We start from the raw sequence: 71,108 nt of genomic DNA, 5'->3' as shown, positions 1-71,108 counted from the left end.
ATAATTTTTTATACAAACTTTTGAGTTTGAATTTTTGAATAAAAATAATATAAATAAAAAATAAAAAATAAAATTTTACTTAAAAATGTCAATTATAATTAAGTATATAAAAATTTACATTGATGTATGTATTACTTATTTATGAAAATAAGAGTGTTTTATTTTTAATTTAAAATATATTAAATAAAGTTTATGAAGGAATTTGTTTAAAATAAATAATTAATTAATTTATATGTTGTATATTGTTATTATTTTAAAAAATAAAAATTCATTGCATTATATGTGAATTTGTAGTAAAAAAACGGAAATTAATATATTGTATATTTTTTTAAAGAAATATAATAATCTTAAGATATGAGATGTGAGTTGGCTTAGTTATATTCGCAATCATTACGAGCACTGGATAAGACTTCAAATTGCACTATTTGTGACCTTTATGAAAACAATGAAAAGCACTATAGATGGACCCATTAATCATTTAATTCCATCAACCTTCATTCTCCCATTTCATTAAGGATTATTAATTAGCGCCATTCATGGCATATGCGAGAACTGTTATTGGCTTTGGCATGCATGCATAAAATGGGACGATGCAGTACTAAAGTATTCTTTGTGTTCACATATAACCACAATATATATATATATACTCGAACCTTATACTTTAAATATCTTTTTTTACAAGTTAATAAAATAACATTATTATTTTAAAAACAAAATTAATGATATCAAGTGTTAAAATTACAACTTGAATAACTTTTTATAGGTGTTGGCATGCAAAATCTGCCCAAATTAGTTTTCCATCTTTACTAAGATCCGAATTGTTGGAGATTCTGTGTCAATTATTAGTATGATTAAATTAAAATATATAACTAAGATAATCTTCACCTAATAAATTAATTTTATAGAATTTAGACATATAATATTATATATATATATATATATATTAAAATTTATTAGATCTATTGAATCATATACTATTAAATTGTTATCGAATCATTCACAAATGTTCATTTTCACAAATATTTCAAAATGTCTAGGTATAAGGAGATCATTATCACCTTACAAGTTAGTTTTATATAATTGAGTTAAACTCATAAGTCATTCTAAGATAATATTAAAATATCTTAACAAAATTTGTTAGACCCATGGAGCCTCCCACTATCATATTGTTATTAGATCACTCACATATACCTTATCCTACAAATTTCAGGGTCAAAATGTTTCGTCTGAATGGGAAGCCCATAATTCACGTTCTGAGAGAACTTGCCGAGAAGCTCCTAATAAACTAAAACTTCACACTCGCCAAAGATGAAACAATCTCAATTTGGAAGCATAGTACTTGTCTCCCAATTACTATAGATCGAGATACAAGGGTCCAACAATTCGTGTGAATAACTATATATGAAAGTTTAACACAAGCATATGAGCAGGTAGTTATCCCATGTGAAGAGATGCCCCATCTTGCTGGCATTTGCTACTATTTCTACACGTAAGACCCTTAAACAGATCAACAACTCTAATACTAAATGGGGCCAAATACAGTGATTGGAAAATAAATGGTGTCCCGAGGCTGAAGATGTCTTGTGCTATATAACCTAGCTTCACTATCCTTCGCTTTCACGTGAGATTTCATTGCCTTATCCAGGGAACGTAAATTTGTTTTGACTCTTAAATCGTGCCCACATTCATTGTAGCTAACCACCATAGATGAATTTCCTTCTCAATTTGCTTAGGTTAGAATGAAACTTACGTTTCAAGGGTTAGACTAGTTTTGTTTTTCTTTACGTACGCTAGATCGAATTATTTTAATTAATGCACTAATTCGACATCTGTGCATTTATTTTAACTTGGAGGGTCTAAATTCGTTCCAAAATAATGAGGTTTGAATTTGCATAAAAGAATAAGCCAATAAGGTACTCCTCGTTGTAAAGTCAGCTGAAGGTGGATTAAAATATAAGTACAGTATGGTATTGAAAAGAATATAATTGATTATTAAAAAGGATCGGTAATTGCTATACAATTAATATCTAAAACAATAGTTTTGCTTCATTTTTTATGTTCGTTAATTTACTGTGCTTGGTGGAATATTAATTGAAATGCAATTGTTATGGACTGGAATTGAAAACATGGTTGACAATTTTTAATTGGGTGCAACATATCGGCCCCCAACTTTAGTGTGGGGGACACCAGAATTAAAGTGCAAGCTATCATATTGATATTTTTCAAACAAAAGAAAAGTATCATATTGATATTTAACGTTGATGTGTGGTGTTCCCATCAGTGTTATTACTCAACAAGATATATTGTTTTTCATTCTCTCTCTTTCTACCACCGTGTTAACTATAAATAAAATGATTTTAAAACTATTATCAGAATTTATTTTATACATCATGAGAAATTTGAAAAATAGTAAATTTGGCCATCCCTTTTATGTGTGTTTGGATAGTCTTCAAAATCATGATCAATCATGTGAGGTGGATCAACTTTGATTTTGACCAAATTTTACATGTTTTGATTGTTTTTAAAATCATGATAGAATCAATTTTAATGAAAAAAGAAAAAAAAAACATGATATAATTGAAGCAAGAATGAGTAACTTTTATTTCTATCAAAATCAATTTTAGTTGGATTTTGACTTATTTACCCTCACACCAACATCCTCATGCATATGAATATTATTTATTTATTGATTTAAAAATATAATTAAATATGTCAAAATAAAAAATATAGTTAAAGTCTTGTTATATTTATTTAATTTTGAATACATTTTATCTAATTTACCTTCACAGTCGTACCCTTAATAGTGTGATAAATCATATTTTCTTATATATTTTATCCAATTTTAATATTTTATAGGGATGTGGTTTTATTTCAAAAATTAGTATTTATACATATATTGTCTTAATTTTAATTGTTTATTTAATTTTTAATATATATATATATATATATATATATATGTGTGTGTGTGTGTGGGGGGGGGTAGAACTAATTATAATAAAAAAATATGCATAGATATTAAAACTCATCTTTATTAGTCCCTAATTTCTAAATCAAGATATTAAGTTCCCTATTTTTATGAATAAAAAAGTTTGATTCTTCCTTATTTAAAAATAAAGCAATATATCACAATGACTTTGTTTATTTTATAAATATCATTTTACATGTATCATTACTAAAGAGTTATTAGTTTTTTAAAATTATAAAAATTTATAAATTAAAATAAAATATTTAATATTTAAATTTATATATTTTTTATTATAAAAATTTATTTTAATATAAATTAATAAATTATTATATATAAAATTCGTTCTTATTTTATTATAATTTTAAAAAAAAATTACATAAACTAATATACATATTATTTAAAAATATATTTTATGTAATTTATACAAATTATGTAAATTTAAAATAATATTTAAATCATATAAAAAATAAAAATATTATTTTTTATAATTAAAATTAAAAAAAATATTATTTATATATAAATAAATATACATAGTTTTATAAATTACATAAAATAATTTATATATTAATTTATGTAATTTTCTTGATTTATATAATTGATATTAAAAGAACTTATTTAATAAATAAATTTTTATAGTTAAAACGAAAATACTAACTTGTGAGTTTTCTAAAAAATCAATTATTAAATTTTTTAATTTATAAAATTAGAATCAAAATAATTTAATATTAAAATAAATTTAAGTAATTTGTATAATTTACATATATTTTTATTGATTTATATAATTAGAGTAAAAATAATATGTATGTTAAATTAATTTACAAAATAATTTATGTAAATAATTTATATTTTAATTTATGAACTTCAATTATAAATTGCTAAAATTAAAATTAAAATATGTAAATTATTTAAAATAAAAATATATAAAATGATATCAAGTAAAATTTAAAAAGTTATATATTAAGTATTTATTAAATTTATAAAGTTTTATAATTTGAAAAAATAATAATAATTCTTAACTAACGATATATATAAAATAATGCTTATAAAATTAATTAATCAAAACAAGTATCTTAATGATATATTGTCTTATCTTTAAATAAAATATCATGAGTTTAATATTTATCTTATAAAATCATTTTCATTAAAAATCAATTATCACCATAATCAATTTTATAAAATCATTTTTCTAATGTGGAGTCGATCATGTATAAATTAATAAAAATATCTTTAAGTTTAAGGAAAATAACTAAAAAGAATGTACTCTAAATATTCTGATCTTATATTTTAGGGGGAAATAATTTTAAAAAAATTAAAAGTAACTAAAAAAGATTTTGCAATACCACTTGAGAAGAACCAAGATTAGCGCTTTTTGAGCAGTGATTTGGGGGCATCAAGGTCGACCTTATTAACACTTTAATTGGAACTTTGCAGGACTAAATATAATTGGCCTAATCCTATGTTCTGTTATATTGGGAAAACGACGTATTAAAAGTTCAAACGTTACTTTCCTAAAAAGAAAGATTCAATTACTATTAGTAGCAGAACTACTATTAGACACTAATTTTCATGTATTATTAATAAACTATTAATCGATTAAAATTATTCTAAAAAAAAATTAAAATCATTATTATAAAAATATGATAAAGCTATATATAATTATATACATAACAATTTATTATAAGACTTATATATTTTTAAAACGTTTAAATTAACCTATTGTTATTAAAAAAACAAGATTTAACACAAATAATTGAGGTATTAGTTACAATTCATCAAATTTATCAATAAAAATCACCATCTACATACAATTATTGAAAGTTTAAACCGACTCTTTCCTTTTTAATTTAAAACCAACAAAATTTTCTTTGGTAACTTCTCAAATCTCAAATAAAATATCTTCATTTGCAACTCAATGAATCCAACTTTTTTTATTCAGGAAACATGAGTTAAGCTTAAGGTAACAGACGCGTCTCCACTAGTAAAATATTCATTTCATATAGTATGAAACAAAAGGAAAAAGCATGCATAATAATTGATGGTGATAAATAACAAGCAAGAGAATCCCCCACTTTCTTTATCTCCTCTACCCGGCGCAACAACCGGATACCCCCATGTGCTTTTCTCTTCCCCCACTCTCTATTTATAGCTCAATTTTGATAGGCTCTCTCACACATGTCTTGTTCTTGTTAAGTTAAATGCTACAATTTTTCAATATTGTTGACATGGGAAACTGTTTGAGGAACAACAAAATATCATCACAAAATCATGAGAACTATGATGATGCCCTAGTAATTGATGCCAAGGTTGATAAGGTAAAGGCACTTTCATTGTCCAAGTTGGAAGAAACACCAAGGATGGAACAAAGCATCAAGAAGAAGGTGAGGTTCAAGACGCAAAATTATGATAGTGCTTATGAAGGTGAGAGAGGAAGTGATGGCAATTCTAGAAGTGTGAGGATTAGAGTGGTGATGACTCAAGAAGAGTTGAAAAGGATGTTGAGGTTCAAGGATGAACACACTTCATTGGAGCAATTATTACATGCTGTGAAGTTGAGAGGAGGAAGAGTTTCAGATGTTGGTGAATTTGATGATGAGGGAGTGAATTCTTGGAAGCCATCTTTAGACAGTATTCCAGAGGATCAGTAGCTTGATAAATTTATAAAGTAGCATTTTTGTTAGCAATCCACTGTTAACTATGACACTTTGTTTTATTTGATGTATTGAACTCCACATCAATGATGTAGTTACAATGTTACTTGAGAATATAAATCTGATGTTTACAAGCTTGTGAATTTTTATGGGTTTATTCATATGAAAAGACAAATTTTGTTGGGATGAGGCATTAAGAAATAGGAACCATTAAATTCTACAATTTACTGCCCTCAGAAAAGTTTTCTCTTATTAAACACAATTATAACTCTTAAAATTTTAGGTTTAGTATAAGAAAATTATTGATAATCATCGATCCCATTTGGGGTGAATTGGAGTGGAAGGAGGAGAGGAATAGAGAGAAGTGATATATGTGATAAGGGATATGATGAAAATGTAGAGATAGAGAAAGAAAAAAAAAAAGAGAGAGAGAGAGAGAGATGAAAGTGAATATAATTCAACTCTAAAAATTAAGCTTGCGAGAAGGGAATTGTTCTTCAATTATATAACAATATTTTGGTCATACTAAATATGAGATTTTCAGCATACATCTTTTGTATCGAGAATTGAACATCTCAACCTTAAAATTTATAAAAACTAGACGTGTCTACGGATAATTCAATAACATTCCGACAATAATTGACCAATTGATCCAACTATTAAAATAAATTTTGATCTCATGTTAAAATTTTAGATTTCATCCATCAAACTTAGGCAGAAACTATCTTATAAAGTGGAAATTATTCTGCTCATATATATTATTTTAACTATGTCACTACTCAGTGTAACTATCAACAAACACATGATTAATGGTTCTGCCTAAAGATGACGAATAACAATTTTTTGGGAGAAAGGCTCATCATAATTCTGCAAATAACTATGTTCCACTGTTGTTAATCAATATAACTCTTAGTTGATGTCTAATAGCTGGGTTTGAAAAAATCACCTATCCCCTTTATGCCTCATTCCCTGTTGTTCTAATATAATAATAATAAAAAAATCACACCTCAGTAAGTAATAATAATAATGATACCAATAGAAACAAACAAGGTAGAATGTCATTTTCAACCGCATTTCATTTTTCTGTCGAGGACAGACAAGGAAACCTAATAAGTGATAACTGTTTCCTACGAGTAGTGGGTAGTGAAATTGGAAAGAAACTTTGGTTATATTTAATAGTGCAAGCAGAGTTCATGTCAATCTTAATATTGTTCAATCAAAATCAACGCATTGATGGAAAAGGTACTATTATATTCAAGTGTGTATCGAAAGGTAGTTAATAAGACTTCAACTAACAACGTCTACGGTCCGCTTAAATCCTAACTCATTCTAACAACTTTATTAGTTACAAGCTGATACCATAAAAATGGGCAACGACACTGTTTGAAGAATAAATATAATATATATATATATATATATATATATATATATATATAAAATTGCATTTCCTTTGTTCCTTACCTAACTCTTATTGGGTTAGCATTTGCTTAAAAAAAAGGCCATTTACTTAATTTTCCAGGAATAATGCAAGCAATCCTAAAAAAATATGACCATCAATGTTAATAATTGATATTACCAGCGTCCAGCTGGGTCAAGGGAATTCACTTTCGTTTATCAAATGCAAGTCCTGAAAAACTAAATTATTGATTGAGCACTCACAGAGGGTACCCCAAATGCTAAGGACACCTGAGGGGTTAGTTTCACAAAAAGTAGAAAAATATTCTAGGAAAAGACAAAAAAATAATTAATAGTAATAATAATTGACATTAATTGCTGCAGCAACTTATGAGTGATATGTATCCATGCAAGTTTGATAGTAGCACACAGAAAATGCTTCCATATCATTATGAAATGATACCTTGAGTATAAGAGACCATCAAGAATGTTTCGACAGTATAGCGTGAATTATTGAGGATCCAAATCACATGAAGTTTTGAGATAGAAAATGGGCCTGCAACGATCCATAGTATATTAGAAAAATAGAAAACGTAAATGATAAATGAGATTTATTTTGACACATGGTTATTATAAAGATTTTTATATTGTCAAATTAATTAAAATTTACTTTTGATATTTTTAAAGTAATTATTATTATATATAAAAAAACAATTATTATAAAGTTAATATTTTTTTAATATTACAACAACAATAATTTATTTAAAAGTATAAAAAAATACTCATCATATTATTATATCCTAATTAAATTCATAGTAAAGAATTCTTTCATAAACACAATCCTTGGGCAAAAACCTAAAATGCATCTCAAATATAATATGACTCATGTAATTTAAGTTCATCTCATACTACGTTAAGTAACTTTAAATAACGAGAAACAAAAGAATAAAAAAAATTACAACTATAAAAACCAAAATAGTAATTAAACCTACTTTTATAAATTACTAAAATTCCGATTTCTTTCTAAATTTCCTATCTAAACATATTTCATCACAGCATTTTAAATTCTCTAAAAAAAAATGAATTGCTCCCATAAAATTCCTCATTCAAACAGAAGGTAAGGGCTTTTGATTGCCTTTGACTATGGGAGACATAGAGGAGTCCTCAATCAATTTTTCAATGCTTAGTTTTTAAGTAATAATAAAAACCATGGGAAATAAACGCTATTATAGAAATGTACTCATCCTCCACATTTAAACTTATGTTTATTTATACTTGTCTTGATTCTCTATTCTTGCATATTATTGTTTCCTTTATTCTCATTTGATTAAGCATACTTATTGATTTTTTTCTCAATATTCCTTGTTTTGTTTTTTATTTGTGGTTTGACTTTACTGCTCCTATTTCGATTCACATATAAGGTATTACACATGTTATTTTCATAATTCTTCTATCCATTTTGGCTAAATCATTTGAATCTTTTGTGCACTTTCTCGTTTTTAGAAATACGATTGTAATTTTGATAATTTTTATAATTCAGTTATAATATTATTTTTGTATAATTTCTTGAATTTCTAAAATATTTTTGTTTTATATTTATTAATTTTGGAGTTCATAGAGCATTACGATGAAGTATCTCAACTCAAAGAAGTATATAAACCAATTCATTTGCAAGTTGGTAATCAAATTTTATTGTTCTGACATTTTTTTCATAATCTTGATTTATAATTTTTATTTATTTTTTATACATTATGCTTTTATTTCAAAATGTCAACTCAAAAATTTGAATCTGGTTATTCAAAACTTCAAAAAAAGAAAAGAGCTTATGCTTTAATTGAATCACAAAAAGTGACTCTAGATAGATTTATCAAAACATAAAAATAAATCTAAAAATATAAGTAATTGTTCGTTGAATGAAAGTTAACAATGTATAAATTGATGAAAATGAAAATAGAGAAAAAGTATTAGTTAATGAACAAGTTAACAAGTAATAATTGATGAAAATGAAGATAGTGAAGAAGTATTATTAGTTAATGAACAAGATTATATTGATTTCCAAACTTAAAATGCAAAAGAAGAAGAAATTAATAAATTAAAAAAAACAACTATTAAAAATATATATGATCCAAGTCAATGGACAAATATTAGTACAAGTTTGAGAGATTTATTAGTAGAAAAAAGTCCTATTAAAATTACTAATATAGATTTTCCTAAGGATGAATTCTCAAGACACTTTTCTTAATCATTTTACATTCATAAGTTGTCTAATGGTGAACAACATGAAAAAAAGATGGTTAATTTATTCTCAAGATTTGGATAAAGTCTTTTTGTTTTTGTTGCAAATTGTTTAATCTTGTTCCTAGTACAACTAAATTAGCTAATGAAGGTAGTAGGGATTGGAGAAATATTAATTTTTCTTGAGGAATCATAAGTAATGAGCACATTGCTAATATGACTTTATGGATTGACTTAGAAACAAGGCTACTAAAAATTAAAATAATTGAAAAACATGTTCAAGAACAAATAAATAGAAACAGAGAACATTGGAGAAATATTTTATTTAGAGTTATTGCTACGGTTAAAACTCTTGTAAAAAATAACTTACCATTTCGTGGAACAGATGAAAGAATTTACTAAGAAAGTACTAGAAACTTTGTAAGTATAATTGAAATGATTATAGAATTTGATCCTATAATGCAAGAACATATTCGTTGAATTAAAGATAATAAAATTCATAACCATTACATTGGACATAGGATACAAGATGAATTGAGAAATTTGTTAGTAAGTGAAATTAAAACAAATATTATAAAAAAATATTAAAAATGCAAAATATTTTTCAATCATACTTGATTATACTCCTAATGCAAGTCATCAAGAACAAATGTCTTTTGTATTCAGTGTATAGATGTTTCTTCAACTCAAATACAAGTTTTTGAATATTTTTTAGAATCTTTAAAAGTAGATGATACACTTGAAAAATGTCTTTTTGATGCTATTATGAATGAAAAATAATATTGGACTTCATATTAGTAACTTAAGAGGACAAGGTTATGATAATGGATCAAATATGAAAGAAAAACATCAAGGTGTGTAAAAAATAATTTTAGACATTCGTCCTGGATTATTTTATACTCCATATGGTTGTCATAATCTAAATTTGATACTATGTGGTGTGATTAACTCTTGTGCTAAAGTTACATCTTTTTTTGGAATACTACAACACGTATATACTCTATTTTCTTCTTCAACAAAAAGATGAAAAATTCTACAAGATCATATTCCTAACCTAACTCTCAAATCATTGTCACAAACACGATGAGAAAGTCGTATTGAAAGTATAAGTCTTAAGATTTCAAACTTCACAAATAAGACATGCTTTATTAAAATTAGGTGAAATTAATTATGATCTTGAAATAAAAGACGAAACTAATTGTTTAGTAACTTATGAGCTTCAAAATTTTGAGTTTTTATTAAGTATGACTATTCGGTATGAGATATTATTTGTTGTAAACTCCATTAGTAAAAAGTTACAATAAAAAAAATGTGTATGGACATTGCTATAGAACAATTGAAATATCTTATTTCTTTCTTCTTCTTTTTTTGAAAACTATAGAAAAGATGAATTTGAAAATACTATAATTTCTACAAAAGAAATTACTACTGAAATGAATATAAAACCTAAGTTTCGAGAAAGTCGTGTTATTTATAGAAAAAAATAATTTGATAAGAATAATGATAATAAAGTTGTTAAATCTTATTTAAGATCAATAATGTTTCAAAAAAAATTGAATGGGTTAACTTTAATATCGATTGAAAAAGAAATGTTAAAGGAAATCGATTATAATAAATAACTTTACATCGTTAAAAGCTCAAAAAATAAATTTTCAATAAAAATATTAGTTTTTGTTCAAAAAAAATCATTAGACTAAAAGATCTATTTTAAAATTCGCTTAAAACCTTTAAATACGTTGGGCCGGCCCTGGCGGTTCATGCCTTAAAAAATGTTCCCCTCTCCTAACTACCATAATTATTTTATTCAAATCTCTATTGTTTTTCACGACCCCTAGTTTACTATAAACTTCATTCATATTTCTTCCGAAATAAAAGAATAAGCAATGAATAATGCCTTGAATACCCTGCCAAAAAAATGTCTTGCATCGTACAAGGGATAATGCATTTCAAGAGTCACCAAAACTCAAATGCATTTATTAAATGCAACATTTACTTACAGCAATTTGAGAGGGCTGCAAAAAAGCATGACCAAGTGTCAGGTGCAAAATAGATGCAGTTATGCTCAGCACTAAACAGAAAGTTGTGCCAGAATTGTAATTATTAAGTCAATAATACATAACTACAATAAAGCAAATTCACATTTCTTAATGAAGTTCCTTATGACTGACAGACATATGGATGCATGCCTCCAAGGTCGAATTATGCAAAGTTCCACCTGAAAATACATGTTATACATGGTAAGAAAAAGTTAAACATGACTCAACCCCAAGCAAACCCTGATTTACAGAGCACACCAGGCTCTAATAAATGCAGCCAAAAATAGTTAAACATGAATCAAGGAAAAACATAGATTACCTCAGGTTCAAACGTACAGTTCAGGTGTCAATTGTTGATTCTAATCATAAGAATAAATGACGAATTGCACTATACAGATGATAGGACACGGCTAAGGCAGAAATCTCCATGACAAGCAGGTTGAGTTTTGATGAATAAAATATGAACTGGTAGAAAGAGTCATAGGTGAGGCTAACCAAACCCAATTTCATATAGATCATATAAAAAAGCAAAATGACACCGGCTAGGAAAGCTCCAGCAATTCTATTGAAAATTGAGAGGGTCGAAGAAAGTTGGGGCTGATAAAGAGGAAGATGAGGAGATAGCGGACGAAAACCAGATAGGTTTGTCTCACTGGTTTTACTTGGGATGTCACTCATAAAACGTTTATGACCAATCATTCCCAATGTGCCAGCTTCCATACTTCTCTCAAAACTTCTAGCCATCACGGTATTGACTACCTAATGAATGAAAATGTCATCAGCCAAGTAACAGAAGCCACATAGGCTCAACTCAATCACAGATAACTTATAATATAGGTACTCACCAATCGCATTGGACCCTGTGCAGCCCAAACTCCAGAGACACATCTAGCTCCAGCCAGCACATTCGTGTCCAGTCCAGAAGCTTTGTACCTCTGACAAAAGAGAACAATTCCACAGGAATTAGATACTAAACAGAGCTAAATCAATTTTTGTGTATCACATTCTCAGACGTAATGGCATGCACCAGTTCAATTTCTTTTTGGTATTATAGAAAAAAGATAAGAAACAAAGAAATTGTATTTTGGGCAAGATTAGACTCTGGATTTACATTTGCAATTATACCTTCCATATGTCCTCAAAAGAGGAGGTACCAGTACCACTAAACCTAGAGATAAGAAACAGTTCACAGCTACATATGTCCTCGGCAAAACATCATGTTTTGCAATGCTTGCAATAAGAAATCACTATAATCAACCCAAATAAGAAAGACTTGATAGTTGATACATACACAGAAGAAAAGGTGTGGAAATCTGGTTCCAGCTGGCTGTTAAGATTATTATCTGATTCCTGTTTTTATTAGATAATAATCGTAAAGTTTAGGTGATTTACATTTAAAGTAGATCGTTAAGTTTAGGCAGTCTAGACTGGCTAGCCCTGTTGTTGAGGGAAGAAAAGTTATCCTTCCCTTTCTAGCACTTAATTTCCCTGACACAGCTTGCTATTTATTGGCAACTATTTAGTCCAAATACAATCATCAATAGAACAAAAAAAAAAACTTTGTCCACAAAATCTACAAAAAGAAATCACAACCTAGTAAGAGCATCATGCAGAAGGTTTAGCTAAAGATAATTTTGTCAATGACCACAACAATCATAGTTATCAATCTGCATAGTGGCTATTCCCAAAAACATTATAGTGGGATAGCAGATAGTGGGAAACTGCTCCAGCAAAATTATAAATATTAGACATAAAGAATTATGTTTCATGGAAAAAAATGCTCAAAAAATTTAAAATACTCAATTGAAGACAACTTTATACTGAACGCAAAATTAAAGACATCATAAATTTTTTTAGAGGGCAGAAGAGAACACAAGAGCAACTAAAATCAAAATGAAAAACATATGGAATCCCAACAGTCACAATCTCAGATATAGAACAGAGGCACAGAGCACTGTCACAGAGAACAGGGCATTTACACAGAAGTCATGATTGACAGGAAACCAGACAATGTCACCCGAGAATGTCGGAGACAGCACCATAAAACAGTGGATGTGGGTGGTTCACTCGGCCAAAGAGCTGACAAGAGTCATTGAAATAGACTAGGGTTTCATTTTGAAAAGTTTGATTCAATTAGTGGGGAAGGGGATGGTGATGTTGGCCACCAGCCAAACACCCCTAAATGACACAGCTTCGAAGGACAAACAGAGTTTTTCATCCCATTTACAAGTTGCATCCACTATTAACGTACTAATGCCATGAAAAGTTGAAAACTCATTATTTCAGGCATGATAGCAACTGTCATGGCCACAAACAGAAAACCCAAAAACTTGAAATTGTAGAAGCCAGCACTGTGACTCAATGCCCACCACAATAGTACTGCAATTGCACAGGATTAACTACTATGACAACAACTAGCAGCCAGCATTTATTGCTCAGAACCACATAAGATAATAAGTATAGCATCTAACGAAAAAGACGTCTAGGGGGTCAAAACCCCAACGAATAGGTATGCTGTAAATTAGTTTTGAAATTTAAGGTTTGGTTATCACTCAAAAATTGAAGGACCAGTTCTAATATCATACTAAAAACTAGCACAAAATAAACCCATGAAGTTGCTTTCTACCATCAATTTAAATCAAAGTAACCTGTCTCCCTTTCTCTCTCATACAACTTCAAATTCATATTTGTCATTAATCCAGTCAAATTTCAGACATAACAATTTCAAGTTAGTGCAATTTTCAAACTTAAGAAACTAGTTTGAACTTGAACAATTCTCACCAAATTTCAAATTTTGCCAAACCTCCCCAAAAGTTATAATAGTAACCAGGACTAGTGGACAACTAAACAACAACAGCAACTAGCTTTAACTTCTGACTCCAACATACTTCATATGCATGACCAGAACCCATTAGTCTTATATCAACTTGAGAACATTTCAGCAGCTACAAAGTAAAGAGGGAGCAAAATGGTTACATCTAATCAGACTAATCTAATCTAAATAAATCAAAGTTGCAGCAGGAAAGACAAGTTCTCTTAGGACCTGTTTGGATAAAAATGAATGAGCTTCTCCATAAAAGCTAGAATTAACTTATGCATAAGTTAATTTGTAGAAGCTCTCTCGTATTAGCTTCTCCAAAAGATGATTTTTAACTTATGGTAACTTTACAAAAGTAACTTTAGACAAGCAATCACTACAAGTTAAAGGTACATGTAACATATTTGAAATCTCTTTATCAGTGACTTCACAGGGAACAAAAAGCACAAGCAAGCGGAACGAGAAAGACGCATACCGGAGAATTGATCGCATTAGAGTCACTGCCAAGCGTATTCGCAGGAACTTTGGGAAGACCGGCCAAGTTTCCACCGGAAGCGTTTTCCTTCGCTGAAACGGCATAAGCATCAAAACAAACGACAAAATCAGAACCAAAAAAAAAAACTCAGCTCCAGCTATTAGAAACAAATTAAGCTCATAAGGCAACACAAATCACACGATTTCACCAAATCAACGAAACACGAATTAAGAAAATCCTGAAATAAAAAAAAAAAGTCTTTACTGATAACCAAACTACTCTCTTCGCGTGATTACTAATAACCCTATTTATTTATGTTTCGTCAATTTACGTGGTTATCAGAACGGAACTTTAAAAAAGAAAATATCTTAACGGATTTGATGAAATAAAAAGCAACGAATTAAAAGAAAGAAAAAAGTGAGAGGGAAGGGCGAACTACCGAAAGGCATGGTAGCGGTGCTGCGGTGGAAGAGATCGGGGAGGGGAGAGATGGCTCCGATCTGAGGGAGGTCAAGTGTGGGGCCGGAGCGTGAGAGAGAGGGGAAGGTTCTAGAAAGTGAAGATGAGGAAGAGAGGAGTTTTGACTTGGTGGATCGGAGGAGCCACGACATGGTGGTGTTAGTGGTGATCGACGGAGATTGGAAGAATACTAACGAGAGAACTGAGAAGAGAAAGGATTAGTGAGATCGAGTGATGCGATGTTGGTGATTTTTTCTGGGGCGTGTGGAGGACCAACGTCAACTAGGGCTACGTGCCACGTCAACATGCTCCTTTTTTTTTTTTACACAACCAATACTTTTTTTTCATTTTTGTTTCCGCAGCATTTGGCGGGTAATAATAAATAAAATGTGCTTGATTAATTATTGATAATCTTTCCATAAATTTTTTAGAAATTAAAGAGTTATACATATTTTATTGATTATTTATCATATTATATAATTTAATAAAAAATACCATCATTTTTTACCGTAATAAAAAAATTAAACTTAGAAAAATAAAATCTTCATTTTCTTATGGGAAAGTTTTTGTGAAAATATTAATTAAAAAATATTCATAAAAAACATTTTTTCTCAAGAATGTTATTTTTTTTTAAATGCAAATCAAACTTGGGAAATTAAGAAAACATTTGATAGAGAAAAAGTATTTTCATGCCTAAAAATCATAATTCCATAAATCATGTGAGTCACATTTTCTAAGAATGAATGGAACTTGTTTGGTTATCTATTAAGAATTTTTAGATAAATTTTCTAGAAACCAAAGAATTACGCACATTTTATAAACATAATGTTTGTACTGTATTAAAAGAAAAATTAAAGTAGGAAAAATAAGATTCTCACCTCCTCCCATGAAAAGGTTTTCATGAAAAAAAATATTTAAGAAACATCCTTTCCCAAGAATGTTATTTTTTTTAAATACATATTAGCCACGAGAAATTAAGTTTTTCAATCTATAATTCTTAAAAACCAAAAACTTCTCTCTTACTAAACATCTCTTAAGTTTTTCAACCTATGATTTTTAGGAAACCCAACAAAATTCTTCTACTCAGTGTTCCCTTAGTAAATTTTCGAAAAACTTACTTCAACAATAAGAGAAAAAAGAGATAAATTTAAAATTGAAATATAATAGGTTGAGAAAAAAAATAAACACAAAAGATAATGTTGTCTAAAATATTTTTGTTTATGACATCTCTAATACATGAATTAAAAATAAAAAAATATAATAAATGAATACATAATAATCAATGAATTTTGTTATTACAAAGAGGATAAAAAAGACATGAAAAATTCAATTTTACATATCCAAATAAAAACTTTTCTTCTTCTAAAATCTAATGTCACCATAACCAATTTAATAAATGCTTCAATTCAAATATTAATTAATGATATCATTATACTTTCTTTGTTGTTATTTATCACCTCTTTCTCGTATCTTTCAATACTTAGGGTTATTACACATAGATTAAAAAATATTTAATAAAATAAAAAATTATTATATTTGGATTAAAATGACCTTATTTAATATATTAATATTTAATATTTGCATCACTAATAATAGATATTAAATTAAACAAGGATATACTTGTGAAAAATTCATTAATTAGACTTTGAAATTCTAAAACATCAAATATTTTAAGGAAAAAATAAAAAGTTAAAACATTAAAAAATGTGAAAATGAGATAATATAAGATTCAATTATTTAATTCATAAGAATTAGGAAAAACAATTAATTTAATTATAAAAATAAATACTCATTTCATTAATGTTTTTCTCTCTCTTCTGATTAATTGTTTATCAATACACTTAAGTTGGGGTATTTTAGTCTAATGAAATAATATAAGCTTCCTCAAATCACTGTAAAGTATAATATGAGGTATACCTTTTAAGGCAATTTTAAATTTTGCCATAATTTTACCCTAAAACTCAATTTGACATAGAAAAAATGAGAGACTTGCTTTTAAAACTTAGTTCACAAAATGAAATTATTAAAACTTAAATTTCTAACCTTTGATTCAAACTTAATCTTATTCCATTTTCTACGTATTATTCTACTCTACTCAGCTGTTCATCGTATATGCAAACAAAGCCTAAAGAAAGAAATTTTCACTACCATAACACTGCATTAGCAGACCGAGTGCCGCGCGCAATTGACAGGGTTCACACTTCACGTCGGCTTTTACACAATTGTCCCCATTTTCAAGGGGCAGGGTTATCGCACAATCAAATGAATCACCGTTTACCGGTCTGGTCTAATAATTAATAAGCTTGAAAACTGTCGAAATCCCCCTCTAAAAAAAGGGATCTTTTCCTATCTCTCAGAAAATTATTCTCACATTTTACAACTTTAAAAGCATATGGGAACAATGACCTTGGAATTTTCAATCGGCTATGGCTTCACTGCTTAATGAGGTTCCTTATGACATATGGAAGTATGCCTCCGTGGTTGAAGTAAGCAAGTTCGACCTGAAAATACAACAGTGAAGCTCTAGTATGCGATGCGACCATAAAAAAAATGCATCAATGAGAAGGTTAAATTACCTCAGTGTCAAAGCGTGCTGTGCAAGTGAAAGATTTTCCATTATCGGTTGTGACTGTCACATCTTGGCCAGGCCTAATCTCATTGATAATACTTGGTAGTTCAATTGTATAACGTTCATGACCAGTTAATCCCAATGTGTCCGCATCCTCACCGGGTTTGAAGCAAAGAGGAATGATACCCATTCCTACCAAGTTACTGCGATGAATTCTCTCGAAACTCTTGGCTATCACAGCTTTGACTCCCTGTTGTTGAAATGCAATTGTCATCAACCACCAGGAATTTAACCTTTATGCTTTAAGAAAGAAAAATAGAAAATTCAAATTATAATATATAAAGGAACTCACCAGTAGCATTGGACCCTTGGCAGCCCAATCTCTAGAACTTCCACTGCCATATTCAGCTCCAGCTAGCACAATGGTGTCTTGCCCAGAAGCCTTGTATCTCTGGCATGAGAGAACAATTCCAGGGGATTAGAAAATGATGGCCTGTCACAGTCTCTGGTACAATGGGAGTCACTAATTCTCTTTTTTCTTGAGAGAAGAAAAGGGGGAATTGTATTTCATGCACAGTACACAGTGGATTTAGAGCCACAATAATACCCTCCACCACGTCATTAAAGGAGAGTTGCTACCAAATCAAGAGATAATCTTCACATGCCCTTAGTATTATCTATTTGAACAAACAAGACTCGATAGTTGATGCATAGAGGGAAGTAAACGGATATGTTACAAATGTAGCATTTGGAAGAGATTTTGTCATAAAGACATTCTCTGAATCTCTGCTAGTATTTTGAAATAAATATAGAAAAACATCAGCACCAGCAAATATCATTAAAAATAAAATACACTAATACAGTATGTTTTGCCATTTGAAAGGCTATAAAGCAGTAAACAAAAAATTGCCATATTTGAGTAGGACATAACTCACCGTAGCTGCATCAAACACATAAAGTTTTTCCCCTGTTGGAATGTGAATTGTCTTCGGGCCAACTTCCCCATTCAAAAGCTTGTTAACAAGACGAATGTTGGCAAAAGTCCCCCTTGCCATCACCTCATCATTGCCTCGACGACTTCCATAAGAATTGAAGTCCTTGCGTTCCACCCCATGCTCAACAAGGTATTTGGCAGCAGGACTGTCCTTGTGAATGCTTCCAGCTGGAGAAATATGATCAGTGGTTATACTGTCACCAAAATTCAGTAGGCAATAAGCATCTTTTACACCATGAGGTCCAGGAGGATCCATGGTCATGCTCTTGAAGTAAGGGGGTTCATGGATATATGTTGAGTCAGGGTCCCATGAGTATAGAGTGTCAGCAGGAACTTGTAGTTGATTCCACATTGGGTTCCCTTTGGTAATAGCCTCATATGTACTTCGAAACATCTCAGGCAACACACTGGATTGGACAACCTAAGATAAAAGTCACCCAAAGTTAATTTTTCCATGTATAACATTGTATATTTAGATAAAATTGAATATAGTAAGCAAATTTGATAATCCACACTCCACACCAGGTAGAGGGTGCTCTGGTATGGGCAAATTGGTAGACCAAATTGGTCAAGGACCTCAGACTAAAAAGGTTTCCACATAAAACAATAAAGTGACGCATGAAGGATCTCAATAAGGAGAATCAGTTACCGAAATGGAAGAGAGAGAAGGATAGGAGCTAGCAAAGCTAGATATAGGGGGAATGCGAATTTCAGCCAATGTTTTTTTTTTGCATTCTTCTTCATTATTCTTACCAGTATAGCCTTCTAGTGTTTCTGTGGAAATTCCTTAGTTTCATAAATAAATAAGCATTCCAGCAGTTGAGTGTGCTTAGATATATCAAAATTAGGCATCAATTACCTTAGCAATTTCTTCAGTAGATGGCCAAATATCCCTCAAGTAGACATTCTTTCCATCCTTCCCTGTCCCAATTGGCTCCTTCTCAAAGTCAATGTCAACCTGGAAATTTGACCCAAAGATTTTATATTGAGGTCCAACAACATTTCAGGTTTTATTTTTAACTTAAATTTCATCATTATTTTAATAAAAATAAATAAAATAAGTATCCTGCCAACAAAAGAAGGCTCTAAATAATCTTTATAGTCAATAGATAAAAGAACATTTGAAAATTGAAAAATATTGGTTCATTATATGACATTATCTGTCACTGTCAGGAAAAATTTTACGAATAACAAATTTCATAGTCAAATACTTTTTCACTAGACAAAAACAATGATCAAAATAGTAGGGCCTATTTGATTTGAGAAAACATTCTTTGTTTTCCTTTATTTTAATTTTCAAAAATTTGTACAAGGAACAGTGAAACGGGGTTATATTGTTTTCCATGCTTTTACCAATTTTTGGAAACATAAAACAAAGTGAAAACAAAGTGGCATTTTTTGTAATTAATTGTGAAAAAAATGAAAACAAAAAGTTTTATCAAACCAAACAGGCCCTTAATGTTTCATATGCACACACTTGCAACTATTATTGTATGTCTTGAGTCCATAACTAGACTTCTGGATGTAAGTATCCAAAAGGTTAGAATAAAGCCATCATATTTGTTATCAGAAAATTGAGAAGAATACAAAGGAAATGTACAATGCATTTGTACTTTACTTGAGTCCAAATACATTACACATAGCTCAAATCTGCTGATTCAGACATACAAATGAGAATGATGCAACTAACTAGCAGTCAATACCAATGCTTGTGATTAGCCTGAAATAATTTTATGATTTATCTGTTTTATTTACTTCAAAAGAATGAATCAACTATCTATTTCACTTTACAAAGAAAGATAAAAATCAGAGAAAAAGAAACAACCAAAAACAAATTATATACACGTTAGGATTATAAATTAGACATACATACCGTGCCAGCAAGAGCATAAGCAACAACTAGAGGAGGAGAAGCAAGGTAGTTAGCTCTTGTCAATGCATGTACTCGGCCCTCAAAATTACGATTCCCAGACAACACAGCAGCTGCTACAATGTCTGCATCAGAACACACAAAAACGAAATCAATAAATATGTCTAGGAGACTAGAAGGGTATCTATAGGTATAAAAAAGAAAAAAAAATTATGCAACAAAAATATCTGATAGGATATCTAAAAGTTGCAAACAAACAAAAATATCTGAGAAAACTAAAAGTTGCAGAGAAATCAGCTGCGGTTCAAGAAATTGTATTTTGTTACAAAATATGACCATTTTCTGAGATGGCAGAAGCAACGGACTCTTCCAGCTCTCCAGAATTGCCAATACATGTAGTACAGCCAAATCCAACAATATGAAAACCTTGTTCATTTAGATATTTTTGCAGTCCACTGCCAAAAAAGTAGAAACAAATAAAAGATCAGAATATATTTTCCCTAAATTGTGCAGAGGGGAAGTGACTACATTATAATACAAATTACTTTCAATATGAAGCACAAAATACCTCTGGAGTAGATATTTTGTAACAACTCCAGAGCCTGGAGCAAGACTTGTTTTAACCCAAGGATTGACCTGGCAAAATAGTGAAAACAGCACACAAATAGAATCAAGAAAAGAAAAGGACCACACAAAAAGACACAATTTTTTCCTTTTATTATGTGAAGCAAAACCAGACACCAGAAGATAAGGACTTCATCCTTAAAAGGAGAGAAGTAGTATTGTCATAGTTTTTTATATTATTCTGTTGTGCCTAACCTGTAAACCAAGCTCATGAGCCTTTTTTGCAACAAGACCAGCACCAAGCATAACACTTGGGTTTGATGTATTTGTACAGCTTGTAATTGCAGCAATCACAACACTGCCATGCTTGAGTTCCGCTGGCTGCCCATGGAAATCAAATTTTGCAACTTTTCCTTGTGCCTCTTTTGGTATAGCAAATCCCTGTATTTAAATAAAACATTCAAGAAATGAAGTATCTTATAGGGTTCTCATCAGACAACAGTCACTGGAACATGGATGATTACACTTCTGCATATTCAATTACAATGAAGAAAAAATGTCTTATACTGTGGGAGATTCCCCTCCAGCCATTTACATGGATCTCCCAAACACTCACTCACAGGATAAGAAAGAAAGCATACATAAAACCAAATAGAGGCTTTGACATCATTGCTGCTGTTAAGGTCCCCAGAACAAAGTCTCACAAAAATAGGAACATGAGTCATGGATAAGAATGAATGAGAGTCTTGACTTTTTCAAAGGCCAGAAAACATATCATGCATAAGTGGTCACTAATAGCTTGGTGCTCAAGCTAGTGAGAGCCACCAAAAGTTGATAAATATAATGAACATGTGAATGGAATAGAACTGATGTTGATGAACACCAACTATATTAGTAAGATAGCGTTGCTGTTTCAGGCATTAAGTAAGTTGATGAAACATTATAAAAATAGACCATGTATATTCTAAAGATTTTGGCAAATGGCATTGAATCTGCAAGTTGAAGGTCTACTGTCTACATTAAACAATTAAAAAAAGTGTCGAGGTTTGATGGTTTTAGTTATTTTAACAGAATGATTTAAGTTTGTGTGAGAAAACCAATTTGTATCAGAAGTAACAATTTCAACTATGAAAATCTAGGTAAGCAACCATAGACAATGAAGCAATGCTATTAGTTTGTCCATTACAGCAGACAAATACTGAAAGTGAGACTTAGAACCCAATTAGCATTTTATCACAAAAACAAATATGTAGGAAATAGCAATTCTGCTTACAACTATCAACACTTAATTTAACAGACTACAAAAACATTTTTTCTTCTTATAAGACCAAAACATAAAAAATAAGGTTTTTGAATATCACAGTATTACTAACCTTAAACCCAACTTTGTTATCAAGACAAGCATGCCAATCGGCCTTCATTTCTTTCAAAGGTACCCGATCATGGGGTCTACAAAGAACATCATTTAATATGAATTATTACATTGTTAATAGGATAAAAGTTGAAATAAAACCTACATTGCAATACAGGGCAACACATGAAAGATATAGGATCTTACCTCTTTGGTCCTGAAATACACGGTTCAACATCGGAAAGGTTTAATTCAAGATACGATGAATACACTCTGTCTTGTTGCGGCTGAATTTATTGAAAATAAATTAGCATTCTATACCTCCAATATGCATGTATGCATATGTCATTTTGTTAAAAAGGATAAGTGTATGGGGCAATGGCATTCTATTAATGCTACCTCATTATAGTCAACAAACAGTTTGTTTTCCCTGAGATAAGACTCTATCATGGCCACCTGTAACCAGACAAAATGAAGATGAATAGATCTATAAGCACACTTCACATCAGAACATAGTAAATGAGTTTGATATATGGCACTGACAATCTCATCACTTCTTCCTGTTAACTTGAGATATTGTAGTGTAACATGATCCACAGGGAAGAAGCCCATGGTGGCACCATATTCAGGAGACATATTGGCAATAGTGGCCCTGTCAGCCAAAGATAATTCACCCATACCATCACCTAGAGAACAAAATAAATAACTGTTAATCAGCAAGGACAATCACTGTAATTTTAAAAAAAGAAGAAAAATTTATGCAACAGTAGACCTCAAGAGAACTTAATTACCATAAAATTCAACAAATTTCCCCACAACACCATGCTTTCTGAGAATTTGAGTCACAGTTAGAACTAAGTCTGTTGCTGTAACACCATTGCGTAGTTTTCCAGATAACTTGAACCCAACAACACCGGGCAAAACCATGCTCAAAGGCTGTTAAGTATCATTGCACACACAGCAAAGCAATCATCACACTTCAAGATAAAGCAAATAAATAAACACTTCTACCGAGTCATGTGCGCCATCAAAATTCATTAATCAGTAGTGTTTTGAATAGAATTAAGATTGACATTCATGGCATTACATGTTTATATAACAAGATCACAAGGTAATTTACCTGACCAAGCATTGCTGCCTCAGCTTCAATACCTCCAACTCCCCATCCAGCAACACCAAGCCCATCTATCATAGTGGTATGTGAATCAGTCCCAACCACACTGTCAGGATAGAGTAGGCCCTCATTGTTGAATACAACCCTTCCAAGATATTCAAGATTGACCTGGAATTCAAGACATCAAACTACAAGTCCCCAACATTAATGATAAAAAGAACAATTAAATTCCATGAAATCATTTTGCATCTTTGTTTCCAAACTTACCTGATGTACTATACCAGAACCGGGAGGAACAACAAGCATGTTACGGAATGCAGTTGACCCCCATTTAAGAAAAGCAAACCTCTCCTTGTTTCTCTGAAATTCAAGCTCCATATTGGCCTGCACTGCATTATCTGACCTTGTAACGTCAACTTGAACTGAATGATCAATGACAAGATCCACAGGAACCTGTCCACAATTATAGCTTAGAAGTTAGGGCCACTTCTAACAAGCATCAAATATAAGAAAAATATGTCTAATACAGTGTTTACTCAAACTCCAAAAACCCAATAACTACATAGAAAAAGGAGTTAGTTGACAAATTTTGTGTGGGTAGTCACTCAACCTTTGAAGTACTTTTAAGTCAAACTAGTTTAGAAGAATTTCCGTCACGTTTTATTTAAATGAAGTTTTCCCCACTAGTCTCCTATTCTCCCTCAAATATCTATAATTTCAAAAATGATTCACCAGACAACATTTGTCATTAAAATTAAGCAAATTTTAGACATATATAAGTATTATTTGAACATTTAAGATACTAGTTCTATCTTGATTGGTTCTGACCCTTATTTAAAAGATTGCCAAATTCCACCAAAATAAAAATAAACTAGGGAAACTAAATATATTGGAAAATATTTTTCAGATACTATCAACTGCAGAAGTTTTAGCAGCTATATGGTAAAGATAGCACAAATGGTTAATTCTAGATAAAAGCTATTTTTTCTTAAATGAAGGACATTTAAAACTTTTTTTACTGTGCATAACAAATAAGAAGTAATATTACAGAAGGAATTGCGAGTTCAAACTTCAAAGTACATGTATCACTCCCTGATGTAGAGTTAAAAATTTGAAATCTCTTGGTGATTGTGATCAATGAATTTATACAGAACAAAAGCACATGCTAGTGTAATAAGAAAGATGCATACCAGAGGGTTGATCTTATTTGAATCACTTCCAAGCTTATTCATAGCATCACGCATGCAAGCCAGGTCAACAACAGCAGGAACTCCAGTAAAATCCTGTGCAGAGAAAAAAAGTTCAAAAGAACAACATATTACTGAGTATCACCCATCCCTACACAGTTATTTCACTGTATCCAGGTTCCAGATGTTAGCAAGATACCTGCAAGAGAACACGGGCGGGCTTGAATGGAATCTCAACTTGCTTTGTAGAATTGTTTTCCCAGTCAAGGATCTTCTCAACATCTTCTTTTTTTACTTGAAAATTGTCACAATTACGAATGGCAGATTCAAGGAGAATCCTGATGGAGTATGGCAACCTGTCTGTTATACAGGCATAAAGTTGATACCATAAGTAACAAAAGTGTCACACAGGACACAAGATAAAACAAAAATGAAAGTACCAACATCATGTATTTTAATCAAGACTCCATCACATTTAACAAATAACATGATTCAAACCATGAACAAAACCAGGTAACCCAAGTTAGCAAATTACCAATTCTCGGATCATTGAGAGAAGGAAGACTGTAGAACTTTCCAAACTCGCCGCCACCAGGCTTTGGGAGACTGGTCAAGTTTCCCTTGAAAGGATTTTCATTGGCTGAAATGAACAATAATCAGAACACAAAATTCAGCACTAGACATTATAAACATACGCGCATCATAAATATAAATTCACACAATGACAGCAAGATAATGCAAATTACACTACTCCCCCAACCAAACGTGATACATTAATCTCCTTTTGTTGTTTCTTTCTTTTACTCTCGTTACCAAAACATAGACCTACACTCTCGGATGAAAAGTTTTTAACACTGATCAATAAAAAATTATCGGTAATTTTTATAAAAGTCAAATATCTTATCATATATGACACTGTATTACGGTGGTTACCAAAAGAAATATATGACAGTGTATGATTAGATGACGGTTTAGAGGGAAAAAAAAATTACTCTGAAGATGCAGAGTTTATTTTCTCATATTATTTATTCTTTTTAAAAAAAACTGAAATAAAAAAATATCACTACAACAATCAACACATACTCGTGTAGGAAAGCTAAACAGAATACAAAAAATGGAAACGAAAATGCGAAATTCAAAAACGGAATTGGAGAAATGAACAACAAAATATGAGGTCAAAAAAAGAAACGCTACGAGAGAGAAAGGAGGAGGGAAGCACCCATGGTGGCGACGGCGCTGATCCGAGGACGGGGAGTGAGCGGAGAGGCGGAATGGAGGCGGTGGCTCCACCGCGGAACGGAGCAGAGGAGGGAACGAGCGGTGGCGGAGAAGGAAGAAGTGCAGGGAGTGAAAGAAGCGAAGTTTCTAGAAGGAGAGGGAAAGAAGAGTTTAGGCCTGGTTGCTCTGAGGAGCGAAGAGGCCGTTGTTATATACATGTTGGCCAGCCAGGACAAGGATGGGTGGAGAAAAGACTAAAGAGTGACCAAAATTGTAACGGCTTTGTTTTGTGGCGTCTTTTGCTACGACGACAAAGAGAGAAATGGAAGGGTATGGCGCGTGCCTTGATGATGATGACTATGACTATTGATCGCGCCACCATTGAGGCTGAGCTCACGTGCTCTGTTTTTATCAACTACTGTGACTGTTACGTAAACTAGCACTACCAGCTATTCTTCCAAGCACCGGGCATCCAGGAGTAGGGTAAATGGTACAGGATTTCCAATTTTTACTATCAGAAATAAATTATGTTCAAATGAATAATATTCATAGTGTGTGTTTATGATGTCTGACGTGATTCTTGTAAATATTTTCATACTAATACTATATCACGATTAGAAAAAAGGTTATCCATTAACTAAAATATACAATATAAGTATTTATTTATATAACTAAAATTTATAATCGCAAATATATTTTAATATATAAATTATATCTGACGGTAAAAAAAAACTGTCAAAAAGCAAGGTCGGTCCATGCATAAAAAAATTAAAATTCTTACTTAGGCCTTCAAAAAAATTAGGCTTAAAAAATATATATTAATAATTATAAGACTCATATTTTCTTATAATATTCAAAAAAATAATATAAAAAAATATAATTTAAATTTTTTATACGACCCATAATTGTATTGTTTAGTTTTTACTTAAAATTAATTAATCATTAATTTTTTTATTAATTAGTTCGTCTCTTGATTGGTTATATCAAAAGTCTCTCATTCTGAATATATATCAACTTTCATTAAAATTAATCTAAAATCTTTTTTCTTATTTTTTCTCATTTCTAACAATAATACAAAATGCACTCTCTATTCTCTCCCAATTTAGTTTAAATATCACTTTCATTCTCATTTATACTCTCTGTGATTCTTTTTTCTTATAGATTATTCTTCATGTATTGTCATTTGATTAAGTATGTTTATTGATTTTTTTTCAATATTTCTTGTTTTGCTTTTGATTTGTGGCTTGGCTTTAATCTCTTATTTCGATTCACATGTAAGGTATTACATATGTTATTTTACTAATTCTTCTATCCATTTGGCAAATCATTTGAATATTTTATGCGTTTTTTGCTTTTTGAAATACAGTTGTAATTTTTATAATTTTTCTATATTTCAATTCTAGTATTATTTTTGTATAATTTCTTGAAATTCTAAAATATTTTAGTTTTACATTTATTGGTTTCAAAGTTCTGAGAGCATTGTGGTGAAGTATCTCAATTCAACAAAGTATATAAAGAAATTCATTTGCAAGTTGGCAATCAGGTTTTATTGTTCTACCATTTTTTTTCATAATCCTAATTTATAATTTTTATTTATTTCTTATACATTAGTTGCTTTATTTCAAAATGTCAACTCAAAAATTTGAATCTTGTTATTCAAAACTTAAAAAAAAGTTGATGTTTTAATTGAATCACAAAAGAGGTTCTAGATGGATTTATCAAAACAGATAAAAATAAATTTAAAAATATAGGTAATTGCTCGTTGAATGAACAAGTTAACAGTGTAAAAATTGATGAAAATGAAAATAGAGAAGAAATATTAGTTAATGGACAAATTAACAATGTAGTAATTGATGAAAATGAAGATAGTGAAGAAATATTATTAGTTAATGAACAATATTATATTGATTCCCAAACTCAAAATTAAAAAGAAGAAGAAAATAATAAATTAAAAAAACAACTATTAAAATTATATATGATCAAAGCCAAAGGATAACTACTAGTACAAGTTTGAGAGGTTTATTAGTAAAAAAATGCCCTATTAAAATTACTAATATATATTTTCCTAAGGATGAATTTTAAAGGCACTTTTCTTCATCATTTTACATTTAGAAGTTGTCTAATGGTGAATAACATGAAAGAAGATGGTTAATTTATTCTCAAAATTTGGATAAAGTCTTTTGTTTCTATTGTAAATTGTTTAATTTTGTTCCTAGTACAACTTAATTAGCTAATGAAGATAGTGGGGATTGAAGAAATATTAATTTTCCTTGAGGAATCATGAGCTAAGTAAAGAGTACATTGTTTATGAGTTTATGGATTGACTTAGAAACAAGGTTACTAAAAAATAAAACAATAGACAAACATGTTCAAGAACAAATAAATAGAGATAGGAAACATTGGAGAAATGTTTTATTTAAAATTATTGCGGTTGTTAAAACTCTTGCAAAAAAATAATTTAGTTGTGTTATAACTTATGTGTATAAGTATATTTTGTTATTAAGACATATAAGAGCTATCAATTTTCTCCTCTTTTATCTCTTCTTTTTGTGTGATTCAATGAAATTTTGGCATCCTATGAGTTTTTGTGTAGTAAATGCTTAAACTATTAGAGTTATACTCTTTTGGTGGTATTTGTTTTGAAGAAACACAGATAAGGGATTGGAAGAGAAGTTGAGACCTGAAGATTTTCGCTTAGCACCCAAGGCGTTGAATCTGCTTAGCGGGAAGATCCCGCTTAGCATGAGGAAGTTGCTTGGAGAACCTGAAGTCACGTGAAGACGTGCTTAGCACGAAATCACGAAAACTCATAGCAAAGTGATGTTTAAGTGAGAAACAAGAGGGAAAAATGAGACACTTCTAAATTTTGACGAGAAAGAAAACCTAGAGCTTGGAGAAGGGGAAAAAATCCATTGGGAGCCATTGCCTACCTCCACAACCACTTCCTTTCATTCCTCCATACACTTTCATTCCTTTTTGTATAGTTAAACCTTTCATGACAATGAAAGGTTAAACCACCCCATTGTTTGGAGTTTTCTACCAAACTCTTTTGATGTAATGACTTTTATTATCTATTTAATGTTATTTCCAGTTTCATTGTATCTTTTTGTGCTTATTTTCATATATTTGGTTTGATCACCCATATATATGTTATGTTTAAGGTTTAGACATTGGAAAATGTTTGCAATCCTTAGAACTGGAAAGAACATCTAGATGCTTCATTGCTAGGGATAGTGTGAGGTTATTTAGCATGTGTATGCATCTCCATTAGTAATGTGATTTAGCTAATTTAGTTCTTAAGGGATTAAGAAAGAAATTAGTGGAATTAGACTTTGTTATGTGAGGAATCACGGGTAGAGTAAATGAATGGGTGTAGGTGGTAATTGGAGTAACGTTAAATAGAGAAAAATCAATCATATTGCATCAAGAGTAGTTTTGGTAGGAAAGCCCCAACATATTCGAATTTTGCGTACGTTCACTCACCATTCCTAGTGTTTGTTTTTCTTACCTAATCGTAGTATAGAATAGTGTAGTTCGTTTCAATCTCCTTTAATGAATTAAATTGCAATGATCAAACTTATTCATTAATTGTACAAAAATTGGATATACATCGTTATGAGTATAAACAAAATCCTTGTGGAATCAATACTCGGTCTTACAGTTTTAAAATACAACTTGAATGAATTGGTGAACTTGCTAATGAGTTAACGTTTTGTGAAACAAGTGAAAGAATTTACAAATAAAATAATGAAAACTTTTTAAGTATAATTTAAATGATTGCAGAATTTGATCCTATAATGCAAGAACATATTCGTCGAATTAAAGATAATAAAATTCATAACCATTACCTTAGACATAGGATACAAGATGAATTGATAAACTTGTTAGTAAGTGAAATTAAAACAAATATTATACAAATATTAAGAATACAAAATATTTTTCAATCATACTTGATTGTACTGTTGGTGCAAGTCATGAAGAATAAATGTCTTTTGTATTACGGTGTGTAGATGTTTCTTCAACTCAAATACAAGTTTTTGAATAGTTTTCAGAATTTTTAAAAGTAGATGATATAACTAGAAAAAACCTTTTTGATGCTATTATGAATCAAATAAATAATATTGGACTTGATATTAGTAACTTAAAAGGATAAGGTTATGATAATGAATCAAATATGAAAGAAAAACATCAAGGAGTGGAAAAAAAAATTTAGACATTAATTCTCGATCATTCTATACTCCACATGATTGTCATAGTCTAAATTTGGTACTTTGTGATATGGTTCACTCTTGTCCTAAAGCTACATCTTTTTTTGGAGTACTACAACACATATATACTCTATTTTCTTCTTCAACAAAAAGATGGAAAATTCTACAAAATCATATTCCTAGCCTGACTTTCAAACCATTGTCACAAACACGATGGAAAAGTCATATTGAAAGTATAAAAGCTTTAAGATTTCAAACTTCACAAATAAGAGATGTTTTATTAAAACTAGGTGAAATTAATGATGATCTTGAAATAAAAGACGAAGTTGATTGTTTAGCAACTTATGAGTTTGAAAATTTTGAGTTTTGGTTTAAGTATGACTATTTGGTATGACATATTGTTTGTTGTAAACTTCATTAGTAAAAAGTTACGATCAAAAGATATGGGTATGGATGTCGCTAGAAAGGTCTTATTTCTTTTTTTGAAAAATATAGAAAAGATGAATTTGAAAATGTTATAATTTCTACCAAAGAAATTGTTAAAATGGATATAGAACCTAAGTTTCATGAAAAAACGTGTTATTTGTAGAAAAAATAATTTGATGATTGATAATGAAGTTGTAAAATCGCCTAAAGAATCATTTAAAATTTATTACTTATTGTATATAATAGATCAAACAATTACCGCATTAAGAAATAGATTTGAACAATTTAAAATATATGAAGATATTTTTGGTTTTCTATTTAACATTAAGAAATTGAAGTATTTGGATAGTAATAATCTAAAGAATATTATCTTAACCATGAATGTTCATTAAAACACAATAATCACTCTGATATGGATGGATTAGATTTATTTACAGAACTAAAAATTATAAGAGAAATTATACAAATAGAAAATGATACATCGATTGACATACATAATTATATATATATATATATATATATATATATATATATATATATATATATATATATATATTTGAATGCTTTTTATTGCTTATAGAATAATGCTAACAATTTTGATAAGTATTATTTTTGCGGAAAGAAGTTTTCAAAACTAAAATTAATTAAATCTTATTTAAGATCAACAATATCTCAAGAAATATTGAATGAATTAGCTTTAATATTGATTGAAAAAAAATGTTAAAGAAAATCAATTATAAAATAACTTTGCATCCTAAAAGTTCAAAAAATAATTTTTCAATAAAAATATAAATATTTAATAAAGATATAAATTTTTGTCAAAAAAAATTATGAGACTAAAAAAAATCATTTTAAAATTCACTTTAGATCTCTCTAAAGTATGTTGGGTCAACCCTACCAAAAAGAATGGATCATTTTTTAATTTGTACAATGTTTTAAGGATTTGGATGTAATAGTTTTAGGCAAATTTAGATAGGGATAATTGAAAGGGTTCAAAATTACAACTATAAAGAGTAAAGACTTAAAGAAAAACAAGTGTAGCAACAAGGATGGAAAAGATAATTTAAAAGTTAACAAACTAATTACATATAACACTGTGATTAAAAGGGGAAAAAACCACTATTGAGTATTGATGCATTAATATTTATTCTTTGTTTCATGCCCATAATTTGTAGCAATTTTATTCGCATAATTAACGTGTTTAAATGTTTTTACTATACCCCATAAGAGGTAAATAAGTTCAAATGATAAAAGTACTACTCAAAATCGTGATTAATTAAATATTATATTTTTATGTCAGGAAAAATATATTTTATCGTGTGTTATTTCTTTGTTTCATTTTTTTTATTTAAATTCTAAATATTAAATGCTAATGATAATATTATTATGATTCTTAACTAAGATTATCTAAAAAATGTTTTACATTTGAATTTACAAATTATTTAAATGTAAAAATAAAAGAATTGTGCATTATTTAATATTTATGCATTCTTGAGCAATTGATAATTCTCTGATCAATTATGAAGTTATCGTAGACGTAACTAACTTCTATAGATGCCCCTATACTATCAATCAAATTAAGGAAACACGACACAAAGTACATTTTATTTTCGTTGGTCTAATGCAAAGTGCCGTATATAGAACGCTGATTATTTCTTAGTCAGCTCTCTCAACTCTTTAGGTTGCGTAATCTTAAATTTTTGTTTCTGTTTTTTAAAAATTTATGAATAAACTCTTTGAGAAAGTAGAAGGATGGGTTACATTTGTTTTTATCACACAGATTTCAAAAATACCAAACCAACATGGTTGTGCCGAATTTCTTGGGTCTCGGATTAAGGCTGTCATTCTCAATGCATTGTGGGGCCAAGGTACACAGCAGAAAGGTTGACATTCTCTGAATTTTATCATTTTTTTAATGTTAAACAACAACAAAATTAATTAGTAATTAAAAATTAAAAAATTAACTTATAGAATTATAATCATTTAATAAAATTAGCTAATAAAATAATTAAAAATATAAATGATAAAAGATAATAAAATCATTATTTATTTTTTAAAAATGATTAAAAAATTAGATAAATATATTAAAGATAAAAACAGAAAAAATAAAATAAAAATTTAAAAAAATACAACTTCAACTAACGATTTAAAAAAAACGTTAAAATTATTAAAAAAATTGTTTATCAAATAATCAAATTAATTTTTCAATTAATTAAAAAGTTATAAATTAATTAAAATATCTTATAAAATATAATATTTTTTGTCTCCATTAAAATTGGGTTGGATTATTTCAGGTTTTTTTTTAATAATTCTACTAGTATAACTATTATTAGTAGTTTATTATCATGTTCATTAAAAATACTACACGAGCTATTGGGACAAAGAAATAGATGTGTTGTGCCACTACCATATGTTGGTGGAGGTCTCTCTACGTATTTGTGAATAACTTTCCTGGGCAGCGAAGAGGCAATCCAATTTCAATTTCCATTTTGCCCTAGTCGACTAGGAGTCACGTGTTGGTATTAAACGCAAAGAGACTCGAATTCTTAAAGGTAATTCATAAAACGGAAATTAGTAAATATTCCAAAATCATATATTAAAGAATTAAAAAAAAAACATATATGGATCCATAACAACAATCATAACCAGTCATAATCATAAATAATTACAAAATAAACTTTTAATGGTTCACATAAACAACCATTAATAATTAATATTAATATAATAATATTTCTTAATCAAATTACTAAATTATTCAAACGAGAGTTGATGTTTCACTTTATAAAATAAGAGAATGAGATTTAATTTTAATTTTTGTGTATTGAAGACTATAACAATCTTTATTGTTTAGAGATTAATTTATATCTATCAAAATTTTCATTATTCATTAGCAAACAAAATTAGGTTTCACTTATTGAATCATATCAGTTTCTTATTGGTGGTCTAATAGGTCTGTTAAATTAAATGACATGTATTGAGTCCATCTAAGTGCGATGATGCCAATTGAATAAAAGATCCATTGTGATTCACCTATTGAATCATATCCCTTTCATTAGGTGAATACCTTCTTCATGTCAACTCCTCGTTGGTAGGGACAACCCCATGTTTTTGCTCGAGTACTATTGGGAATCATAAGCAAGAATCACATGTTGAACTCTCATTCTGCTCTGACATCGATGTGGCAGTGCAGGAGGCCCCTAACTACTTCTACTTTGTGGCAAAGACCAACAAAATTGGTGATGTAAGGATTCATACGATGGAAATTCACCTCAACGGGACAAAGATTGTGGTGAAGAACAACAACTAAATCAGGCACATGTTACAAGGATTTTCTCCATTAGGATTTTGATAGCCCTATATGCAATCCATAAGTTAGTGATTCATCACATGGATGTTAAGACAACTTTCTTGAATGGTGATTTAGAGGAAGAAATATATATGACTCAACCCGAGGGGTGTGTGGTGTATGGTCAAGAGAACAAAGTGTGCAAACTTTTGAAATCCCTATATGGTTTAAAACAAACACCTAAACAATGGCATGAAAAATTTAATGAGACTTTACTTGTTGATGGTTTTTCTAGTAGTGATGCTCATAGGTGCGTGTATACATGTGAACGATGATCATGTTATTATATGCTTGTATGTGGATGGCATGCTTATTTTTGGTACATGCAATGATATAGTTTTTGAAACTAAATCTTTCTTAGCATCTAAATTTGACATGAAAGACATGGTTGAAACAAGTGTTATTTTGGGAGTTAAAATTATAAGGAGAGGAGATAGTATATTACTATCCCAAGAGCATTATGTTAAGAAACTTCTTAGGAAGTATAAATATTATGACTTTAAGTCACTGAATACCCTTAATGATGCTAACTCTCAATTAAAGAAAAATAAAGAAGAACCAATTGCTCAAACTCAATATGCCCAAATCATTGGGAGCTTACTGCATTTGATGAACTTTTCTAGACCTAATATTGCATATGCAATAGGTAGATTGAGTAGATATACCCATAGTCCTAATCAGGACCATTGGGATGCACTTGTTAAAATCATGAAATATTTGAGAGGTACCATGGATTATGGTATTGAATACAATGGATTTCCCACGGTACTTGAAGCGTATAGCGATGCTAACTAGATCTCTGATTAATATGATACAAAATCCACTAGTGGTTATGTGTTTAATCTTAGTGGTGGTGTAGTAGCTTGGAGATCAACCAGACAAACTATTATTGCTAGATCAACAATGGAGTCAGAGTTTGTTGCTCTAGAAATGGTTGGTAGTGAGGTTGAGTGGTTGGAAAACTTCTTAGCTAACGTTCCTTTGGGAATGAAACCGACCCCATCAATATCTATGCATTGTGATTCCCAGTCAGCGATAGTTGTGGCTAAGAATAAAATATTCAATGGGAAAAATAAACATATACAATTGAGACATAATGTGGTTAAGCAGCTGCTAAAAGATAGAACAATTTCTATAGATTATGTGAAGTCAGAAAGAAACTTGACAGATCCTTTGATAAAACCCTTAGGGAGGAATATGATATTAGAAACATTGAGGGGAATGTGGCTTAAGTAACTTGAAAACAAACAAGTGATGGAAACCCAACCTTTGTGATTGGAGATCCCATGAAGAAGGTTCATATGGGTAAAAACAAGTTACTTGTTAGTTCTGCTAACACTCAAATTGATTTTTATCAATTTGCTTTTAGTCACTTCATATGGTGTGAAAAGTGTTAAAGTTGCATTAATGGGAGGATAAACTTTATAGTAAACTTTATATGTTAGAGAAAAGCTTTACTTCTTATAATGTTTTTAATGATTTCCATATCCCTTATGGATGGTGTATGATTTGCAATATGTACTTGATGAAATCAACTATATGAGTGTCAAGTAGGGCCGCTTGCATGAGATCTTGTCGAGATCTCCAAAGCACTCATGAATATCGGGCACGCGCAAGGCCTAGTAGCGCAACACAACGATAACAACAAAGACTGTGGGAGTGTCTTCTGATTAGTAGACTACAATCACACGCCAAGTGTCTTTGGTTCATATAACTTGCTACACCAACTACACTGTGTGTTAAGTCTTATCAGTTTAGGTGTGATTCATATAGTTTGCTATACCAGGTCCGATACATTACATCTCATGTTGACCCAGGAATTTTCTTTTATTTATTAAATGTAATTTATTCTTTTGAAATATGTGGGGGATTGTTGTAGTTTTAATATTTATTTCAAAAGATTTTTCTTAAAAAAATATTTAATTAAAATTGTTGTTGCTAAAGTCAAAAATCAAGAATGAGATTAAATTTCTTGAGGTGAGATAGTCACACCGGTCGGTTATCATGCATATGCACGAGTCACGTTGGTTATGTGGACTTGGCACGAGTCGCGTTGGTTATGTGGACTTGGTTACGTGGACGTATGTTTGAAAAAAGATTTTGTGTAAAATTAATTTTTTTTAAAGTGAATAATAAATCATATAAGAAAAAATGAATTATTTATAACATAAGAAACAATATAAAAAATACACTTAGTATGTAAATGAGCAAAAAAGATGTCAATTTAAGTATTAGAAAACAAAATATGATACGAAAGAACAATAATCATGTATGAAATTTTGAATTAACATTATTTATATTACAGATTAAAATCCTAAATAGAACATAATTAATAGTACACAAATGATAGAATGTGAAGTAAAAAATTTAATTTAAAATAAATTAAGCACTCAAAAATTATATTTTAATTAAATTAAAGTGTATATCTTTGTCTTAGTCTTAATGTAATAAATTGGGAGATATGTGAATTAAACCTAATGTTGGTTACTTGTGAGATAGGATGAATTGTGGTGTTGCCTAAGAAAATGTTGTAATATTTTTTTTTTAAAAATGATATAGTAATTTAATAACAATGAAAAATAGGATGTCATGTTATAACTTACCAAACCTGATAGGTGCAAAGGAGCTTATTTTTGCAGGTTCGTCACTACTACATAAACAATGTAGTACAATATTTGCATGCTCTTCACATAAAAAGCATTCAATTGTACCCATATAATTTTGAAAGATGTTTAGTAAATAAATAATAACATGATAGACAGCGAAGAAATTGATTTAAAAACATTCAAACGGATACCATATGTTGGATCATATATTTCAATGCAATATTTCAACAAATATTGTTCATACTTGATATATATATATATATATATATATATATATATATATATATATTTCTGAACTTGTTGTTATAACCTCAATAATATATAAGGACATGAATAAATAAAATAAAGTAAGTTTAATTACAAAATAATAAATTGAAATATTGTCTTTAAACATATAATTACTGATTAGATACTCTACATGTTGGCTCAAAGGATATCATCAAGATTTTTAAGTTTTAAGTCCATTTTTTTTTAATTTCAAATGCTCGTTTAATGTAATCATAAACTTGATAGTAAAAAATAATGTATAATCATGGTCTATGATTTTATCATTGTTGACATTTGAGAGGACTAATAAGTCTTAGAAAGTGTAAACTTGATGTTCTCTAATCCATACCCCAGAATTTTAGTGAGTAACTTGTGCATTCGCACCGGTTATATTTGTTTTTATGCATTTTTAAAATAGTAATTAGTGGTTTGCTTAAAAATAAATAAGAAAATACTAGAAAAAAAATCAAATTATTTTCATCATAATCAAACAATAGGAAAAATCTGTTTATATTTTAATTTTTTTTAAATGACATGAAATGAAATTTCAAAAATAGTACACATACATTTAAGTAGTTACCTTTTTATCTCACTAATATATCATTTTATAAATTTATTACAAAATATATAGATAATTATTATTCTATTTTAATCCTACATCTAGTCAGTTACCTATACATTTACACGGGTTGTACTAATCTCTATCACATAATTTAAAATAACTCTTATACATAACAATTTTTATTTAAAATAAAATAGAGAAATAAAAGAAATTTTATAAGACGATAAGTGTTTTTTGTAACCTATTTATTTAAAAATAAAATATAGACTAATGAAATGACTTGGGTTTTTTGTCTTTTATTTTTAAAACATTAAAAAATTATATGAAAAATAAATAAAATTGAAAAGAGTAGATATATTTATATCTTTAAATTTTTCATCACAAAAAAAATATATTTGAAGTGTTTTTCACTCATAAAATAAAATTGTAACACATATCTTCTTAGCCACGTCCATAAGTTCATAGATGTCTATGGATTTAAATTTTAAAAAATTATATAATGAGTTTTGAAAATTATGTTATTTGTGTTGTCATTTTATTTTTGTTTCATAATGTATGGTATGAAATCTAATATATCTATAATAAAAGAGTAGTCCAATGAAAAGTCTATTATGCTCATGCTTAAATCGTTGACACGCAACACATTTTTTGGTTTTATGGTCTTTTTGCCCCTCCATTTTTTTACCCTGTTTTGTTTTGTTTGCCACCGCCACGTGTCTCACTGTCCAGTCGTCTCCTGTCATCTCAGTGTGGACTTAATGGCAGTTGCACTCTGCAGCATGCTTACTTCCTCTGGTCTCCATCGAAATGTCTTGTCTAGAATGTAGTCTATGGCGCTCTGAGGTAAGGAGAAAACTCGTTTCTTCTTTTGTATTAGGAGTTCATCGTTTAGCTCTTCCTTCTTCAGTTTTCTCCAGCTTGGTGGTTTTGCAAAGTCACCGCAAAGAAGCATCCAACAGGCAAGGTTTTTTTTTCTTTGTTGTTATGCATGTTTGCTTCCTTACTAATTGTCTCTATTTGCAAGGTCACCCAAGAAGAAGCATCCAACAGGCAAGGTTTTTATTTTGTTTGTTGTTATGCATGTTTTCTTCCTCACTAATAGTTCTTTGTTTCCAGTAGTGACACTTTTCCACCGACATTGACTCATATTTGTTCAAACCATAAACATTAGAGAACTGATCTTGCGTGCCTAATACGATATTCTTTTCCTATTCAATGTTCTCTTCTTCTTTATTTTGTTGGTTTCAAATGGGTTTCGTCCAAAAACTAGAAGCTGTGGGTATGTGGTGATTCTCATCCATCTTTTTTTTTCTTTTCATTTTAACTTTTGTGATTCTAATGACAAAGTTTCTTGACGTTTTTTTAGGAAGTTTCTTACTTTCTTTCTTTTCTCATCCCGCAACTTTTAAAGGACTACATGTTTGGTAAGGCTTCTTTAGCTTAACTCCTTTTTTTTTTTAATTTTCATTTTTCAGGATATAGTTACCTATTGGAGTTCATGGCTTGGGATCTCTGGAGTTCGTCCTATGCCCAAGGTTTCTCCTTTTCTTCTCTACTACTATTACTATTACTATTACTATTTCTCAAGTCATTATTTTATTAATTTATCGTTTAGTGGGTTTAATAAGTTATAACAGTAATCAACTTTTTTTTCTCTCTCTCTCTCTCTCACTCATAAAAAGTTCTAATCAACTTATTAAATAATCCGTTCAATATATTCTATGCGCACATGTTATAATCTATTTCTTGATTTTTCTGAAATAATCATAGTTACCTTTAGGTTGTTGTGGACCCTTTATGTAATTTAGTTTTTGAGTGCTGTTATGGAGTTTAGATTATGTATATATATATATATATTTTTTATTTTGATGAAGAAATTTGGCTAATTTTTTTCCTTCAATGTTATTATATTCTGTGGTATGAAATTTTGGGTGTTATATGCAGAACATAGTTATGACCGGGCTAGTTTTTTGAAGCTCTCCAAGAGAATAAAGTACACAATTCGAGTTTAGTACCTTCTACAGTTTGAGGACTTGATGGTATCATCTATTTCTTGATTTTTTTTTACATAATCATAGTTACCTTTAGGTTGTTGTGGACCCTTTATGCAATTTAGTTTTTGAGTCCTGTTATGGAGTTCATATTATGTATACATTTTATAATTTAGATGAAGAAATTTGACTAATTTTTTTCCCTTCAATGTTATTATATTCTATGGTATGAAATTTTGGATATTATATGCAAAACATAGTTCTGACCAGGCTGAGTTCTTGAAGTTCTCCAAGAGAATAGAGTATACAATACCTACATAATAATAATAATAATAATAATAATAATAATAACAAAACGCACATTACCAATTATTATATGTAATTTAGTTTTTGAGTGTTGTTATGGAGTTCAGATTATGTATATATTTTTTTATTTAGATGATGAAATTTGACTAATTTTTTTCCCTTCAATGTTATTATATTATGTGGTATGAAATTTTGGGTATTATATGCATAACATAGTTCCGACCGGGCTGAGTTCTTGAAGCTCTTCAAGAGAATAAAGTACACAATACGTAGTAGTAATAATAATAATAATAATAATAATAATAATAATAACAACAACAAAACGCTCATTACCAATTATCAAATGTGATTTAGTTTTTGAGTATTGTTATAGAGTTTAGATTATGTATATATTTTTTAATTTAGATGAAGAAATTTGGCTAATTTTTTTTTCCTTCAATGTTATTATATTCTGTAGTATGAAATTTTGGGTATTATATGCAATAGAGTACACAATACCTACATAATAATAATAATAATAATAATAATAACAACAACAACAACAACAACAACAACAACAAAATACACATTACTAATTATCATATTGTGAATGTATGAATACATGAATTTTGATGATGCCAAAGAAGAATCAAACAAGGCCGCTTCAAAGGATAAACATTTGCTTCGAGATTAATTCAAGATTGCTTCAACAAATAAAGTCTTGTTTCAAGATTCACTAAAGATCAAGCATTACCTCAAAACAAAGGGTTTCAAAGTCATGCAAGGCTCTGGTAATCGATTACCAGAAGGAAAGAATGAAAAAGAGCTGTTGAAAAAGGTTTTGAATTTGAATTTTGAACATGTAATCGATTACCATATGTTTGTAATCGATTACCAGCAACGAAACTCCTTAAATTCAAATTCAAAAGTCATGACCCTTCAAATTATAACTATGTAATCGATTACACAAACATTGTAATCGATTACCAGTGGAGAGTTTTCAAAAAATCTGCCAACAGTCACATCTTTTGATTGGATTTGTGAATGACCATCAAAGGCCTATAAATAGGTGACTTGGGCATGAATTTTGAGGAGAGAGTTTTGCTTGTTCAAAATGTCTTATCCTCTCAAAAGTAAATGAGAGAGATTCCAAGAGAACTTCATTGCCAAATGCTCTCTCAAAAGAAACTCTCGGGCAAACACTTGCAAATCCGTTAAGAGTTTCTCCATGAACTTCAATTGTAATATCCTTCTTTTCAAGAAAGAATTCTTCTTTCTTTCTTCTCATTCAAAGAGATTGATTAAGGGACCGAGAGTCTCTTAAGTTGTAAGGATTCCTGAACACAAGGGATGGGTTGTCCCTGTGTGGTTCAGACTTTGTAAACAAATTTTTACAAAGAGAAAGAAAAATCTCAAGTGGGTTGCTTGAGTACTGGACGTAGGCATGGACTTTGCTGAACCAGTATAAAACTGTGTTTGCATTCTTTCTTCTCTTATCTTATTTATTTTGTTGCAATCAATTTTGTCTTGCATGTTTAAAGAACGTTATTAAATTGATTATTGCTTTTTCTGCATTCTAAGCCTATCCCTCTTAAGTTATTGAGGCCGCTGGTCCAACACATATGTAATTTAGTTTTGAGTGTTGTTATGGAGTTCATATTATGCATATATTTTTTATTTTAGATGAAGAAATTTGGCTAATTTTTTCCCTTCAATGTTATTATATTCTGTGGTATGAAACTTTGGATATTATATGCAGAACATAGTTTTGACTGGGCTAAGTTCTTGAAGCTCTCCAAGAGAATATAGTACGCAATTCGAGCTTGGTACCTTCTACAATTTGAGGACTTGATGGTATCATCTATTTCTTGTTTTTTTAGGACATAATCATAGTTACCTTTAGGTTGTTGTGGACCTTGATTCATTTAAGCTTTCAGCAACTTTACTCCCTCTTTGATCCTATACACGGGGCACAAAAGTTGGAACAACAGAAGTTATCTTCTAAAGAAATTGATGTGCTTGAACAAAATTTCTTGACATACCTATTTCAGGTGCCATCTCTACTTCATGCATTCAAGTGACAATATTGTGGGGATATTATTAGTATAATATAGACTTGCAAATAAAACCCCAAAGATTATGGTGCTGGCCTGCCGCCACTTTAGTCCTTTAAAGACTTTTACATTAATCCTTCAAAGGTTATGTCACCAAATTAGTCCCTTAAAAAGACTAACATCTTACATTGATCCTTCAAAGATTATGCCACCAAATTAGTTCCTCAAAGATCTAAAAAATGTCACCACATTCATTTTTATGAAGTACTAAAGTGGTGGGGTTGTCTACAATTGTCTATTAGCAAGTCAGTTTAAACTTAAGTTGAATAAATATTTTTAGTTTACTTTTTTATCTATTGTCTTTCTTTTCATCTGACTTCATGATGTTAGAAGTTAGAGAATTCTTAAAAGATACCACTGTTTCAATTCTGATGATAAAAACTGCTAGAAAACCACCCAATTATTTACCTATACTAATTAAATTCATATTGTGTTCTATATAGGTTTGCTTTATTCCACAATTCTACGAATCAGTATCAAAAGATGAATACTTCACTCTACAAAATGGTTTCATTGCAGTAAGTGAATCATCTATAATTCTATACAAACTCCCTTAGTAGGAATTCATGGTACTCATTGAGCTTGAGTATCAAGAATTAAGACCGAATTTATTCTTTATAGGTTTTGGCTTTTCAAGACCGAGCCTCATTACAATAAAGTAAGTTGTCAAAGCTATTCTTTCCTGAAATATGTATATGCTTTTGATTTCCCTTTTGCTTTTATTTCTAGCCAGTCACACTTTTAGGTGTTTTATTTTATCCCTTTAGAACATTAGTGAACCCCAATTTTAAATAAATTAAACAAAAAGGGAAATTTGCTAACTATTATCTAAACTTCAATTCAGTACAATATTTTATTTTACAGTTTCAAGGCCTTAATATTGTTTTTAGAGCTCATTGCTCTAAGTAATTCATTCCATACACTACAAACATTATACAACTATCACAAATCACAATCATTAGGGAAAATTCAATTTCAATGTCTAGGGGGATTATTTTCTTCATGTCACTCTTAGGTACTACTACATGTTCTGAAATGTGTTTGTGGAAGTAGTCATAATAGAAAATGCGTGCAAGGCTCACTGCAATTAACAAATATATAATGGGATGAAGTATACTTTTAGAAATGGAGGTGAAGCATGAAACAACCAGAGACATTTGAATGTTGTTATAAAGGTTTTTTATTGGTTAATGAATGCACAGGTAAAGTAATTGAAGACAAACTAATAAGTTTTGATTGGAATTATAGGCAAGAGCAATTTGAGAATTCTGCAGCAGGTCGAGCTGCTCCTACATAGCAACAAGCAATGGCAAAGAAATATGCAAACACTAACAAAGGCGATCATTTTAACGTCCAATGTTGCTCTATGAGCTGATCATTTTAATTTCGTTTTTTGCAAGGTCAACAGCGAAGAAGAATCTAGCAGACACGGTATTATTCTGTTACACATTTTTTCTTCCTTAATAATTTTCCGTGTTTTGTTGTTTTTCAGTAAGGACACTTCTCCATCGACATCTACAAAGCTTTGTCTACACCATCAACCTCAAAGGGCCCAGTATTGACCTCTAATACAATATCCTTCTGCTATTCAATATTTTCCTCTTGATTATTTTGTTGTTGTTATTGTTGTTTGTTGAAACTTTTTTACCTATTTACTCAACATTGAGAATGTGTTTCGATGGTGTTAGTCGCTTTTTACGACTAAGTTTTGTATTGAATATTTGCACGAAATTAGCGCTTTACATCCAATTTATAGTTCAATCTGTAGGAATTGTACATATTTTCATGTTTAGTTTGATTTTATACAATAGATGCTCCTATTTTTGTGAATTAATATTGAAACCACTTCAATTTTAGGCTAAAAGAAGAAGAAGTTCAAGTAGCTGATGTCTCGCTAAGCGAGGCAGATCCGCTTAGCGAGTGACATCCGCTAAGTGAGGCATACAGCTTGCTTAGCATGTTGGGAAACCCTAGAAGAGGATCAGCCAGAGATGTGCTCGCTTAGCGTGCCGCTAGCTCACTCAGCGAGTTGTTTGTCTTTTCTCGCGCTTAGCGCGCCCAGCTCGCTAAGCCAAAATTCACTTATTCTTGCTTAGCGAGTCAATCTCGCTAAGCGAGCCTTTAGAAGCTGAAACGTCCAAGTAGCCTTTAAAACACTGAAGTTGACGGAAACTAAAAGAGAGTCGAAAAATAGAGCCAAGGGAGAAGCTGAAGCGATAGAAATTGAGCCACCAAGAGAGTTTAGGTCAGAGGAGTGAGATTATGGTTCTAGAGGTTGAAGGAGACATCTTCAACCCTTCTTAGCCATTTTCTTTCACTTAAACTTTGTTCTTCCTTGTATTGAGAGTTCATTTCTTGGAACGGAAGGCTATGCCTCTTGGTTGGGAAGTTCTGCTGAACCCTTGATGTAATATTCTTTCATTATCTATTTAATGTTGTTTTTTTGTGTTCATTGCTTCTATCTAAGTTTATTTTTACATGCTTGTAGCTTGATCACCCATTTGTATGTATAGTTAGGATTTTTAGCATTGGGAAGTGCTTTAAAGCCTTAGAACTTGGTAGAGCAAGCTAGAAAACTGTATGTCTAGGAATGAAGTGCAGTGATCTAGTCCATATTATGCTGTAGACTTAATGCGACTCTTTTAGGCTGAGTTTGTTGAGGGATCAAGGACGAGGTTTAAAGAAAGTTAGGCCCATTCACTAGAGGGATCTTGGTTTGGGTAATTTTTCAGCATAAAAACATTGAGATAACATTAAATAGATAAAAATACATAACAACATCATGGAAAATTCAGTAGAAAGAACCGACGCTTTTTACTTGACTATTTTTACTTCTCAAACTTTGGATATTTAATTTGTATTTAACTAGATTTTAGAACAAAAACTCAACTTAATATGTACCTTCCTTTTAATCATAGACAAATGTTTGCTCATTGAATGTACAGTTTTGAGTGAAACAAATTTTATGTAGATACAATACTCGGTCTTACCGTTTTATACTACTTGTGCGAATCGGTACACTTGTCGACCACCCGAATAGATGGATAACTACTAGCATGAGTTTGGAACCTAACTTGGAAATTGTTTCATAATGTACTGTTGATTCTGTTCAGTATTATATTGTCTTTTTTTTAAAGGATATCTATTTGGGGTTTTCATATGGTTTGATTATGGATTTTTAACAACTGCTTCTGATGTACCTACTTTTACTATGATTTCCCCCTTTTCCTTTTTGGCATATAAAGAGGTTCAGGAAGTAGCGTGCAAGAGGAATCTAAAATTCAATATCAGTTGTGATTGAGTACCCATTCATGGGTGGCAGTGATGTTTTGCTTATCCACTTGGAAGGCAAAAATTAGTTTCTCGCTTGACTTAATTCTAGTGTCGGTTGCTTAATCTTTTTGTCCTTCCTGGCTAACAACTTTATTGTGTTAGTTGTTATGATATTATGATTCGGATTCGATTTTTAAACACAAGAAACCCTAGACATTTGGAAAAGGATCATTATTCTATATCTTTGGTGGTTGAGGTTACTATGTAAATGTAAACTAAAGCTATAATTTATGACATGTTTAGTCAATATTTCAACACTCATTGCCATACATAAATATTATAGTTATGTTCATTTGATTTTTTTTTTCGTTTCCAAGTTGTTCCTGTATATACGATGTAGGCATCTTGCAAGGTCCATTTTCCACTCTCTGATCCCAATGATCCTCCCCACTATGAGCCTGTAAGTGAAAAATTTTATCTTTCAATTTTAAGTTCATAATTGTGGACTATCACATTTTCAAGCTACACCAATGCTAACTTTTAATCAAACTAAAAAATTAATTCATCTTTTATGCAACAATCCCTATCTGCAACAGGCACCTTAGGGATGTGACGACGAAGCATTGAGTTCCCAGATTTCACCTGCTCAACTTTCATCTAACAAATTAGCAAAACAACATACACTCTTTAAGGGGCCCGTTTTAGTATGCTTGCCTATGCTTCATGAAAGCTTACCATATTTTGTGTCTTATGAAGCACAGAAACAGAGAGGGAAAAATAAATTCACCAATTTTATCTTTTTTATTTTTAAAAAATTTAGATAGAATAATTTTATCTTGACTATTTTAGTTAAAAAAACTTCTTTTAATGACAAATTCAATATTGATAAAGTGTACAAAGTTTGATGACAAAATCTAATAAATAAATTTAGGCCTACTTGGAAATTTATTGTCAATGAAAAACCGTATTTGTGGATGCCATAACTACCCTTGCCACACATAGCAATTTTAATAGCAGCTTTCATTTCAATATCAACAACAAACCCATGCTATAGATCCTTCTGTCACAAAGCAAATGTGCAGTGCATTTAATTCCTGTCCATTCTCCACTGTAGGTACCTTTGCCTATGCAATAGCCTCGTATCATTTGTCCTTTCCCTTATGGTCTTTGCTACTCCTCCCCTTTTTACTTACAGACATACTATAATTAGAAGACACGTGTTCACATTATTAGAATGAGAACAAAATCAAAATTTAGAAATCTTAGAAAAAAAAATAATTACACGAAACACGGACTTTTATTCATCAAACATATACTTTTTAAAAATACACTCATTATATTTGCCTTTTCAACTTCAACTTACTTTTCACCTTCTACACATATTAATGCATACTCATTCTTATTTACCTTACATTACACGCTTACCGTGAACATGCCTTTCCAACTTCCCGTACTTTCAATTACAATTACAACACGTGAAGTTGCAGGCCTTTCTAGTGACGGTTGCAGAGAGAAAGAAAGTGGCATGGCGACGCTTCCATGCGCGTCGTGTCTGGTGCCACTTGCTTACCGTGCCCTCCAGTGAGTTGTCCTATCCAAGATGCAAACCCCTGCAAGTTATCCCCCATCAGAGACTCTCAAAGGTAGGGAAGGTCAAAAAAGTCTCTTTTTCTCTGAGGTAAGAAAAATATAATACTATACACTTCCATGAATGGATGAAATATTTGTTCGTGAGGCCCACAATTGGAATGCATTAAAAAAAGTACAGGAACCCTCTTGAATGTTGTAAGAAGATAACTCATAACAATTATTGATATTACTATTTTTTTTCATATCTCTCACATTTTATTTTATTTGTTAAATTCTTTGTATCATTAATCAATCATAATTTTTTTCCAGTATAACTTATAAAACAATAGTTATAACAAATAATAAATTTATTATGATAATTTTGTGATCAAATGGCAATATCTTCACATTTGAATTTGAATTTCAACGTTCAAAGGCACTGGTAATCGATTACCAAAACATTGTAATCGATTACATCTTTTTGAAATCAATTGGAACGTTGTAAATTCAATTTGAAAACTTTTTCAAAACAATTTTGCTACTGGTAATCGATTACGACAATCTGGTAATCGATTACCAGAGAGTAAAAACTCTTTGGTAAACATGTTTTGAGAAAAATCATGTGCTATTCAATTTTTGAGAAAAACTTTTCATACTTATCTTGATTAAGCCTTCTCTTGATTCTTGAATATTAAGTCTTGAATCTTGATCTTGATTCTTGAGATCTTGAACCTTGAATCTTGATTCTTGAGATCTTGAACCTTGAATCTTGATTCTTGACTCTAAACTTTCTTCTTGAGTCTTGAATTCTTCTTGATTTACTTGAGTTGTTCTTTGATTGATCTTTGATTCACTTGAGTTGTTCTTTGATTGATTTTTGAGCTTTCTTTCATCACCTTTGTCATCATCTTTTGTTATTATCATTGTTATCATTAAAACACCTTTGAATCACCTTTGATTCACCATGAAGCTTTGCTTCTACAATCTCCCCCTTTTTGATGATGACAACTTCTGAAATCAAGAAACACACACACACTTTTTCCTAGTCGATCACTCATATAAATTCTCCCCCTTTGTTTTTGAATTTATGCTTATCTTAAAAATAAGTTGATTACTCATGTGAGTTCTTGATTTAATCCCATTTCTCTCCCCTCTGACATCAACAAAAAGCCAAAGTGCGTATCAAACAAATTTAATTTAAACATTCATACAATGTTCATGAAAAAAATAGCAACCAAATCATGAAGCAAGAAGCAAGAACCATGAAAACCATGAAGCAAACAACCATGAATAGATTAATTGTAAACTCCACATAGTCAAATAACATACTTAATATTGGTCCAAACATACCATGCAAATAAGGAAATAGTAAATTGTTCAAATACCATAATAATATAGCCAAAATACAAGGTTGAAAATCAAAGTAGTAATAATAATATTAAAATATAATTCTAAGATGATGGTGGCGGCGATGGTGGAAGATCGAAGCTTGACTGAATGTAAGATACATCTTCTTCAACCTTTGTCATTCTTGACTCCATTTCATTGAAGCGCATATCCACTTGCAATTCCAAAGTATCAAACCTCTCACCAACAAAGGTTTGAAGACCATCAAACCTTTCCAAAATCTTCGAAAGAAGAGATGAATCTTCTCCCTCATGTCCTTCTTCACCAACATTTCTAGCACCCTTCTTTACCCAAGAGCCATCATGCTCCTTAATATAACCAAAGGATGCTATGACTGAAGCGCCTATAAGGAATGATCTCTTGATTGGAACATAGGGTTCATAATCAAGAGGGATGTTGAAGTGTTGAAGGAAAAGGGTAATAAGATGAGGATAAGGCAAAGGGGCATTCAATCGCAATGCCTTATGCATGCGATATCTAATAAGGTGTGCCCAATCAATTTGTAAACCTTTATGAAATGCCCACATGACAATGAGATCTTCTTCAGAAACCTGGGCAAGGTTTGAAGATCTAGGAAGCAAAATGCGAACAATAAGGTAATGGAGGATGCGGCTTTCAAAAGCCAATGATCCAACAAGAAGCCTTCCCGTCATATCCGCTTGGTTGGTGCAAACCAACCGGCGGGCATCATGCACAGAAAAATCGAATTTCCAATCATCAATCAGTGCACCCTCAAAAGGCACACCTTCACTAGGCAATTTTGTTAAATCATAAAATAGGGATTGGTCATTGACCATCTTAATCCCATAAACTTCAGACAGTGGGGTACCTTCATGGATTTCTAAATTAGAATAAAAAACTTTGACTAAATCAAAATAAACAGGTAATTTTAGAGACATGAATGGAATAAGATTGGAGTTTTCAAATGTTTGAAGGCATTCAAAACTCTCATTTGAGAAGAAATCCATATCTATGAATTTTGGGTCTTATAATGGAACGAGAGGAAAAGAGGTTTCTGTACCGTATACGCTGTTCCTCTGATGAGAACAATGATCCAGAGGGAATGGAGGGAGGAATTGGGGTTTCCTGTGACCCAGAATGCCGCTGACTCCAACTTGAAGTGCCTTTCCCCTTCTTCGATGGTTCTGCCATTTGAGGAGTTTTTTCAAGATTTCAATTAGTTCAAATGAAAATGAGTGAAAAAAGATGAAGTTTAGGCTTTGTGGGGAGTTATTTGGACAAGAATTGAGTGAGATATGGCTGGAAGAAAAATTGGGGGCGAGGGTTTTCGAGAGAGAGAGGAGTTGCAGGTTTCAGAATTTGAAATTTGAATATATAGGTGCAGGGACGCGTTGTAATCGATTACACAAATATGGTAATCAATTACCAGAGAGCAACTTTGCCAGAAATAACTGCTTGTAATCGATTACACTATTATGGTAATCGATTACCAGTGGTTATTTTAGCCAGAAAACAAAAACAGAAGGTTTTCTAGGAGAAAAGAAGTTTTGAGTTACTATCAAAGTACTTTTTTATGAAAACTATATTTGAAAATACTTTATGAATAATTCTCAATCATGTAATTCACATATCATATCATGCAAAAACATTAAAACATGTAGATAATCAATTTTATAAAAAACAATCAAAACACAAGTATGAAGAACATTGATTTTACTTAAACATATGAATGAATATTTTATGCAAATAAGATGAAATCAATCAAGAAAATATACTCATGATTTCAAACAATCAAAAGACAAACAAATAAAGAATTGTTAGTCATCATAATCAAATTGTTTGAATAAAAATTTCAAATTTAAGAGAAATTTTAATAAGATAATGGTTTTGATATTACCTTTTTCAAGATTAAAGTGTCTAGATCTTCAAAGATGAGGATCATGTTTTTTCTCCTTGTTTTTCGTTCTTGAGAGATGTTCTCATCACTTTCATAATTGTAAACCTCCATGCATTTATATCATAATTCACAATATGGATGGAACAACTAAAAATTTGAAAATAATAAGCAGGAGCCAAGGAAGATTCAATTGAAACATAATTGATGCCATGGTGATCTACCTACCAATTACAAATATATAGAATATCGTAGGCAACACCCTAGCATAGTCATGGTCACTTCACTTGAGTAATAATAATAATAATAATAATAAGGAGCAGGGAATGAAATGAAATAATATTGGAATGAAAAATAAAAACCGGATTTTGCTAGGTAAATGTGGTGGTGGAGGATGAGAAAGATCGACAACGAGATATTGATACAACATAAAAAAGGACATTCAGTTAGAGCCTACATAATAATAATAATAATAATAATAATAATAATGATAATGATAATAATAATAATAATAATAACAACAACAACAACAACAACAATACTATTAAATAAAATCCTAATCCAGCTTCCTGCAACAACAATAAACTTTATGATTTAAAATGTAAAATTGCAGTATGATATAAACAATATAGATAGCAGCATACTTTTGGAGGCTCCAATAATTGTATCCTCAGTTTTGCTATTTTTGACTTGAGCTTCCCGAGATGATACTCTGCACAGTACACATAATAATAATAATAATAATAATAATAATAATAATAATAATAATAATAATAATAATAATAATAATAATAATAATAATAATAATAATAATAATAATAATAAGAAGAAGAAGAAGAAGAAGAAGAAGAAGAAGAAGAAGAAGAAGAAGAAGAAGAAGAAGAAGAACAACAACAACAACAACAACAATAAATACAAATATATAGAATATCGTAGGCAACATGATCGAGGTCGTACCCGAATCAAATAAACATTAAAAATGCAGTATCTAGGAAGTGATCCTAGGTCGTCTCCCAACGAGCAATGGTCAACCAACGTTCATAATAAATAGTGATAAAACAGTAACGAATTGGGGGGAGAGTTGTTTGTTTTTGTAAATTAAACAGCGAGCAAATTTAATTAGAAAATATCAGAATTAAAACACATTATTTCTCCTTGATTCACAAGCAAGTCTCTTATCCTAGGTTACGAGAATTTATCCTTTATCAGTTCAACCACTTAATCCAACCCTAAATTAAATTACTAAGCGAAATTTAACATAAGGCTGTCATTATGTGATTAAGCAACACATACACCAATTAATCATGAACGAAATTGATCATTAAGCATGAATGTAAATTAAGCGCAGAGACAATTAATCAAGCACTAAGCATGCATGGATTAATAGCAACAAATACAGAGTAATTGGTGAAGAGGAAAAAATTGATCTGAATTCAATAGTAATAATAAAACCTCAAAGAGAGCTATGCTTGATCCTTAAGAGAAAATAACGCTGGAGGCTTAGTCTTCCATTAATCAGTAGAAAACAAAATTGCAGATTGAAACATAAAACGAAATTACAGATTGAAGCAGAAAACGAATTTTATTGCTACGTGAATAGTAAAACGAATTTCCTAAAATTATTCTTTCTCCCCAAAATGAAAAAGACTCCTTAAAACTAGAACCTTGGTGTTGTTATATAGGTTTTCAGCCCCAAAGATTACAAATCTTTTTTTAAGTCCAAACCCAAAAATAAAATCTGGACAAAATAAGATAAGATTTGATAAAATAAAATCTAGATAAGATAAAATCTAGATGAGATAAAATCTGGATAAGATAAGATTTGGTAGAATAAAATTATCTGCTCTCTTTAAGTCCAAGCCCAATTCCGGATTCAAACTCAATTGCTTATAATTCTCCTGAAATTAAATTAAAAACACAAAATTAGTCCAGTAAGCCCAAATGATAAAACTGCATAATTAATTTGACAATTAAGGCTAATCAGTAATTAAAATGGTGACAAAAAGAGTTAAGAAATAGGAGAAAATGATGACACATCACAACACCCTAGCCTTTTGACAAAGGTTCAAATTCAAAATCTTTTTGAGCTTTGTAATCTTTTGATAAACCATTGCCAACCTGCAATCACAAAGAAATGGTAAATCCTTTGCTTATAGCTTCAAATTTAAAAGAATAAGCTTGGAGAAAAATAAAAAAGAATTCGAAGAAGCTCACGATTTTTTAAAAATTTAAAGTGAGCAAAAAAACAAAAGAAAAAAGTGAAATAAAAGAAACGTATTGCTGTGGGACAATTTATATATATATATATATATATATATATATATATATATATAATGCTGATTTCAAAAGAAGCCCGTGCCCCTTTTCCCTTGTATAAATACAAACAAAGGAAAGAAGGGGTAGCATCTGACAAATGATGATCAAAAGCCAGCATCAACTGTGATCTGTTGTCCAAAATCATGTGTCATATACACAACAAATGGCAAAGTCTATTCAATTCCTCACATATATTTATTTTCACAATCCGATCAAAGCAAGACCAACATATCCATTCATCTTCACATCATTCTGATTAGTTTTTGGATAATATAGTATTTAACTTCTCTGATTCTGTTTCTATGTTATGCAACAATATTTTTTGTTTCATTAGTAATTAGTGAACTGTTCCATTATTACCATGAACATTTTTTGGGGGAAGACTAACCTTTTTTCTACAGCTTACCAGGTTCATATAACCAAACCAAATTCTTACAACAACAAGAGATATATTACAAAAAATATTACCTTTCTCGTTTTTGGTAACCAAACCAAATTCTTACGACAATAATTTCAAGAGAGTAAGCAAAAAGAAGAAAGATTCATGGCAAGTTCTTATCTATCAAGGCATAACAATCTCAACATGTGCAGTGAGCTTAAACACATTTAGAATGTCTACACATACATATAGTAATTTCCTTGGTAACATCCTCAAGTTTCCTTTTTCAGACTTGACCACCTTTTAACATTAGCATCAAGAGCTTCTGCTACCCTGTGGAAAAAAAAGATTTTTTAAGAAAATACTTGAAACAGGAACACAAACTGGAACCCATGAATAGGGGTGAGAATAGGCCAGGCCAGGCCAGGCTTTAAAAGGCCTAAGCCTAGCCTATGATGAATTTTTAGGCCTGAGCCTGGCCTATAGCCTATCAAAGGCTTTTATTTTGGCTCGGCCTGACCTTTTTAAAAGTCTGGTCTGGCCTGATAGCCTTTTTAAAAGCCTTCTTCACAATAAATATTTAATATTTTATGGAGTATGAACGTAATAGAAAAGTTAAAGAAAAAGGAAAGTTAATCAAAATAATGAGGAATATAAAAAGGCACATGACTCACACCTAAATTGTAATTAAAGTCCTTGATTATAGGAATAGAAGTTATGGAGCAGTAATGTGTAATCAAAGTTTGATAGTTTTAAAAAAATATTAATTGTATCCAAAAAATAATATATAAATATATATAGGCTGGCCTATCAGGCTTATAAGGCTTTTTAATAAGTCTAAGCTTGGTCTATTTAATTTAATAGACTTTTAAAAAAGTCTGAGCCTAACCTTTTAATTAAATATGCCAGTTTAGGCCAAGCTTTATGTAGGCCAAGTTGTAGGCCCCTGTAGGCCGGCCTGACCTATTCCTACCCCTACCCATGAAGCACCACCATAGCAAACCTTACAACATTTCCTATGTGATCCTTTGCACGTACTAAAAAAAAGTAGTTACATAATAAGAAAAATAATTCCCAAATTATGTTGCATCAATTATTTTTAAAAATTTTAAGAAAAAAGTTAATTTATTTATTTATACTATTTGTTTACCATCATAAAAAAACAAACTTTCTCTTTTTTTGAAAAAGAGTCTGATTCTATAGAAAAGTATTTAAAATAATATATTGTTTTCTTAAAAAATAAAATAGAATAGAATACTACCTCCTTGTAAAACTGGTGAGGTAGAGCCACCATGATCCCTGCTCTATCTGCAGTGTTGGCTTCACACCGTAAGCACCTCTATGCGTCATTCGCACCAACATCTCCAAAGCATCAGTCACCTACAGCAAAAACGACACATAATCGTAAAAACGCACACCACACGCACCATACTCATACTCACACTCACATGCAAACGCCAAAGTCGTCGCACTCACTGTTTTGTGGCTACTTTCGCCGGACAGTTCCGCCACGAACCCCACTCCACACGAGTCCTTATCCATAGATGGATTGTAAAGCTCGAATAGGACAAAAACGAAACAACCTCTAGAAAGCACCAGCTCTACAGAAACACAATATTAATTTGAAATGAATAAAAAGGGAGAAAGTACCCACTTGGAATGGTGGAGTCAAGGGAAGGAAAAAGCAGACGAAGGATTAAGGTAAATAAAATCCAAAAAGGGAAACAAAACACAAATCCGAGAGAGGAAAAGAAGATTGAGGAAGAGAAAGAGAAGATTAAAGAAGAGAGAGTAACGTGGAGAAAATTGAGGAAGAGAAAGAGAAACAGAGAAAGAAGACATGCGATTATTAAGTGAAATTAAATGGGGAGTTGAAATCCGCCAATCAAGAAGTGACACGTGGCGTTGCCAGCAGAAAAAAGGTGCAAAAAAATAAAGGGACAAAATGACCAAAAAACTGAAAAAAGTGACATGTGTCACAATTCTAAATAGGGGCACAACATCCTTTTCAGGTATTTCTCTTTTATTAGATAGTATATAGATTTGGCATTTCCTATCTCAAAGAATGATATGGAGGTATCTTAAAATTTATAATCCCTCGAGTGCCTGACATATCCAACAAAATAGCAATCAACAATCCTTAAATACAATTTTGGAATAAATAATTAAATTTGTCCCTAAAAATATGAAGCGTCAATAAATTAGTTCCTAAAAGATAAAAAAAAATCAAATTTAGTCCTTGAATGTGTCAAAATGCGACAAACTAGTCTCACATACAATTTAATGACAAATTGATCCTTAAATTTTGTAACTTAATATCCAATTATTCCTAAAATACAACTTAGTGTCAAATTGGTCTTTGAATATTACAATATAATAACAAAATGGTCTTATAAATTTAATGACATAACTAATTTGTTGCAACTTTTGCGCATTTAGGAACTAAATTTGTATTTTTTATCTTTCAAAAATTGATTTCTCATCGCATCACACTTTCAAGGATGAATCTGACTATTTATTCTACAATTTTGTTTCATTTGCCTATAACTATAAGGATGCGTCTCAACCGGATATTCCCTATGTGTGTGAGTACCTTATGCCTGGTTTCTTCCCAAAGCATATGTCATGAGGGGTTTTGTTAAGTGGCTTATTATATAACACGTTAAGGATATACACTACGATCTATAACGCTTCACCCTAAAGGGTCACTAGTAATGAATGTGTAAGAATAATATGGACCCTAGATTGATACTCTTCTTCGATTTTTGATTATTCGGTTTGGTACAATGAAAACTTGTTTTGATCTAGTACACAATGAAAATATATTATAATTTTGTATTAAAAAATGTTAACCGGACAAAAACATGTTTCTGTCAATAATTTTTAAGGAAAATAAATAATAGGGTGTGAGAATAGTAAAAAAGGTGTGAGAATAACATGGGCCCTATATAGATACTTCTTCTTTATATATCCAAATCTATAATTCTTGCCCAACAACAAAAAAAGAGAGTGATTCACGACAGGATTTAGGAATCTGAATATCTTATGAATGACAATTGGTTTGTGCACCTAGTAAATTTGCTTGTGCACCCAGTGCTTTTTTTGGTTTTTCAAAATTATCCTACAAATTTACGGATCCGTAATCTGTGTGGACTCATATAGATTGAAAATTCGTATTATGTTTTAAAAATTAATTTAAAATTAATAGCCCATGTAGGATTCAAACATGTGACATTCAGATTATTAACACGACGTTTTAACCAAATAAGTTAATAGACCTATTATGTTATAAAATAATTAATGTCACTATATATAATACTAAAATTTCTAATGTATATTTAATGCAGATGTAAGTTTACACAGTAAATTTTGTAACAATTAATTTTGGTGTATTAATTTTTTATGTATATTTAATACACATGTAAATTTACATAATAAATAATTCTGGTGCATTAAATATATTAGAACAAAATTAATTGTCATAAAATTAATTATGTAAATATGTATTAAATATACATTAGAAATTTTAGTGTTATATATAACAATATTAATTGTTTTATAACATAATTGACCTATTAACTTAATTGGTTAGAACTCTGTGTTAATAAAGAACTTTTTATTTTTAAAAAAATCTGTAATCCATTCGTAGATACGGAATGATAATCCGTAAGCACAAGCAATTTTCTGGGTGCGCAATACACAGCGTTTGCAGCAAGCAAAGCAAGCTAACAGTACTATAAATAGCGAACGAGTGAAAAAAAGAGTGAAAAAAAAGAGTGAAGAAAAGAACGCAGAAACTGAAATAAAAAATGGCAGAACCCAAGGTTAAATACGATCGTCAACTCAGGTACTCTCTATCCACTTCCACATTTACCTAATTTTTTGTCCACTTCGCGCTAACCTAACTGTTTTTTCCTTCTAAAAAACCCTAGCGAACTCTATGGCGCGGAAAACTGTTGTTTCGTTATTGATTGTGGTATATGAATTGAGTTCATTCGAGTGTTGTGTTGTTCGTTCACACGGAATCTTTGACTGTTAATTAGCTGAATTGCTATGGCTGAAGGTCCGTTTGGTGTTTTTTTAACGATGTTAGGGATTTGGTGATTTGATTAAGTGTAGTGAGCCTTGAATGAACTGGAGTGGAGCTTTTCTGGGTATGATGAGATGCAAATTGGAGTTGAGTTGCTTTTTATTTGCAAAATAGAAGAAACTTGTTGATATTACAATGTTGCTTGTTGAGTGAAATGTGCTGATTCTTAACTTGTGCTGCTTTTTTGGTTTTGAATTTTTGTCTTTGCATACATGTGTGTTTTGAATTTGATGTATTCAAGTATGAAATCAAAATCTTAAGGCCATTTGGTTTAAGTTTTGCATAGGAAATAATAGAAACAGAAAATAATAAAAAGTTGTCTTCACTGTTTCTTGTATAAACTTTTATAAACATGACATAAACTGAAAACATGGTGGCATTTTTGTAATTGAAAATGAAAGTAGAAAAGGTTTTTTCAAACCAAACAGTCTCTTCTGCTCTTCCTACTGTTTTTTGTTTTTGGGCAGTCTTGGAGGCATCTCTGATCTCATCCATATTGCAATGTTTATTTGGAAATGCAGAATATGGGGTGAACAAGGACAGGCAGCCCTTGAGAAGTCTAGTATTTGCTTACTTAACTGTGGTCCTACTGGTTCTGAAACACTTAAGAATCTTGTTCTTGGTGGGGTTGGAAGCATCACTGTAGTTGATGGATCTAAAGTTGAAGCGGGAGACCTCGGAAACAATTTTTTGGGTACATGACTTCTTGTTGTACACTGGTTATGTGTTTGTAAATGTCTTTTGGTTCTGATTTTTGTCCCATGTTTGTAGTGGATGAAGCAAGTCTTGGGAAGTCAAAGGCAAAATGTGTATGCTCATTTCTTCAAGAGCTGAATGATGCAGTTAAAGCAAAATTTGTAGAAGAGTCTCCAGAAACATTGATTGAGACAAATCCATCATTCTTTTCTCAATTTACTTTGGTTGTTGCCACTCAGGTATGCTACTATACTCAGACAACTCTTATGAGACAAATGCTTGGAGTTTTTGTATAAAAGTAGATTTTGTGCCTCCGCTCATAATTCTGATTTTTTGTCTATCCTTTTGATAGAAAGAAACCTATCAATTCATCAATTTACAATATATCTAGATTTATTATTCAGTTTTTTTTTAAACATTGTTTTACATATTCTTTTGAAGTTCACTCTCATTGATGGTAATCTTGATAAACTTTCAGCTCATGGAAAATTCAATGATAAAGCTTGACCAAATCTGCAGGGAGGTGAATGTTATGTTGATATTTGCTCGCTCCTATGGCCTTACAGGGTTTGTTCGAATTAGTGTGAAGGTAATTTGGTAAATGGATAATCTTGTATTCATTGTATATTTGATGATGTTACAAGTTCAAGGAATAATTTTATGCCTGAGGAAACGTAATATTAATTTTTGTCACCGACATAATTTTGATATGGTATTTGACATGTCAAATAGAGAGTAAAAGTAAGAAATTGAATATGGCCATTTGAAAAATGGTATTAAGGAGAGAAGGGAAATAATGGCTGGAATTGCAATAGGTTTACTACCAGGTTGGGTAATTCTTTAACAGTCATATGTATGAACTACAAAGGTGAAAATACCTTCATTAGAAAACATTGGTGTTATTGAATATCACCATGATTTGCATGCTTTGGTTGATTAGTACTTTTTGTTGGCTTTATTAGGAACATGCTGTGATTGAGTCAAAGCCTGAACATTTTTTGGATGATCTCCGGTTAAATAATCCTTGGCCTAAACTCAAGAGGTATAAAGTAGTTTTATCTTCATTTTTTTGGGGTGAATTTCCTTTTATATACTAAGATAAGGGTGAGCCTTGCCCTTGGTGCAATGGTAAAGCTGCTGCCAAGTGACCTGGAGGTCATGGGTTCAAATCTTGGAAGTAGCCTCTTTTCCCCCTTATATACTAAGATCTGGTTTTGCCTTCATCAATTTCACCTGTTGACCTATGTAATTGCTATAAAGCTGAGATCATACACCATAGACATGGTCTTCTCCGGTTTCACTTTAATTTTTCATTGCATGTGTATGCATCCACAGATTTGCAGATGATATTGACTTGAACGTGCAAGATCCTGTGGCTCATAAACACATACCGTATGTTGTCATTCTTGTCAAGATGGCTGATGAGTGGGCCCAAAGCCATGGCGGTAGGCTTCCATTGACCAGAGAAGAAAAAAAGGAGTTCAAGGTTTGTTGTTTAATCATTTAGCCCTTTTATCTACTGCTGTTATAGTTATATGATTAGCTTTGGATGTGAACAATGTAGGAGTTTCTTAAGGCTGGGATGGTGGCACAAGATGAAGATAATTATAAAGAAGCTATTGATTCAGCATTCAAAGTATTTGCTCCCCAAGGAATAAGTAAGTAGATAATTTAAGATTAATTGATTGTAACCTTTTGCCTTTGTCAGTCTTCATTTTGAGAATCACTCTATCCTTTAGTTTTATTGGATAAGGAGCATAATAATGGACTGTTTTCTGAGAGCTTGTAGGGTTAAATTTTATAGGATCCTAGGAGGTGAGAGAATAATAAAATTAAAGAAAACTGTTGAATTTTACTATATTAAGGTTCCAAAAATGTATTTGTTGAGTTTTGCAACGAAGTTACTATAAACTTGTGTGTTGAGAGTTCTTCGTCTCTGAAAAATGACAAACCCATACTTTGCTTGCTATGAAAAAAATTAATTCATCTAGAACTAGAATATAAGTTATTGTGCGAACAGTTACTTCTGCAGTCCAATAAAAAAGATGTTTTATTCTCTAATATGTTATGTACTTTCATAGGTTTGGAGTTGCAACAGATACTAAATGATAGTTCTGCTGAAGTGGACTCTAATTCTTCAGATTTTTGGGTGTTGGTGACAGCTCTTAAGGTTGGTGCTTCTGGCATTGCATAACTGACTTTGCTTCACTTTGATGTGGAAAAAATTTCTTACATATTTAATATTATAATGTTTTCTTATTGGATGGTAATTAGTTAGAACTTGTGTAATTGAAACACTGGACTACTGGAGTAGTAACAGAAGGTTGCTACTTGTTACGTGCTTGTCATATTTTGCTGCTTTGGACCTACTATTATTCATTTCATGTCATTGTTCTTGATTGCTTACCTTTACTTTAGTTGTTTGATGGCACATTTCTCACCCTTTTGCAGGATTTCATTGCAAATGAAGGTGGTGGGGAGGCACCCCTTGAAGGATCTATACCAGACATGACTTCTTCTACTGAGTTAGTAGGCAATTCTTTACATATTTTCAGAGTAATTTTTATTTTCTCTAGAAAATAAAGATTGTTAGTTTATTTATGGGCGATATATTGATGTTCTTGCAGGCAATATGTGAATTTGCAGAATATCTATCACGCTAAAGCTGAGGCTGACTTTCTTGTAATAGAGCGTCTAGTGAGAAGTACTTTGAAGAAGATTGGTAGAGATTCAAATAGCATTTCGAAGTCAATAATTAAAAGCTTCTGTAAAAATGCAAGAAAACTCAAAGTAAGTTTGTGAGCTTACTGATAAAATTCAATATAGGATAAATAGCCAAATTCATCCTTGAAAGTGAGACGCTGATAAATTAGTTCCTGAAAGATGAAAAATTCAAATTTAATCCTTGAATATGCAAAAATGTGCGACAAATTATCCTGCAGACAATTTAATGACAAATTGGTTCCTAAATTTTGTAACTTAATGTCAAATTGATTCTCAAAAAATATAATTTATTGTCAAATTGATCCTTGAACATTATAACTTAATGATAAATTGGTCTCTCAAATTTAATGATTGGACTAATTTGTCATACTTTTTGCACATTCAGGGACTAAATTTGTATTTTTGATCTTTTAGGAACCTATTTGTCACCGCATCACACTTTTGGGGATGAATTTGGCAATTTACCCTTCAATTTTAGTAGAAAGTTCTCTAGTGGTAGAATATTGTTATTGTTGTGAATGAGTCATGTAAATTGGGTATATTCTAAGCAGATGATTGGGAATGCTTATTTTTCCACCTGTGGCTTCTCTCCTTCCCTTTGTCTAATATTTAGAGCAATTGCATTATTACAGATGCCTTCTGTATCTTTATTTTGTAGGTTTGCAGGTACCGTCTAATTGAAGATGAGTTTAATTCTCCAAACCTACCTGAGTTACAGAAGTACCTCACTGATGAGGATTACAGGTCATGTTCATTTTATAGTTAACGTTTCTGGATGTTTTCATATTAAGAATTAGTCTGTGGGAGAGGATTCGTTTTGCTGAAAAGCTGGTTTCCTGTTTGTGACAGCATTGCTGTGGGGATTTATATTTTGCTTCGTGCTGTTGACCGGTTTGCTGCTAATTACAACAGCTTTCCAGGACAGTTTGACAGGTAATGCTTCACACCATTGAAGTTCTAAATATTTTCCTATTTATAACATGACTCATTATTGTAATTTTTTTTTGCTTATATGGTAATTGTCTTGTAGTGCAATGGATGAAGATATACCTCGATTAAAGAGCACAGCAATTGGCCTACTTAATGACTTGGGATGCAATGGAGCCACTTTGGCTGAGGACCTTATCAATGAGATGTGTCGATTTGGTGCGGCAGAGCTTCATGCTGTTGCTGCTTTGGTTGGAGGAATTGCATCGCAAGAAGTGATCAAGGTTTGAAATTCTAGCCTGTGTTTTTAATAGGAAAATTTTACAGCCTCTTGTCTTGGTTTAGTTACTTCTTTTTCATCAGCTCAAGCCATGGAAGTTAACTTAACATAACAGACTCAATACAAATTACCCTGCTTAAAAAGAAGTCAACTAAACTTGGCCTTTGTTGTATTTTCTCATCTTTTGCAATGATCCCTGGTTGCTCCTAAGGCATAGAGAGGGCGGGGGAGGTATTGCTTACTAACCAGTAACCGGCTTGGAATGGTGTATGTGAAGGTGGCTATGCATGCTATTGAAAAAAAAAAATAGGGAAAATGGGGGTGTAGAAGCAGGGAGCCAATGTAAAAGGGCTTTAAATTGAAGCATAAATTACATTTATCCCAGACCCGTGTTTATACTGTAGGGTAGATCACACATTGGTATGATCAAGGAAAGTTTTGCCCAATAGTTTCTCTGAGATAAATGTGTGATTCTATAAATTATGTTCTGCACAATGGGATTCGAAGCCAGCTTTATTAATGGAGATCATGTCAATAACACGAGTGTAAAGCAGCTATATGGAAATACATATGTTGCTTCTTAAATCATAATCAGGGAAGTCCACAATCTGATTAGCATAATCTGCTACTTGATGTGAAATGATTAATGGAATAAGGTACACACCTTGGTGAGGTTCCAATTATGGGCACAAAACAGTAAGCTGATATTGACATAAGCTAGATCTGACTGAAATAGCTATAGCTAGCGTTTCTCGTACTACTACTTGGCCATACAAGTATATATAAATCTGATGCTATACCAAGTCTTGTATCTTCGTCTATAATGGAGATTTTGTTTTTTCTAATGAAAATAACACGACTACTATTATTCCCATATTCTGAATACAATATAATTGAAGTAATATTTTGATTTGCATGCAGTAGAATTTAATTTCTGATGTGCACATGTGTGCTGCAACGTAACTAATTTTTGTATTAAAGGAACTGGCTGAAAGATTGTTGTTAAGACAGACACCATGCATTTACAGCTTCAATATTTCCGGTGTTAAGTTCCAATAATCAGAGTTATATAAGGGTCCTTCATTTTGGCCATGCTTTGCAGATTTTTGTCGGAATTGCATTAGATAAGTCCATATATATAGGATATGGATAATGGGGTGACAAATGGATATATTGGATCAATCCTGTTACATTTAGAGAGAGATAGAGAACTGATAGAAATCATAATTGTGTTTTCATTATTGATTTGATGATTACAACAAAGGTCTATATATAGAGCAGAGTTCACAATGAGGCCTAACTCTGACTCTAACAATTACTAACTGATTCTGTTAGTAACTAACAGAATCACAGCATACTAACTAACTAAGAAGAGACAGCTAATAGTAACCACAAACAGTTTTTACAACTAACTGAAAACTAATTGAATTTAAGACTTCTCTCTAACACTCCCCCCACAAGCTCAGCAGTACTAAGTACTCTGAGTTTGGAGCGGAAGTTGTAGAACAAATGCTTGCTGAGTGATTTGGTAAGTATGTCAGCAACTTGGAGTTGTGCAGGAATGTAGGAAACAACCAAAGACTTGTTCAGAACCTTTTCCCTCACAAAAAAAATGTCTAATTCCATGTGTTTCGTTCTGGAGTGAAGCATAGGGTTGTGACTAATAGCAACAGCACTTTGGTTGTCACAATAGATAACTGGAGGAGGGATGGGAACTTTGAGCTCATGGAGAAGAGACTGGAGCCATAGAACTTCAGATGCAGCATGTGCTAGGCTCCTGTATTCGGCCTCTGCACTAGATTTAGCAACCAAAGTTTGCTTTTTAGACCACCAGGACACAAGATTAGGACCAAAAAAGATACAAGCACCTGAAGTGGACCTCCTATCATCAATATCAGAGGCCCAATCTGCATCACAGAAAGCATTAATGCTGAGAGGGGCACTGGTGGTGGCAGGCAGAAGGGTGAGACCGTGATCAATGGAGCCCTTTAAGTATCTTAAGATCCTTTTGACTGCACTCCAATGAGAGACCAGTGGCTGAGTGAAAAACTGACACACCTTGCTGACTGAGTATCCAAGTTCAGGTCTGGTAATTGTAGCATACTGCAGGGCTCCTACAATGCTTCTGTACAGAGTGGGGTTGTCAAAGGGGTCAGCACCAGTTTTGGACAACTTAAGATTTGCAGGTAAAGGAGTGGAAATCCCTTTGCAGTCTTCCATGCCTGCTCTGTGAAGTATATCTCTAATGTATTTAGCTTGAGATAAATGAAGAGCACCAGATGGAGTAAGCTTGCATTCTATGCCCAGAAAGTACTCAAGAGTGCCAAGCTGCTTAAGAGAAAAGGTAGCATTCAACTTGTTCACAATGAGGTTAATAGCAGTGTTGGAGGAACCCGTGATGATTATATCATCTACATAAATGAGAATAAGCAGGCAGCAGCCATGTTTGTTGAATATGAGAAGAGAGGGATCACACTTGGATTGTTGAAAACCAAAGGAGATGAGAGTATTTGTCAAACTCTCATACCAAGCCCTTGGGGCTTGTTTTAAACCATATATTGCCTTGTGAAGTTTGCATACAAGAGTGGATTCCCCCTGAATAAAGCCTTGAGGCTGTTGCATGTAGACATCTTCATGGAGTTACCCATTAAGAAAGGCATTGTTGACATCAAGTTGAATAAGGGGCCATTTGGAAGTAAGAGCAATGGTGAGGACAGTTCTCACTGTGATTGGTTTCACCACTGGAGAGTAGGTGTCACTGTAATCTTGACCATATTTCTGGTTGAATCCTTTGGCAACCAAGCGTGCTTTATATTTGTTTATGGTACCATCCGGGTTCTCTTTGATCCTGAAAATCCATTTGCACCCGATGGCTCTTTTATGAGGAGGAAGAGGTACCAAGCTCCATGTTTTGTTAGCTTGAAGAGCTTGATACTCTTGTTGCATAGCTTCAGTCCAGTGGATAGATGAAAGTGGTTGGTTCAGTGGTTGGTTCAGTGGTTGTTAGATTGATTGTGGGAAAGATAGGAGGTTTGAGATGGCCAGTTTTGGATCTTGTAAGCATATGATGGGTGTTGGTTGTAGGTGAAGGAGAGGAAGTGGGAGTGGAGTTAGGATCAATGGTGGAGGAAGCTGTGGAGGGTAAGGTTGGAGTTGGAGAGGCAGAGGCACTGATGTATGGTGAAGATGTGTGGCTGGGAAAGGTAGTTGGTGTGTGAGGAGTAGGTTGGTTGTTTGGTGTGAGATTGTTTGGTGTGTGAGGAGTTTGTAGGGGAATATGGTTGACAACTCCAAGGGGAGCTGCTGATGGGACGGTTTGGTTAGGAGAGCAGGTGGTAGGTGGAGTGATTTGATAAGGGAAGTGCTTCTCATTAAACAACACATCCTTGGAGATATAGATGCGGCCAGACTTATTGTCAAGACACTTGTAACCCCTGTGAGAAGTAGAATAGCCCAGAAAGATGCATTCTTTTGACCTGTATTGGAACTTAGGATTGTTGTAAGGGGTTAGAAGAGGATAACAAGCACAACCAAAGGCTCTGAGGAAGTTATAATCAGGAACATTATTGAATAGAACTTTGAGGGGAATGCAATGATTATGAGATGCAGGGAGTCTGTTTATGATGTACACAGCAGTATGAAAAGCATGGTCCCAGTAATGATAAGGGAGAGAGGAGTGGGAGAGTAAGGAGAGGCCCATCTCCACAATGTGCCTATGCTTTCTTTCGACCACACCATTCTGATGGTGGGTGTGAGGGCAGATAATGCGATGAATGATTCCTAACTGACTGAGATATGATGTAAAACTTCTGAATTCACCCCCCCAGTCAGATTGAATGGCTTTTATCTTAGTGTTAAGCTGTAATTCAGCTAATGATTTGAATTGTTTGAAAATAGTAAGTGTTTCTGATTTGTCATGAAGAAAATAGACCCAAATATATTTGCTAAAAGCATCAATGAATGAGATGTAGTATTTGTAGCCCATAGAGGACTGCATGGGGGCTGGACCCCATAAATCACAATAAATTAACTCAAGAGGAGAATTATAAGTGCTTTGAGACAGTTGGGAAGGCAATCTGTGTGACTTGCCCAGACAACAAGAGATACAAAAATCAGTTTTGTTTTTATTGAATGTAGGCATATTACATGATTTCAAGACATTATTCATAGTGTCTAGATTTGTATGGCCTAGCCTGTGATGCCATTGAAAATACAAGTCATTGTGACTAGTTACAATAGAATGAACAAAATGGTGTCTAGAAGAAAGACTAGAAGTAGTTGATGACTGAGAGTGAATGGGATAAAGTCCAGCCTTGTCCAATTTTCCTTGAAGCAAGATTTGATCATTGTCCTGAGATTTCATGACAAAGTGAGATGGATGAAATTGAATGTATGCATTATTATCAGATGCAAATTTTGAAACACTGATCAGATTTTTGTTGATGCTAGGAACTTGCAAAACATTATTTAAATGCAATGTATGATGAGGATGAGAAGGTGAAGGAAAAGCATAAGAGGAAATTCCAGTGACACGCAAACCTTGACCATTGCCAAGGAATATGTGCTCAAGGTGAGAAGGAGGAGGAGCAGAGCTTGGAGGAGGTTGCATGAGAGTAACATGCTGAGTAGCAGCTGTGTCAAGATTGTTGTTCATGGTAGGGTGCATGGCATAACCAGTGAAATTGGTCGGAGGTGCATATCCAGTGAGTTGGCCTGAGGTGCTGCTTGCTGCCACTGAGGGTTACTTTGAGCCCAATTGTTGTTATTTGGTGTAGTGTTCCTTACATACTGATAAGGGTTGCCATGAACATAAGGTTGATTGCTTCCATAAGCAGCATTAAACCTGTGATAATAGTAGGAAACATCATGGCCTGTGCGATGACAGACTTGACACTGAACAGTGGAACGACCCCCACGACCACCACGATTGCCACGGCCATTTCTTCCTCCACGGCCTCTAGATTGATTGTTGTTCTTGAAATTGTTGTTTTGAGAGTCGTAATTGCCTGAATTTGAGTTCCCAGTTGTCCAATTGGCTTGAGGAGCAATCTGGGTTTCTGTCGCAGAATTAGGGTTCACAGAATTGGGGGTTTTTGAATTTGGCTGAGATTGAGTAAAATTGAGGGATGCAGCTTCTTCAGTGATACGCGCCTTGTCCAATCGCTGCTCATGAGCCAGAAGAAGGGCCCTAATTTCCTCTAAATCGAACCATTCGATCTTTGAGTTGATTAGGGTTACGAGACTTTCAAATTCATTAGGAAGACCTTCAAGAATCACATCAAGTTGATCTTGAAGGGAAACAGACTCACCAATTGATGTCAACGAATCTGAAATGTGTTTGATTTTTGTCAAGAATTCAGAGATTGAAGATGATCCTTTCTTCGTGGTGCGTAGCTGAGTTCGCAATTGTCGCGCCTGAGCCTTGGTTTTTGATTGAAAGGATTGATGGATATTTTCCCAGAGTTGGAATGTGTGCTTGCAACCAATTACAGAAGGAAGAATGGCAGGGGAAAGAGATGATTGCAGCCATGCTAAGAGGAGCTGGTCCTGTAATTCCCAGTTGCTGAAAGCTGGGTTTTCAATATTGGCAAGGCGATCGTGTTCCGAAGCGTATTGAGGAGGTATCTCAGGAGTGACACAGAAACGATGAAGGCGATGAGCCCTTAGGACTGGTTCAATCTGTTGCAGCCATACAAGATAGTTTGTTGCATCTAATTTGACAGAAATCTTGTAGTTGAAAGAAGATAGAGGTGTGATTGTTGAGTTGGGTGTCGCCAAGATTGGTGGTGTACGAGGTGTGTGAGGTTGGGAATCCATTGAAGAAGGGAAGATTCAGAGGAAAGAGGAAAGAGGAAAGAGGAAAGAAATGGAGGATCTTGCCACGCTTGTGGAAGAATCAGAAGGCTCTTGATACCATGTTACATTTAGAGAGAGATAGAGAACTGATAGAAATCATAATTGTGTTTTCATTATTGATTTGATGATTACAACAAAGGTCTATATATAGAGCAGAGTTCACAATGAGGCCTAACTCTGACTCTAACAATTACTAACTGATTCTGTTAGTAACAGAATCACAGCATACTAACTAACTAAGAAGAGACAGCTAATAGTAACTACAAACAGTTTTTACAACTAACTGAAAACTAACTGAATTTAAGACTTCTCTCTAACAAATCCTAATCCATATCCTTATGGATCGGATCAAAATAATCCATAAAAATTATTTAATGGAGGAATATCCATCCAATCCATATACAAAATTAAATGATTTAAAACTTAATTATTTTTAGTTTAAAAATAATATATTTTAAAACATTCACAATAATTTCTAAAATAATAATAGCTCCAACCAACGTCAATCGAGGTTGTTTTCGATTGACCTCGATCGAGGCTAATTTTTGGTAGACATCAGTTGAGATTATTTTTTGGTCGACATCGATTGTTTTCTAGTTGACATTGGCCATGTTTTTTTTGGCAATGTGGGCTAAGAATATTTTTTGGTCAATGTTAACTAGGTTTTTTGGTTAATGTCGGTCAATGATTGTTTTTGGCTGACATCGGTTAGGGTTTTTTTTAGTCCACGTCAGTTGGGACTATTTTTTAGATGATGTCAATCTTTAGCTAGGTTTTTATTGGCCACGTCAGTCAATGATGTTTTTTTGCCGACATCAGTCACTTTTTTTGTTGATGTAGATTAGGTTTTTTTGCTGACATTGTTCGTGACTATTTTTTTGTTGGTGTTGACTAGGATTTTTTTAGTCAACACTAGTCGGGGCGATTTTTTGATTGATGCCGGTTAGGGTTTTTCTTAGTCAATGTCAATTGAGGCTATTTGTCGATGTCGACTAGGATTTTTTGGTTGACGTTGACAAGGGTTTATAGGTCGACTTTGGCTTGGGTTTTGGCCAACATTGGCTAGGTTTTTCCATTGATAGTCAACTGAACAATTTTTTGACTGACATTGGCTAGGTTTTTTTGGATGACATTGGCCGGTAATATTTTTTTTTCGACATCAACCTAAAAATAGCATCAGCCAACTTGACTGAAAAAACCAAGCTGATATTAGCAAGAAAAAAGTTGTGGCTGATGTCGACGAAAAATCCTAGCTAATGTTGGCCAAAAAATAGCTCCAGCTAACATTAACCAAAAATACCCTAATCGACATTAGCCAAAAAATAGGCTCAGTAGACACCGATAAAAAAAATCCTAGTTGATGTTGCTCGATAAAGTCTCGACTGATGTTGACCTAAAAACATTATTAATCGACGTCGTCCAAAACTACCCTAGTTGGCGTTGGCCAAAAAATAGCCATGACCAAAATCGGCCGAAAAAATCATAGTCAACATCGTCCAAAAAATAGCATCGGCTTATGTTGGCTGAAAACATCATCATTCAACGTAGGCTGAAATTTTCTTGGATGACATTGGCCAAAATAGTCCCAACCAAAGTCGATCGAAAAAACCCTAGTTGGCATCATCCGAAAAATAACATCAACCGCCGGTTGTTGAAAAACATTATCAACTGACATTAGCGGGAAAAACTTTGGATGACATCGTTTGAAAAGTAGCACCAACCAACATTGGCTGCTAAACATCATCAGTCGATGACGACCAGAAAAAATCATGGTCGACGTTAGTTGAAAAATTACCCACAAATTATTTTATTATTAAGTTGGATCAATTTTGATCCATTAAGTATTATTAGAGGATCCATTGGATTTTAAAAATAGCGGATGGATCATTTATCCATACATAAAATTAAATGGATGATTTGGATCCATCCATTTGTTTATTTTTTTGTAATGTATGGATTGGATGGATTTATTGTGAATGGATGGTGGATAAATGAATTCATTTGCCACTGCTTTCTGTTACTCTTAACTTATGCACCCCATAACAGATATAATCACCCTAATGTGGTCTGGAATCAGCATGGAACATTGGCCCGGAAGCATTTATAGTAATCCGTGTTAAGGAACTTAAGGGTTTTTGCGACTTATAATCACCCTAATGCATGGCCCATGCATTCAAAATGAGGCTCTTGTTCTCTATATGATAATGGAATTTTGTAGTTTCAGGTAGTGATACTGCTTGCTAAATTGTCTTGAATGAATTCATTGTTTCTGTCCTATTTAATGATGAAGTAGTTGAGCTATTACTTATGTTCCTCGCAGCTCATAACAAGGCAATTTGTACCTATGTCCGGAACATTCATATTCAACGGCATTGACCACAAGTCACAGCTTTTGTCACTGTAACTGCTTTGTACCATGGTAATACTTGTTAAACTCGCTGGTTTTATCTGTGGTATAATTTTTATTCTAACATAATTTTTAATGGTTCTGATATAGATTCAAGGGATTGATGGGCAATCGTCTATTATGGCTTCCTTTATTCTTATGCAAACTGCCGAGGCATTTTTTCTCGCTTGGTGGACAAAAGTGGATTCTTGTTTTATACGCAAATTTTGTAACTACGGATATGAATGTAAGGCAAACAACATCAAGAGGAAAGGAGATATTTATTTGCAAAATTGAAGAGTCCATCTAATTAGATGAATTCTACGTTTATATGTAATCTCAAATCTCTTTTTCTGCAGCGGTAAATATAATTAGGGAAATCACATTTATCGTGGTAAGTCACAAGTCACAACGTTGTTGAAATGTTACTTTTTTAAATTCATAAGAATGCTCGTGTTTTTATGTTTGAATAATTAGAGCACGGGCAAAAATGTTCTTGAAAGCTATTTGTACTATTGTTATAAAAATGACAAAATACTAAAATTTCTAAAATAGTAAAATTAACCAAAAATGAAATTAAGGTGTTTATGTAATTTCTACGCCGTGAGAGCTCGTTGAGTACCGAACAGATTTTGATGGCATTGAAGTACCAAAATATGCAGGTTACTAGTAGTTCCTGAAGGGGTTACTCTCTACTAGCAGCAGCTCCTCACTTGTCAGGATTGTATACACTGAACTTCCCGAAGTCCCTTCTTCCACCGGCAAAAATAGTGTCCATAATCAAAGCCTCGAGGAAAGGAATGAAAACTCAGTTGCTATACACAAATAGCATTATAAGTGTACTACAATTAACTATCTAATGACAGTAAAACAAGCATTAAGAGATTTTCTTTTGGGACATTAACTAAGAAATATATATGCAAGTTATGAAATTGTAGAAAAAAAATAGTAATTAAAAGTTTAAAACTGAAACAAAATCATAAAAGAAAATTGAAACGGCGATAGTTCACACTGAATCAGTAAGGAGAGAGAAGGAAAGAAAGACAAAGAAAACTACCAAATTTATTTGAAAAGAAAGAAAAGCTTACAAAGATTGTTTCTTAGAGCTTCCCTCTCTAACCTCTTTCTGAACTGTCTATGTAAAAAGGGTGCCTCACAATGCCTTTGAGGACCCCTTTTATAGAATTGAAAACTACTGTAGCCACAGTTCAGGTTATCTAAACCGAAACAATTTCTACAGTACATGTTTACAATAAAAATTTAATCTTCAGCTAAATTAATACCAAAACAGTCATTTTCGTTCTGGTAAAAATCATCTCAAGAGTGTGTTGACTTGGTGTCTTCTTTCTTTGATGAAACGCTCGGATGCCATCTTTGACAAAACGCTTGGATGCCATCTTCACCATACTCCTTCAGTAAATCTTCTACAACTTGTTTCCCATGTGGTCCATGTCCCAAGAGTGATAGTTTTGAATTATGTTCACCAAGTCCATTTTCTTGCCTACTGTTTAGACAGCTATCATCAACATTCACAGCAGAGTCACTGCTTCCATTGTAGTATGTAGTTTCAACTGTGATCATATTTCTGTTCGGAGTTGCAGAGACAACTCCATTAACTTTAATATCAGAAGCTAAAGTGGAGTTTTC

The 71,108-nt window shown here is 31.8% G+C and overlaps 4 protein-coding genes and 1 pseudogene across 6 annotated transcripts; 2 read left to right on the top strand and 3 right to left on the bottom strand.

The window, feature by feature from the left end:
• Positions 1–5,061: 5,061 nt before the first annotated feature.
• Positions 5,062–5,758, top strand: LOC114379523. The gene has a single exon (XM_028338200.1). The coding sequence runs from the start codon at positions 5,161–5,163 to the stop codon at positions 5,608–5,610; it is 450 nt and encodes a 149-aa protein (XP_028194001.1). The 5' UTR covers positions 5,062–5,160; the 3' UTR covers positions 5,611–5,758.
• Positions 5,759–11,163: 5,405 nt separating this feature from the next.
• LOC114380483 (succinate dehydrogenase subunit 3-1, mitochondrial-like) lies at positions 11,164–15,300 on the bottom strand. The gene is made up of 5 exons (XM_028339562.1): positions 15,012–15,300; positions 14,573–14,664; positions 12,125–12,214; positions 11,599–12,038; positions 11,164–11,458 (listed from the first exon to the last, which is right to left on the bottom strand). The coding sequence occupies exons 1-4, from the start codon at positions 15,181–15,183 to the stop codon at positions 11,643–11,645; spliced, it is 750 nt and encodes a 249-aa protein (XP_028195363.1). The 5' UTR covers positions 15,184–15,300; the 3' UTR covers positions 11,164–11,458; positions 11,599–11,642.
• Positions 15,301–17,146: 1,846 nt separating this feature from the next.
• Positions 17,147–26,295, bottom strand: LOC114380291 (aconitate hydratase, cytoplasmic-like). 2 transcript variants are annotated; one of them, XM_028339289.1, is made up of 20 exons: positions 25,900–26,290; positions 25,216–25,320; positions 24,880–25,040; positions 24,684–24,776; positions 23,761–23,946; positions 23,500–23,661; positions 23,171–23,315; positions 22,923–23,065; positions 22,779–22,835; positions 22,587–22,666; positions 22,402–22,477; positions 21,284–21,469; positions 21,033–21,100; positions 20,801–20,919; positions 20,468–20,589; positions 19,454–19,552; positions 18,536–19,015; positions 17,953–18,051; positions 17,608–17,850; positions 17,147–17,532 (listed from the first exon to the last, which is right to left on the bottom strand). In XM_028339289.1, exons 1-20 carry the CDS (start codon positions 26,114–26,116, stop codon positions 17,464–17,466), a joined length of 2,910 nt encoding a protein of 969 aa, XP_028195090.1. In that variant the 5' UTR covers positions 26,117–26,290; the 3' UTR covers positions 17,147–17,463. The 2 variants fall into 2 exon arrangements, with proteins under 2 accessions (XP_028195090.1, XP_028195091.1); XM_028339290.1 differs by lacking the exons at positions 17,147–17,532; positions 17,608–17,850; positions 17,953–18,051 and adding an exon at positions 18,061–18,386 and having other exon boundaries at positions 25,900–26,295.
• A 29,865-nt stretch (positions 26,296–56,160) lies between these two features.
• On the top strand, positions 56,161–69,909 carry LOC114378464 (NEDD8-activating enzyme E1 regulatory subunit AXR1-like). Of its 2 annotated transcripts, XM_028337058.1 has the most exons (15): positions 56,164–56,349; positions 57,114–57,286; positions 57,364–57,527; positions 57,767–57,877; positions 58,251–58,330; positions 58,624–58,774; positions 58,853–58,946; positions 59,370–59,458; positions 59,740–59,813; positions 59,916–60,078; positions 60,671–60,756; positions 60,862–60,945; positions 61,043–61,223; positions 69,396–69,494; positions 69,573–69,909. In XM_028337058.1, the coding sequence occupies exons 1-14, from the start codon at positions 56,312–56,314 to the stop codon at positions 69,477–69,479; spliced, it is 1,572 nt and encodes a 523-aa protein (XP_028192859.1). In that variant the 5' UTR covers positions 56,164–56,311; the 3' UTR covers positions 69,480–69,494; positions 69,573–69,909. The 2 variants fall into 2 exon arrangements, with proteins under 2 accessions (XP_028192860.1, XP_028192859.1); XM_028337059.1 differs by lacking the exons at positions 69,396–69,494; positions 69,573–69,909 and adding an exon at positions 69,122–69,310 and having other exon boundaries at positions 56,161–56,349.
• Positions 69,910–70,499: 590 nt separating this feature from the next.
• LOC114378465 overlaps positions 70,500–71,108 on the bottom strand; it is a 7,881-nt pseudogene continuing 7,272 nt past the window's right edge.

The sequence above is a fragment of the Glycine soja genome, chromosome 12, assembly GCF_004193775.1.
Source record: "Glycine soja cultivar W05 chromosome 12, ASM419377v2, whole genome shotgun sequence".
NCBI lineage: Eukaryota > Viridiplantae > Streptophyta > Magnoliopsida > Fabales > Fabaceae > Glycine > Glycine soja.
The sequence above is the reverse complement of the archived record's forward strand: the minus strand, read 5'-3'. Positions and strand labels throughout refer to the sequence as shown.

Excerpts from the sequence above, each read along its gene's own strand:
- LOC114380291 (XM_028339289.1), bottom strand. The coding sequence starts at position 26,116 with ATGTATATAACAACGGCCTCTTCGCTCCTCAGAGCAACCAGGCCTAAA. Across the intron at positions 24,777-24,879 it reads CCGCCCGTGTTCTCTTGCAG|GATTTTACTGGAGTTCCTGC; the intron begins GTATCTTGCTAA and ends TTCTCTGCACAG. Across the intron at positions 23,066-23,170 it reads GAAATTTGTTGAATTTTATG|GTGATGGTATGGGTGAATTA; the intron begins GTAATTAAGTTC and ends TTTGTTCTCTAG.
- LOC114380483 (XM_028339562.1), bottom strand. The coding sequence starts at position 15,183 with ATGTCGTGGCTCCTCCGATCCACCAAGTCAAAACTCCTCTCTTCCTCA. Across the intron at positions 12,215-14,572 it reads CTAATGCGATCAATTCTCCG|AGGTACAAAGCTTCTGGACT; the intron begins GTATGCGTCTTT and ends CTCTTTTGTCAG. Across the intron at positions 12,039-12,124 it reads CACAGGGTCCAATGCGATTG|GTAGTCAATACCGTGATGGC; the intron begins GTGAGTACCTAT and ends TTCATTCATTAG.
- LOC114378464 (XM_028337058.1), top strand. The coding sequence starts at position 56,312 with ATGGCAGAACCCAAGGTTAAATACGATCGTCAACTCAG. Across the intron at positions 56,350-57,113 it reads AAATACGATCGTCAACTCAG|AATATGGGGTGAACAAGGAC; the intron begins GTACTCTCTATC and ends TTGGAAATGCAG. Across the intron at positions 58,947-59,369 it reads ATTTGCTCCCCAAGGAATAA|GTTTGGAGTTGCAACAGATA; the intron begins GTAAGTAGATAA and ends GTACTTTCATAG.
- LOC114379523 (XM_028338200.1), top strand. The coding sequence starts at position 5,161 with ATGCTACAATTTTTCAATATTGTTGACATGGGAAACTGTTTGAGGAAC.